The following is a 72089-nucleotide window of genomic DNA, read 5'->3' as shown; positions in this document are numbered from 1 at the left end:
GTGGTCAAGTCCTTTCCCTTTGTAGACCTGTCATCAGTGTCATGGTGGGACAGGGGAAAGGATGTAAGGCTACAACAACTTGAAGGTTTTCATTTAATGTCAGCATGGCAGGGGGCACTCCCTGAAGACTAATCCAGAATTTTCCTTTACAGCCTGACTCCCAACTCAACATCTCTGGGGAGCCTTCTTTTCTGTATCTGCTCCCCTGACCCTCACCAATCATCCCGAATTACAGGAATATCTGTGAACCTCGTTTAACTTCCCTACGAAAGCACAGGCCTTTGAGGTGAAACATCCAGACTTGGGTTTCTCTTCTGCCTGCCTAGGGCAGACTTCCTACAAAGGGCCTTCACATCCCCTCTTCCTTTCTCTCTTTGGATCCTCTACATGGTCTCCCATGAGATTTCTGCTCTTGTGGATGGTTGCCATGCTGGTTGCAATGCTTGTGGTGCTGGGATGCTCGGGATGATGAAAGATTGTACCTCCCTGCTCCCCATTGAGACCCTCCTTACCTTGCCCCCCTCACTGGGAGTGACTAGGCTTGTTGCTGGCTAGGCTGTGGGTGGTCCCTGAAAAGAAGCATCACACAGGGCTGCCATTTCCCTACAGGCGCCAAAAACCCTAGGGACAAGAGCACAAGGTCCTCAAGCTGAGCACCTCCTGCCATTTGTAGAAGCTATGGGAGCGGTACGGGGGTCATCTGTCAGGACTTGACCTTGTCTCTCACGTCTCAAGGGGTCAACTGCGCAGGTCCTGTGACCTGAAGCCCAGCCTCTGGGAGTGGGGTACAATGTCAGGACTCCATCCTTCCTCTTCACCAGGAACTGCAGCCCTGCAAGGCCTGGTCCTGGATGAGTTGACACCAACAAAGGCCCCTTTGCACTCACAGGCTCACCTCACTCGCTTATGGAGTTTCAAGCAAGAAAAATATTGCTGTATCACCCTCTGCTTGTGCAAGACCTTGGCATTCACAGAGACACTTTTTCATCATCTCATTGATGCCTGAGAATAGCCATATTAGGGTATGTTTTTCTCATAAACTGTAAATTCACCTTCTCTCCCTTCATTTTTCCTTTCCTGCTGGTTTTATAACTCAGTGAATTACAATCCCCCCACAAGTCTTAACAGTACAAATGTCTAAGAAAGAAAGTAAACATACCCATGCATCTTGGTTGACAGTTTAAGTCTGATAACATCATACTCAGCAATTATAGAGCAAGAACATACTCCCTAGTGAGTCAACAGTAGAGTTCCAGGGAAAATTCCTAACATCTATGAATGTATTATGGGGTCAGAAACCCAATTTACCAAACAGATCATGAAGGTATATTTATTTTAAAAGACATTCTTAAAGTTACTGAATTTGAGTGAATATGCATTTGTTATATTTGTCTGGGTTTTCAGATAGTTTATAGAAAGAGATTCATTCTATCCCACTGATAACTAGTGGCCAAGCCTAGGATTTGGGGCGACTCTTTCTGAACCTGGACTCATCATTTGAGTCTCCCTGAGATGGAAGGGCTTGTGTACAGGCTACTCATCAAACACCAAGAAGAATGGAAGAGAAAGAATGTCTTGAAGATCAAGGGTGCGAAGCCACAGTATATTAACAACCAACTAAAAACTCAGATAAAGTACCTTTGAAATGATTATATGCTGCAAAGCAGTAGTTGGGGAAACAGGACTTCAGTTCCTTGGGATTTACACATAAAGATCTAGAAATTCATCTAACAGCACATTCTGGAGGAATGTACAGAAGATGTCAGGGTGGAAAGCCAGACTCCCATTGGATTCCTTCTGGATCTCACAAATCATTTGACTTTCTTCAGCCTCCATTGCTCATCTCAAATGATAGAATGATGCCAATACCTGAGTTATTCCCAGAGAGTCAACTGAGATCATCCAATCAGTCCCCATGTCTGCTCCGTTTATCCTAAATGTCTTTGAACCCTCCACTTTTCTCTGTCTTCACTGTTTTTAGTTCATCTTTCCTCCTTCTTTCCCCCAGGCTGCATTCTTTTCATTCCACTCTTTACATTGCAGCTAAAGAGATCTTTTTAAAAGATAAACCAGGTCACATCACAAATCTGCTTAAAACCCTTCAGTAGCTAATTAATACTCTCAGGATAAAATCTAAACTCCTTACCTTGCTCTACAGAGCCCTTCATGGTCGGTCACCTGTCTTCCTCTCTAGGCTCATCTCACACTACCCCAGCCATAATAAACTAGTAGCCATTTCCAAGTGAGCCAACCTCTCTTACCGCCAGCTTTTGCAGTAGCTTATTCCTCTACCTAGAACCCTCAGTCCCTTCCAGCACTCCCTCTCCTCCCCCTAACCCTGTAATCCTGCAGAATTCCAAGTTTATATTACCCACCTGGGAAACTCTCCTGCAGTTCGAGCTGCCCCTCCTCTGTGCCCAGCCCCCTCCAGCACCCTATGCTTCTGTCTTCTTAGCTCTCATCACCCTGCTTGAAACTCTCTTCTCCCTTGTTGGTTTCTCCCACTCAGTTTTTCAGGACTGTGTCTTACTCATGTTGAATGAATGATGAATGTTTAAATGCTTTGTAAACTGCAACTTGCTACACAAGTGTTAAGTATTATGTAATATTACTGTGTTCCAGTTGGTAAAAAATTATTGTTGGTCTACTTGTTAGGGGCAAAAATAGAATATTGGGGGCTAGCTATGGTTGTGGGAAATATTAATCATGCTCTGTTAACCATGATTTCCTTGTGTTGATTAAAGAAAGGACATTCTGGCCTGGCTGGGAGTTGGGAGGCCGGGGAGCAGCAGGGGCATGTGGATACTGGCCCTCTCCTTGTTCCAGAGCTTCGCGAATGTTTTCAGTGAGGACCTCCACTCCAGCCTCTACTTTGTCAATGCATCTGTGCAAGAGGTAGTGTTCGCGAGCACCACAGGGATGCATGCACGGCTGCAGGCATCCCTCCTGTGTCTCTCAGATGGTACCTGGCGACGGGCGAGGAGATCTACGATGTCCCCGAGATCCACCACGTCCACCCCAACGGCACTCTCCAAATTTTCCCCTTCCCTCCTTCGAGCTTTAGTACCTTAATTCATGACAATACTTACTATTGCACAGCTGAGAATCCTTCAGGGAAAATTAGAAGTCAGCATGTCCACATCAAGGCTGTTTTACGGGAGCCTTATACAGTCCGTGTGGAGGACCAGAAAACCATGAGAGGCAATGTCGCAGTCTTCAAGTGCATTATCCCCTCCTCGGTGGAGGTGTACATCACCGTCGTCTCATGGGAGAAAGACACTGTTTCACCCATCTCAGTAAAAGGTCCTGAGAGAAGTCGCCTTGGCCATCTCCAGTAAAACACGGTCTTATGTAGTTATTAGTTTATAATTATGGTTTCTGTGCTTGTTTATAATTATGACGAGTCTCAAATGCTGGGCATGACTTTGCACTTAAGACCTACTGAGGTTCTCTCTCACTTTTAAAAATGGACAAGATTGTGGGTCCTGTGAGACACATATGATATGAGAGGACATTTCCCTCAGGTTCTTATTGTTTGAAATCATTCGTCTGCACATGTACTGTCCTTAACTATAAATCTGTTCTCCAAAAAAAAAAAAAAAAGATTTCCATGATGATAAGTAAATGAGATCACCCCAGCCTCCTACTTCCCCATATAGGGTAATCTTTGTCTACTTACCCTATGTAAGCAGCTGGAGCTGCAGAGCAGTTGTGTGTGTGTGTGTGTGTGTGTGCGCGCGTGTGTGTGTGCGTGTGTGTGTGTGTGTGTATGTGTGTGTGTGTGTATGACCTGCTGCTCTCCCATACTGCCAGTAGTATTGGAATAAACACTCATATATGATTCAACCCTGTCTCTGATTAATCGGCTCAAGTAGTGACAGGCAGCATGGACCCATTGATTGTCTGGTTACATACTCACTCATTTGAAAACTAGCATCACCTTTCAATTACATCATTCTGGTTCCCTCTTAAGCCCAATACTAATAAAGACTGCCACTTACTGAGCATTTGAACTGGGCTAGGTTCTGTGATAAGATTTTATGGGTATGATCTCATTTACTCATCATCATGGCAATCTTATGAGCTAGTCCTATTATAAGTATCATCCCCATTTTTCAGATGAAAAAACTAAGGCAGGATCAAAGAGATTAAGTAGTTTGTCCAACATTAAATAGCCAGATGTTGAATCCAGATACTTTGAATTTCAAGATCCAAACCTTGATTCTAACCATCTCCCAGTTCTTCCAAAATCTTCAGATAAGGACACTATTAACAGAGTGAACAGTAACTTCACAGAATGGGAGAAAATATTTGCAAATCACATATCTAATAAGAGATTAATATCCAGCATATATAGAGAACTCTTAAAACTCAACAATAAAAACCTAAACAATCTGATTTTTAAAATGAGCAGAGGACTTGAAAAACATTTCTCCAAAAGAAGATATACAAATAGCCAATATGTACATGAAAAGATGCTCAACATCACTAATCATTAGGGATATGCAAATCAGAACCACCTCATACCAATTAGGATGACAATTATAAAAAGAAAACAACAGAAAATAAGTGTTGGCAATGATATGGAGAAAATGGAACCCTTATGCATTGCTGGTAGGAAGGCAAAATGGTGTAGCCACTGGGGAAAACAGTATGGCAGTTCCTAAAACAAAAAGAAGTACAATATACTCCAGCAATTCCACTCTGGCTGTATATCTCAAAGAAGTGAAAGCAGGAACTGGAAGATTTATTTGTACTCATATTTATAGCAGTATTATTTACAATAGCCAAAATGTGGAAGCAACCCAAGTGTTCATAAATAGGTAATGTATAAGATATATATATATATATCATATATATATATCATATATATATATATCTCATATATATATCTTATATATATATCTCTCTCTATATATATATATATGGAGAGAGAGAGAGAGAGAGAGAGAGAGAGAGAGAGAGAGATACTGTGATGGAATATTATTCAGCCTTTTAAAGGGAGGAAATTCTGACATATGCTACAACCTGAATGAACATTGAGGACATTATACTAAGTGAAATAAGTCAGTCACAAAAAGACAAATACTTATTTGAGGTACCTAGAGTTGTAAAATTCATAGAGATTCATAGAGATGGAAAGTAGAATGGTGGTTGCTAGCTGCTGGAGGGAGGGGAGAATGAGGAGTTGTGTTGATTGGGTACAGAGTTTCAGTTTTGCAAGATGATAAAAAGTTCTGGAGATGAATGGTGGTAGTGGTTGCATAATAATCTGAATATACTTAATGCCACTAAACTGTACACCTAAAAATGGTTAAAGTGGAAAATTTTAAGTTTTGTGTATTTTATCACAATTTATTAAAGATCTAAGTTTTTAACTATTTCCCAGTCCTGCCAAAGTCTTCATATAATTTCCTCTGATGAAAATGTGCTGCCTTACATTGAAAAAAGAGATAGAGGAAGATATAAACAAATGGAAGAACATACCATGTTGATGGATTGCTAGAATCAACATCATTAAAATGTCCATTCTACGCAAAGCAACCTACAGATTCAATGTACTCTCCATTAAAATACCAACGACATATTTCAAAGACCTAGAACAAGTTCTCCAAAAATCCATCTGGAATTTAAAAAGACCCTGAATAGCCACAGCAATCCTGAGAAAGAAGAACAAAGTTGGAGGGATCACAATACCAGATATCAAGCTATATTACCAAGCCACAGTTCTCAAAACTGCCTGGTACTGGCACAAGAACAGACATATAGATCTATGGGACAGAACAGAGAACCCAGAAATCGACCCAAACCATTATGCTCAGTTAATATTTGACAAAGGAGGCAAGAGCATACAATGGATTCAAGACAGTCTCTTCAATAAATGGTGCTGGGAAATCTGGTCAGATACATGCAAAAAAAAAAAATGAAACTAGATCACCAAATTATACCATGCCCAAAAACAAACTCAAAATGGATAAAGGACTTAAATGTACAATGGGAAACCATAAAAATCTTACAAGACTCCATAGGCAACAAAATATCAGACATTTGTCGTAGCAATATCTTTACAGACACAGCTCCTAGGGCAATGGAGACTAAGGAGAAAATGAACAAATGGGACTACATCAAAATAAAAAGTTTCTGCACAGCAAAAGAAACCATTAACAAAACAACAAGAAAGCCCACTGCATATGTGGGATATAATGATCAACATAAACTGATGAACAAAAATAGATCCAGAGACAAATGGCAGGGGAGGGAGGGGTTAGAGATCAACCAAATGACTTGTGTGCATGCATATTAGCATAACCAATGGACACAGACACTGGGGTGGTAAGGGCTTGCCCTTGGGGGTGAGAGTGCCGGTGGGGGGGGGGCAATCAATGGGGGGGGGAGACATATATAAACTTAAGGCAATAAAAAAAGAAAGAAAGAAAGTGTTCTGCCTTCTCTTCAAGTAAAGTGTCTTTTATTTCTTTTTCCTCTTAAGACCGGACTGCTCTCTGCCAGGATCCCTAGAGCCTCCACATTGGTCAGTGCCCCTGACAGGGCAGGACACAGCCTCAGGCTCTAGTTCACTCTCCTCCTGGGAAGAAAATGCCTCTACTCCAAAGGCAGCCAGCACATATTTCACTCAAAACAGTTGTCAGATGGCTGTGGATCCCTTCTGTTCCCAGGAATTACACTGGGACTAATTGCACTGTGCATATTCCATCACTGGTAGCTAATCCCAACAGTGACGTTGGGCATCGTTATTAATAGGCTTAGGACAGACAAAAACGAGAGGGGAAGTGGCTTGAGCTGAGTCACACAGCAGTTAGAATTCAGAGCTCCCAGCTACTAACCTCACCCTGGGCTCTGTTTCACACACCTGGCAACTCCAGAGACTTGCTGCTTTTTTGTACTCAGGGCAACAAATTCTCTGGCTAACTAAGTGGGTCTGATTTGTCTTGCAGAGAAATAAAGCAAAAATCTTCCTTGGGATGCTATCTTCTGATCTTTCTGTTTCCATTGGTTGACAGGAAACCAGAGTCCCCGTGTCTTGCTGAATGACCTTGAACACATCATTGAAAGTCTCTGGATCAGTTTTCCCTTCAGTAAAATGTGGGCAAGAGTTATTGATACCCACCCCAAGAGGATCTGTGGATGAGCTAGAGAGAGGATTGGGGTATGTTTATCCAATCTAATCTGCATAATCCTTTACACGAGTGAACCCCAAACTTGGCAGAACATCATTATCACATGCATAACTTTAAAAATACAAATTCCTGGGCCTTGACCAGCCCAGCTTACTTGGACTCCTCCATTCTCCCAGCCACATGGCCGCCAATGTGAAGAGAATCCCTGTGAGTTGATAAGCGGGGTAGTCTTTAATTTTCCTATTTAAATCCTTTCCAACCTAGGTTAAAGGCACCTTCTCTACAAGATGGGAAGCATTGCAATCTCTCCTTTCAGCTCTCCTGTGGACTCACTGTTCCCCAATTTTGGCATTTCTCACATGCTGCCTGTTATTTTTACTTAACGCCTTCAAATCTTTGCCTCTTGTGTCCCCAGTTAGCTACTGGAGAATAACAACTGTAAGAAATAAGGTGATTTACCATCGCACCAAAAAATTAAGATACCTAGGAATAAACTTAACTAAGGAGGTAAAAGATCTGTACTTGGAAAACTACAGGACACTGAAAAAAGAGATAGAGCAAGACATAAACAGATGGAAGAACATACCGTGTTCATGGATTGGTAGAATCAATATCATTAAAATGTCCATATTACCCAAAGCAATCTATAGATTCAATGCACTCCCCATTACAATACCAACGGCATATTTCACAGACCTGGAACGAACTCAAAAAATTCATCTGGAATAAAAAAAGACCCCGAATAGCTGCAGCAATCCTGAGAAAGCAGAACAAAGTAGGTAGGATATCAATACCAGATATCAAGCTGTATTACAAAGCCACTATTCTCAAAACTGCCTGGGACTGGCGCAAGAACAGATATATAGTTCAATGGAATAGAATAGAGAACCCAGAAGTAGACCCAAACCACTACGCTCAATTAATATTTGACAAAGGAGACAAGAACATACAATGGAGTCAAAACAGTCTCTTCAGTAAATGGTGCTGGGAAAATTGGACAGATACATGCAAAAAAATGAAACTAGACCACCAACTTACATCATACAGAAAAATAAACTCAAAATGGAAAAAGGACTTAAACATAAGATGGGAAATCATAAAAATATTAGAGGAATCCATAGGCAACAAAATCTCAGACATATCCCAAAGCAATATCTTCACCGATACAACTCCTAGGGCAATGAAAACTAAAGAGAAAATAAACAAATGGGACTACATCAAAATAAAAAGCTTCTGTACAGCAAAAGAAACCATCAATAAAACAACACGAAAGCCCACTGCACGGGAGAACATATTAGCCAATGTTATCACCAATAAAGGTTTAATCTCCAACATTTACAGAGAACTCATAAAACTTAACAAAAGGAGGATAAACAACCCAATAAAAAATGGGCAACAGACCTAAATAGATACTTTCGAAAGAAGACATAAGGAAGGCTGAGAGACATATGAAAACATGCTCAAAGTCACTAATCATCTGAGAGATGCAAATCAAAACGACAATGCAGTACCATCTCACACCTGTCAGAATGGCTATTATCAACAAATCAACAAATGACAAGTGCTGGAGAGGATGTGGAGAAAGGGGAACCCTCGTGCACTGCTGGTGGGAATGCAGACTGGTGCAGCCACTGTGGAGAACAGTATGGAGTTTCCTCAAAAAACTAAAAATGGAACTCCCATTTGACCCAGTGATCCCACTTCTAGGAATATATCCCAAGAAACTAGAAACACCAATCAGAAAGGGTATATGCACCCATATGTTCACAGCAGCACAATTCACCATAGCTAAGATTTGGAAACAGCCTAAGTGCCCATCAGCAGATGAGTGGATTAAAAAACGGTGGTACATCTACACAATGGAATACTATGCTGTGATAAAAAGAAGGAATTTTTACCATTCACAATAGCATGGATGGAACTGGAGAGTATTATGTTAAGCGAAATAAGCCAGTCAGAGAAAGATAAATATCACATGATCTCACTCATTTATGGAATATAATGAGCAACATAAACTAATGAACAAAAACAGATCCAGAGACAGAGAAGCATCAATCAGACCGTCAAACCTCAGAGGAAAGACAGGGGACGGGGGGGGGGGTAAGGGGGAGAGATCAACCAAAGGACTTGTATGCATGCATATAAGCACAACCCATGGACACAGACACCAGGGGGGTGAGGGCATGAGTGTGGGGTGTGGGGGGATAATGGGGGGATAAGGACACATACGTAATACCTTAATCAATAGAGAAAAAATCACCCCAAAAAGAAGAAAAGGAAAAAAATAAGGCGAGCCCCCAAATTCAGGGGTCCTGGTAGAACACAAAACATACTCAGGAGCCAGGCAAATATCTTTACTCTTGCAGAAAGGTGCTCAGCATGTGGTCTGCACTGAGCGGGCAGTCAGCTAGGCTTTTTAATCCTGATGCATGTGACCTGTCCCTTACTCTTTTTGAAGTATGTATATATATATATATATATATATATATATATATAGATATATATGAAATACATTTTTATTGATTTCAGAGAGGAAGGGAGAGAGGGAGAGAGGGAGAGAGGGAGAGAGGGAGAGAGGGAGAGAGGGAGAGAGAGAGAGAGAGAGAGAGAGAGAGAGAGAGAGACATCAATGATGAGAGAGAATCATGGATTGGCTGCCTCCTGCACACCCCCCACTGGTGGGCATCCAGTGTACAACCTGGACATGTGCCCTAACTGGGAATCAGACTGGGACCCTTCAGTCCCCAGGCCGAGGCTGTATCCACTGAGCCAAACTGGCCAGGGCTGTCCCTTACTCTTGATTGGAGCTCAAGCTCATAGTCTTTTGTGATTGGCTAATTCAAAGGAAGGGGTTGACCTTTGCCATTTCAAGATGGTGGCCCCCAGGGGAGCTGCAAGTCACAGGGGCCAAAATGGTGGCTGCCTAAACTGTTCTTTGACAGAAAAGATTACTTGTTTATTCTTACAGAACTTGACATACCCTTCTCTTATTAGCCCCACAAATGCCAGCTCCATCATCCCATAATATATGTTTAATGAATATTTGTTGACTTGCAAATATTGTATTAGGAAATCTGGACTAATTTCTTATTCATTAGGAGAGGTGTCCTGTGTCCTTTGGAAGCTTTCTGATCACATGGAAAGCACTTTAAAGAAAGAGACAGGAGCCTTAGCTTTCAATTCTGGCTGTGTCACAAACTCCCCTTGTGACCTGCAGCAAATCACTTGCCTTCTCTCTCTTTTTTAACATTTAATCACCTTTACTTATTTATTTATTTTTTGTTTGTTTGTTTTTGTTACTCCTCACCCAAGGATATTTTTCCATTGATTTTTAGGGAGAGTGGAAGAGAGAGGGAAAGACAGAGAAACATCGATGTGAGAGAAACACATTGATTGGTTGCCTCCTGCACGTACCCTGACCAGGGCCCGGGCTGGGTTGGAGCCTGCAATCAAGGTACATGCCCTTGACCGAAATCGAACCCGGGACCCTTTGGTCTGCAGGCCGACACTCTATCCAGTGAGCCACACCAGCTAGGGCCACTTGCCTTCTCTTGCTGTCAGTTCCCTCATTTGTGAAACCAGGGTTGATCTGTAAAGTTTCTTTTAGCTCTGGGTTTGGGCTGCTCTAGATAGGCAGCCTATTTCATGTCATTGCTATTAATGTACACAGTGAATTATTTTCCCCCTGTAAGGACTGCCTAATTGATGGCTCACCCCCAGTATATAAAGTGAAAAACACAAGAGAAAATAAATGCTTTGGCCAAGCTTCCATGCCTAGCATGTGTGCATGTGTAGGGGTGGGGGGTGTTGCTCACTCCTCATCCCAGGCCCCTGGCTTTGACTACATTTTTCCATCCCAGAGCTGTTTAGCAGCTCTTCCCAAGCATAGGACTGTCAACCCTTAATTATATGCATGCCCACTCTCTCCTCTGTAAATGACACAGGGCAAAGGTATGACATTCCAGCTGGGATTCCTCTTGTCCCTCTGAACACTCCCATTCACTGCCATGTTCAGTACAGTCTGTTCAAGTATTGTCTTCTGAGAAGGAGATGAAAGACACAAGACACTAGTCCTTGCCCTCATGGAACTTCTAGTCTACCTGAAGTGGGGACGTAAATGTGCTACCATATGTAAGGGAGAACCTGGGAGTCAAGTGCTGCTTTGATATATCTCCAATACCTAGAACAGTACCTGACACATAGAAGATGCTCTACAAATACATAAAAATAGATGCTAATTGCCATGGTTTTCAAACATTTTAGTTTAATGAAGGGAAAGCCTTTCTTCAGTGAAACAGGTGGATATAAGGTTGCCCTAGTAAGAGGAGCTAGGGTCAAACCCTGCTTGCTCAGGTCTCCTCTGGGCACCAGAGATGATCCTCAGCCCAGTCACTTATTGCAGTCAATTAGAAAGGAGCTGAAGATCAACTTGCTGTTTTTCCTGGTTAACCTTAGGAAAATAAATGGAGGTTTGAAGAACCAGGCCCTCCAAAAGGAATATTTGCCACCTGACAAGGCGTCGTCAATCTCTCCTTTCCCCTCCTTCTAGGACAGTGGTTCTCAACCTGTGGGTCGCAACCCCTTTGGGGGTCGAATGACCCTTTCACAGGGGTCGCCTAAGACCATCGGAAAACACATATATAATTACATATTGTTTTTGTGATTAATCACTATGCTTTAATTATGTTCAATTTGTAACAATGAAAATACATCCTGCATATCAGATATTTACATTACGATTCATAACAGTAGCAAAATTACAGTTATGAAGTAGCAACGAAAATAATTTTATGGTTGGGGGTCACCACTACATGAGGAACTGTATTAAAGGGTCACAGCATTAGGAAGGTTGAGAACCACTGTTCTAGGGTGTTCCAATTAGTAAGGGCAGAGGGGAGAAAGTTTTCACTGGGAGACTTGTAAGTTAGTCTACAAATGCCTATCAATGTAATGTTTGTTTATTTTAAATAAAGAAGGAAAGAAAACCACAGTGGTAATGTTTTCCAGTATTCAATAGAAAGTCATTCCATGTTGTCTTCCAAGCAGTCCTGATTTGAAAATACAATGTAAAACTCTCATGAAATCTGTTTAGTTAGTAGATGGTGCTTCCTTTTGCACAGCTCACCCTACATCACAGTGGTATCTACCAACATTCCTGACCAAATTCATGGTCAGCCTTAGGCACATGCAGCTGCTGGAGGGGCTACCTGATGAGAGAATCTCTACACATGCTTGCAGGACTGAGACCCACTCTCCAACTTGGCCTTCTCCTTGCCTTTCCACCCCTCATCAGCAAGGGAGGGAAAACATACTTGTTTTCCAAGGATGCATACTTGTCAAGGTGATCCAGGGAGGAAGGTACATCCCAGATATGCATCTGGAAGACAATTTTGGGTAACCAACATCTCTTTTTAAAAATCTGTTAAATGGATAAAGCTCTTGAATTAAGAGATTTTCATCATTATCCATCTCATGGCCCTTTCATAAAAATCTCTTTACCTGTACCACAGACTGTCCCTCCATGCAGATGCCAGAAGAGGCAGACATTAGACCGAATGTGTCCCTCCCAAATTCATACGTTTAAAGCTAACCCCTAGTGTGATAATATTTGGAGATGGGACTTTTGGGAGGTGATTAGGTTATGAGGGCTCCCTCACAAATGACATTTGTGTCCTTATAAAAGAGACCTCAGAAAGATCACTTGCCCCTTTCTGCCATGTGAGGTTATGTATAAAAAAGAGCCGCTAATGAACCAGGAAACAGGTTCAGACCAGACACTGAATCTGCAAGAGCCACGATCTTGGACTCCCCAGCCTCTAGAAATAAATTTCTGTTTTTCACAATCCATCCAGTCTATGGTATTTTGTTATAGCAGCCCGAGTGGACTAAGACACCTCACTCAACAGCAGGGGAAACTGAAGGGTAAAGGGAGCTCACTTTAGACAGCAAGTCACCAGGAGCCCCAGCTTCTCCCCTACTGCCTGACATAGCCATCTCTTCCACCTCTTGGCCAATCCTAAGACTTCCTTACCTTCAAAATCTATCTCAGGCCTGACAGCCATCTATTCACCCCGGCCCTTCCAACACTACCGCAGGCTTCACCCCCTGTCCAAGCCCTGACCACAACATGTAGCCTAGTCTTTTGCACTTAAGAAGCTGAGCTTGAATCATTAAATCTGGTCTTAAGATAGAAGCCACTCAAGGTTAGGGCCGGAGGGAACCTTGGAAATTAGGAGAAACTGAGGCTTTCCTAGGGTTCCAAGGTTATGAAAAAAATATGGCTTGGACCCAAGTTTTCCTATGTGTGTTTATGCCTTCCTGGCTACATCCTGAGTTCCTCTATTTATTTTCTTGGTCTCTTTCCCCTTGGCTGCACAGTACCTGCTCTCTGTGACTATGGTGTTGACTCAAGGAGGGATTAACAGACCTAAACAACAAAGAGCCCAGATAAAGGCTGTGGTCCCAGCTCTGAAACATGACTTGATCCCAACTAAGACCTTCACTGGTATTGGTTCGGAAGCCCAAATGATGGCTCCCAGAAATTAGGTCACTTGCTCAAGTTTACTTGGCTAAGAAGTGACCGCAGCAGGAGCCAAGTGTAGGTCCTCAGGCCCCAGGGGCAGCGCTATGCCCTGGGCACTGCTTCAGGCACTGTCTAGAGCTCGCAGATCTGGAGGCCCACTGAGCCAGGGGTAAGCCCAGATCCTGCCCCCCTCCTCTGCTCAGTGTGACGTTGGTGGAAGTGTGTTATTCCTTTAGGTCTCTAAGCATTGCCCGCGTATTTGTGCCTGTGGCTCCCGTCTGAAGTGTGGTGGTTGGAAGGAGTCAGTGTGGGCGGTTTACACTGACCTCCTGTACGTAATCCTAATCCGGGTACCGTTGAGGGTCCCTAGCCACCATAAGCCAGCCCTACCGTCTCACGCACAAGCCCCCACTGTGACGCGAGGATGTCTGAAATCAGGGTTCTGGAGTGGTGAAACCGGAGGCAGCTTGGCCGGCCGCTGGAGTACGTCAGGATTAGAAGACTTTCTCTGGAGTAGTGCTCTCGGGTCCTTCTCCGCCCGCCGTGCTCCCTCGCCCCCCAGAGTACCCACTGACCCCCTCAGGCGGAGTCCTCGTGGCCGCGCCCATCCTGCGGGTGGCCCCGGCCGTCCAAGTCCTTCTCCAGGTTCCCGAGTTGGGGGAGGAAGAGGTGAAGAGCCTGGGCACGCGAGGCGCCAATCCCCCGGCTCGAGCTGGTGCGCATATCTTCACGCTTCCCCCACAGCTCAGCTCGAGCCACAGAACTTTTACACCACCCGCGTTCCCTGACGCTTCTAGAACTGGATACCAAACACCCTCGGATACCTGTATTCACTACTTTTGTAGGACTTTCCGGAGAAGGCGGGCAGGGGGCCGGAACCGGGGTGAGGGTCTTCCCTGAGACCCCCCTAACCCGCTTCTCTTTGCAGACAGCCGTGGTCAACCCTAGAAGGACGAGACTTGGGCGTCCCACAAGACCTAGCGGACTGTGCTCCTCGAGGTACCGGCCTTCCCTGGGAGTTAGGGAGTGTGAGGAGAGGGCCGCGGGGGGTTGAGGAGGGTGGGGAGAGGGCCGCTAGCGAACGGATCGGTTTGCTGACAGGTTTGAGGGTGGGATAGGGTAGTTTGGAGTGAAGAGCCCGAGAGCAAACACTGTTTCTTTTTCCTCTCCCCCTCGTCCGAAAAGGAACCACATTGCCAGGGGGAAATAAGACAGTGTAAACACAAACAACCTCAAAAAGAAGCCAAGAAAAACTAAGCCAAAAAACCCAAGCGCAACACTGTTACAAAACTGTCTGGTTTTGTAACAATTTCCCTGCCGCCGGCCAATGAGCAGCGTGGCGGCGCGTCACGTGGTGACGTTTTATATAACGCTTTGCGGAGACAAGACAGTTATTAGGCGGCGCGAGGCGGCCGGCATGGAGCTCTCTGAGGAGAGGCAGGGACCCGTGTGCCGCCTCGCGACCGCAGTGGCAGCTCCAATTACCTCAAGCCGCCGCTCCCTGCTCTGGGTCCCCGGCCCCTAGACGCCTCTTCCTGAGTTTGTCCTTCCTTTAATGGATTCATTTCAGGCTGAACAGATGCCGAGCTTGCCCGCTGAGCTCGCGAGCAACAACTTAGAGCTGGCGGAGCCGGCGGCATCAGTGACCCGTGTAGATTCGGGCCATCCGGAGGCGACTACAGAAGGTCTAGCACCTCTACCGACGCGGGAGCCGGAGCAGCCTCCTCCGGCCTCGACGACGGAGTGTAAAGTCCTGCTCACACAGGCAGACGCCCTGGCGTCCGGGGGGCGCCTCCGGGAAGCCCTCGAGGTATACCGACAGCTGTCGGAGCGGCAGCAGCTGGTGGCCGAGCAACTGCAGCAGCTGGTGCGCTGCCTGGCTGAGAACATCCCGCCGGGAGAGGCGCCGGCGCCAGTGCCCACGGTCGGGGGCAGCGCAGCGAGCTGTGTGGTGGGGGCGGAAGAGGCAGGGGTGGCCACCGCCGCCGAGGCCACCGAGTTATGGGATGGCTTCAAGTGCCGGAAGTGTCATGGGTTTCTGTGGGACCCCGTGTCCTTGTCGTGCGGCCACACCTTTTGTAAAGTGTGCCTGGAACGCGGCCGGGCAGCCGACAGGCGCTGTGCGTTGTGCGGGGTCAAGCTCTCCACGTTGATGGTGGCCGCCGGGCGGGCGCGCGGAGCCCGGCGGGCTGGGCAGCAGGCGCCGCCGCCGCCGCTGCGGGTCAATGTGGTGCTCAGCGGTCTCCTCGGCAAGTTGTTCCCTGCTCGAGCTCGGGCGTCGCAACTCCGGCACGAGGGCAACCGGCTGTACCGCGAGCGCCAGGTGGAGGCGGCACTACTCAAGTACAACGAAGCGGTTAAACTAGGTGAGCCCACCGGGATCTCCTGTCAGGGAACCCGCCGGGAGGTGGGGGATTGACCGGGACCGGAGTGGGGGAGGGGTTTCCGGAGTTCGCTCTTAGACTTTTCCTCTGCCCCTGCCAATTTCTCTTTCTTTCTCTGGGTCTCTGTCTCTGTGGCTCTCTGTCTTTTTCTGTGTCTCCTGTTAGCTTGTGTTTCTGGCATCTCCGTTTCTGTTTGTGGCACACTGTCTCTGTCTCTCCTTTTGTCTGACTTTCGCACCTTTGTCACTCCGTTTGTTGCTCAGTGTCACCGACTCAGTTTCTCTTTCTCTCCTTCTCCCTCTGTCTCCGCACGCCTGGGCTCCCGCTTACACCTGCCTGCACCTTCCCCGCCCGGAGGGGAACTTCGCGCCCTTCCCACCCTCGCATAGGCTGGGTCTCCGCCAGCCCCAGGTGTTCTCTAGGCACCTGCGTCTGCTGCCCCGCCAGCCCGGGCCGCCCTTGAGGCGGGGAAGGTGTCCCTTCCGGGGCCGCGGCTCCGGGTGGGCTGGGTCCGGCGTGGAATTAGGTCAGGAGAGCACTGGTTGCATAAGGGCCGCGAGCAGCCCGGGCCGGGCGGCCCCTCCTTCGCGCGGGCGGGCGGGATTGTGTAACGGCTGAGGTAACCAAAGTGGGCCACGCTCGCCTCGGAAACCGTCCCGCGAGCATGGGGGGGGGGGGGGGGAGAAAAAGCGCCCGCGCCCCGCTGCCCTGGGACTCATTGTCACCGCTTCCTATCACAGGATCCGCGTCTGAAATAGATGCCCCCCCCCCCCTTTCCAGCCTGCTGCCTGCGTCCTGGCCTGGAAACTGCTCAGGGATTCCGGGGGCTGTGGGCTAACTGAGAAGGGGACACGCCTCTGTCCCGCTCTCTCGTGCTGCCTGGAGACGGATGGGTGGGCTTTGTGGGTTCAAGGACAAGGTGGGTAGCCCCATGCCTGTGGCCCTACTAGGGCTCCGGAGTTCCCGCAGGGAGAGGCTTCCCCAATCCTCCTCTCCCCGCACCTGAACCCAGGAAGTGGCCTCTGAGCCACTGGCTGCTGTTGCCCAGTTGGGGCAGGCTGCCAGGAGCTCTGCTGGTGGGGCACGGTGTCTGGCGAAGCGTGAGGGGAGGAAAGAGGCAGCAGGGCTGGGCAGACCGGACTCTGGGACTCGATGGGTGGAGGAGGGGCTGGGCTGGAGTCTCCCTGTGTGGAGCCTAAACCAGAACTGGCAACAGGTATTGGGAATAGGGGAGGAACTACGGTAGATTGGGAAAGACTGGCATCTGAGGGAGATGGGGACTCCCTCCACACACACACACCCTGTGCTCACACAAACACTGAGCTGCCACTGGGCTGGCATGTACTGCAGAAAAGAAGGGACAGAGAAGACTTCTTTAAACTGTTTGCTAATGTCTTAAGAGCAAGTAATGGGCACCCACACAAACCCTTAGCACATCCCTGAGGGAAAAACCAACAAAGCCTGTTCCCGGGGGAAGAGCAGGGCAATATGAAGGCAACAGGTGCAGGCCACTTCAGCCCAGATCTCCAAGGAAGGTTCCATTCCTTCCGTGCATCCTGGGAGGGCCAGTTTCCCCTGGGGTTTTTCCTTGCGCGGTCAGAGCGGTCAGAGCAGTCAGGGTGAAAATGTCAAGACCACTTCACCCTTCTAGGAGGAAAGGGGCCTCTCCAACAAAGAATATCTTTGTACCGAAAGATGGCCACGCTCTCTTCCTCATTGTTCTAAATACTGTACCGCCCTTCAGAAAAAAAAGAAACCTGCCCCTCACTCCAGATGCAAGGTTTGGACAGTTAACAAGTCTGACTAGCTAGCTGTGTGACTTTCAGAAGATCCCTTTGCCTCTCTGGGCTTGATTTTCCTCATCTGAAGAATGGGTTGGTTGAACCAGATGATTTCTAAAGGCCTGCCCAGCCCTGACATCTAGTGATTCAGAGTGTTGGGAGAACCAATCTCAATTTATTCTCAGAAGCCTTGTCCAGGTTCATTCACATTTGGCCATCTATTATGTGAGGAAGGAGCCTTGCAAATACATTTTCATTTTCTTAGAGAAACTTCATATGTGCTGGGTTTCTAGACACATGTTGCTCTTGCTACCAGAAGACTAACTTGAGCTTGTCTTCCTGGTGGCCATGATGGGGGTCACATCTGGCCAGCTCCCACTCCCCACTTCCTGACCTGTTTCCTTGTGGGTGATACCCCAGTCAGAAGCCAGGCTGTCAGTTGCTAACCCCATATAGCTACGAAGCAGGGTGCCAGAGTTTTCTCCATGTCAAAGTCACTGAAGCACCCCTGACACCACAGGCCCTCTAAGGATCTGCTTAGGAGAGGGGCAAAAATCCCTTCTTTACAGCTGGGGCATCTCAGACCCACAGTGGCTGCAGGGGAGTGTGGTTGGCAGGACAACATTAGGGCTAGAAATTGAGCATGACCCTTTGGGTCCCCAGGGGAAAAGTCTTAGAAAACTTTCCATCTGCTCAAGATCCATCCTCACACAGGATTTACTTGTTTCTGCTGGGAGCCATTAATGAGGGTTTGCTTTTTTTTCTCATTTTGGCAGCACCAAATGACCATTTACTTTATAGCAACCGGTCACAAATTCATTTCACCTTGGAGTCGCATGAGGATGCACTGCATGATGCAGAAATAGCATGTAAGCTCCGCCCAATGGGCTTTAAGGTGAGTGTCGGATGGGAAGCATGGGAAGGGGTTATGCTATAGAAGGAATTGGGCAGAAGGGCCACCCTTGGGGGTATGGGGCACTAGAGCTCAAGCAGACCTGGGAGAAGGCTTTGCAAAGGAGTGGGTCCTTTGACAAAGGGTTACTTAGGGGTCTTTAAGGGAACTGGATTCTTCCCCAATTTGATCCTCCATTGATGACCTGCATAGCAGCCTGGGCTCTGTGACTCCAGAACATAGACTTGAGAGCCTGATTACCTGAGTTTATGTCCCAGCTCTTCTACTTTTATCATCTGTGTGACTTTGGGCAAATTTACTTAGCCTCCCTGTGCTTTATATTCTTATCTATAAAATGGGGGTATTCAAAGTTCCTACTTAGCAGGGTTTGTCGTAGGAATTACATAAGGTAAAACATGTAAGATGCTTAGAACAATGCCTGGCACATAGCGTAAGTGTTTGCTATCATTATCACCATTATTTTTCAGGCACAACAGAAAGAGGAGGGTAAGACAAGCATTGCTGGCTGGTTGTGCCATTCCGAGTCTTTAATATAGTCAGTCAGCCTGCCAGTATCCACAAACATCTAGGTCACATGGAGGGGTGGGGAGAAAGACAGGCTAGGCATTTCAGGATGCCAGGATGCAAAGTGTCACTTTTTTGCATCTCTGGCCTCAGGACTGGCCCTTAGCCACATGTCAATATATTTGGATTAGAAGATTAGATTTGAGCCTGGGCTTCACTACTTGCCAGCACAGTGACCATGGAGAAATTGCTTCACTCTCTGGACCCCAAGTGTCCTTGTTTGCAAAATGAAACTATTGCTATCTGTCCTGATCACCTCACAGAGATGCAGTGAGGGTCACAGGTGAGCATGGCCTAAGGGCCATTCCATGAACTATAATACTTGCTGGGTCTTTATGTAGTACTCGCTCTACACCACCCCAGGATGCCTTCCTTAGACACCCAACTTACCCAAGTCCAGGTCTCATGAATTTCATGAGGTGAGATGTGTTCAGAATCCAGAAGGTTTCCAATTCCAGAAAGACCTTATATGAAGTAATACCCTTACTGAGTTTTGGACAGTGCCCCATAATCAGACATTAATATTTCTGCAGTGCATTACATGAAAATTCACACTAAGTGGGATAAAGAATATAATACACTTTATATCATTTTAGGTCAGGTTGTGCCACCTCATGACTTCTGATGTCAGGCTTATGAAAATATCGGATTATCAGAATTTTTTAAAAAATCTGGTGACTTCAGATAAAGCATTGTGGACTCGCACACTGGGCCATTGATGTCGAAGTGAATCTCGTGTTCTTTCATGAGGTGTTCATGGGTGATGATGGATTAATATGTTCTCTTTCCCAAGGAACACATTTACAGTTTACTAAAGGTCACCAGTGTCTTAACCCAAAAGAGCTCCAATGAGAGCACTTCAGTCCTTGTAGCAGTGCAGGGCAGGGAACTGCCTGGGGGTAGGAGGACTTCTCTTGCAACTTTTTCTGCTCCCATCCTTAACCTAAAGCCTAAGAGTGGGGCCTTGATAGTGCAATGGGAAACGGGGCTGAGTAAGCAGTATACCCTTTTGGATGAAATGGGAAATGTGACTTCCCCAAAAAAGGAAGAGTTGATGGGAGTATTAAACAGGAATTTCAGTTCCCCACAGGTAAGTGGAGAGGCTTACCTCTCTGTCCCCTGGTTAGCTCTCTGAAGGGCAGTCTGCCTTGTGGGGGAAGAACTTTCTGGGGATCCTAGACCACAGTTCTAGTTCCAGCTTTGCCATCGAGGTCTTAGAGAGGTCACAACCCTTCCCTTGGATCTCTCTTGAAGAATGATCAGTACGTGTAGGTGGTCACTCAAGCCAGTAATGTGGACCAGGCCTCTGCTCAACAGACTAGTTAGTAGGAAGGCATATCTGGACGAGTCCTGGTTAGTATGTGTTCAAATAGGCATTCTTGCTACTTGGTGATCCCTCTAATACAATGGTGGGGCAGCAGGAGGTAGTACTGCCCAGTGGTTAAGAATTTAGACTTTGGTATCAGTCAGTCCCAGGCTGAAACCCTGACTGCAAAATTTATCAGCTGTGTTACTTTGCACAAGTCACTTTTCTGGGTCTTACTTTTTTTTTTTCTTTAACATGGGCTTCAGAACAGTTGCCTGCATGATAGGGCTGTGCATAAGATAATCCTTGGAAATGCTTCAGGCAGTAGTGAATACCCATGAAGTTAGGGAGTATTAAGAATAGTGTCAGGAGGGTGAATAAGAGTGGGATTGAATGCTGACGTTTTCTTCCAGGCACACTTCAGAAAGGCGCAAGCCTTGGCCACCCTAGGCAAGGTGGAGGAAGCACTAAGAGAGTTTCTATACTGCGTTTCACTGGATGGAAAGAGCAGGAGAGCAAGATCTGAAGCCCAAAGGGTGAGTTGAGATGACATCAGGTCCAGCTGCCCAATGGGCTCCCACCTCACTGTCTTCTCCAGGGAGGCGAGTGAGGGAACTGTCTTCCAGGGCATTTGGGGTCTTGAGTGGGTGGCTCCCTGGGTTAAGGGGACAAGAGGGAGACACAAGTTCTAATTGATTGCCCCCAAATCACCGTCCTCTTGGTGTGTACAATCAGATTGAGCAGTTGCTACATTTCTGTAGGAGCCTATGAAGAATGTTCTTGCTTCTTTCACTCAGGGTCTGGGTTGTCAATGGGGAAAAAACCAAAAGACAAAAATAAATACAGACAAGTTAACATGGGGATGGAGGCTCACTGAGGAGATTCTGGCTGTTGATAAGAGGTCAGGGGTGTGGGGGTGCCTGCAGCTGTAGAACTTTACTTTGACCGAGTCACAGCTTCACCAGCCACACCGGGAAGCCAGCTCCTCATAAAGGATGCTGGCCCCCGTCTCATTTGCCATATGTACAACTTCAACCTTCAACTCCTTTGCTAGAAATAAAACACATATACTGTCTCACAAGTGTAAGTCAGAGACCATTACAATATAATCCAAACAAGCATTCTGACTCTTGAGTCCCAGGAGAATGTGGTTATTTTTAAAAGCTGCATGAAGTACTGAGAGTATTAGCAAAGGCTTAAGCATCCTCATTCCCCGGACTTTGTTGCTTACTCTTCTGCAATGTGCTCTCAGAGTGTCTGGCTAATTGGCCTGAAGTTGGATACTGACATTCAGTGGTGGTCTCTGCTCTTGCCTTGTGCCCAGCTCCCAATTCACCACCGCAATCCAAGTACTTCTGTTCCATTGTGGTTTGGCAGAGCAGTGACGAACAAAGGGAGCAAGAGACAGGACTGGTTGCTGAAGGCTCCAGAAATGAATGGTTAGAAAAATCAATGAACTAGGGGAAGCGGAGCTCTGGAGGTTCTGCCTCTGACAGATTTCTTTTCCGGGGAGTTGCTTTGCTGTGGTTTGGGAAGTGGACAAAGTGTTCTTGAGAGAAGCACTGGTGGATCCTCCAAATCTTAAGTGTAGTCCATGGTGTGGATAATAATAATAATAACAACAACAATAATAGCAGCTAACATTTATTGAGCACTTGTTATGCACACCAGACACTGCACTAGGGCTCTCTGTGGAAGATATAATTTAATCCCCACAACATGCTGAGGCTTGGTGACTTTCGTGAGGTCGCACAGTTAGTGATTTGTGGAAGATCATTCGAAGCCAACTCTACCTGTTTCCAGAGTCTGCCTTCTAGCCACTTCACCATCCTGCTGTCCTGAAGGGACATGCTAGGAGTCTCAGCACTCATTGCTGGGGCTGGGTGGAGAGTAGCAATGGGACCAACCAGTTCTGCAATGGATGAACAAAGGTGGTTAGAAGAAGAACCTTGGGGACAGATTGTGTGAAGGCCAACAGAGGCAGGTGTCAGGTCTAAGGATGAGTGGTTTCTTAAAGAGTTTTTTTTTAAAGTATTGATTAATTATATATATTTGTTTTTCTACTTCTTTATGAATTTGTTGGTTAATTCTTGTATGTGCCCTGACCTGCAACTTTGGTATGAAACCTGCAACTTTGGCATATCGGGACGACGCTCTAACCAACTGATCTACCAGACCAGGGCCATGAGTGATTTCTTTACTCCCACTTACCCATTTCACAGGTGGCCTGAAAGGGTCTGGTATCATCAGTTATGTTGACATCTCTTTCCAGCTGCTTTTAGAGGGGCTGCCTAACTTAATAGGGTAAGACGTAGTGTTAAGATCTGGAGACTCAAAGAGGCATAAGACACAGTGTCAGTCCTCAATGCCCTTACAACCCTGCATATGTTACCCAGCGCAATATAAATGCCAGACAATAGGAGCCTATGTCCGTAATGAGTGTTCTGGAGTTCTGAAGCTGGGGCAAGAATGTAGGGGCAAATTTCCACTGAGTGTGACAAGGGCATGGCAGCCATTTAGGAACACTGAGGGCCCTCAGGAGTGCTTATTTACCAGTTGTTCCATTTTCAGATGTGACAAAGATGGCCCAGGTTCACTTGGCATTTGTTACCTTATACACTCACAAACCTCAGATTCTTCTCCCCATCCTTCTTGACCCATTTGAGCCTTTTGAAGGCTGACACTGAAGTGGGTTTGACTTTCATTTATGTGGAATGATTATTCCCACTGAAAGTTGGCCCCACCGTTTGTTTTCTAAAGCCATTGGGAAGGCCTAGAACGAGATCTTAGGTGGTGAAGGGAAGATGTGATGAGCTGCTGCTGTTTCTGCCTTGTTTCCTTCCATTTCTCCTTTCTGCCTCCGCTCCCTCGCACCACATTCTGCCCTTTTACCCTCACATCTTAGGATGCTGTGTGGTGGCCACTGAAGAACATCATGCTGTTTTGGGGAGAATGTGAGGGAGATTGCTTCAGAAATGGGGTGGTCCTGCTGGGTCACTCAGGAGGGCTTCTGAGAGCCAGCTTTGGCTTCTGTGGAGGAGAGGGCTCTGAAACTGGCATTTATGACCCTGGGCACTGTGAGTGCCTTTCCACCTCATTCTTTTCCCAACTTAGATCTGGGAAGTGGGTTCCCCAGAAATAGAAGGAAAACAGGGATGTCTGAGGACATTGGGCCTGAACCCAAGGCCTCTCCCTGGGCCCTGGGATGGATAAGTGTGCTAATTCAATTCCATCTAGTGTGACGAGTATCTGTTGGGCGTTTGTCCTGTGCTCTCCAGAAGCTGGTTGTCTGGTTAGAGAGAAAGACTTACGTCTACGGTACGATTTAAGGCTAACACAAGACTGTGTCGTGTAAGGTGCTATATTATGGTGCAGTGGAGAACATGAAAGTATAGGTGACATCAGGGAGGCTGGAGTAGTAGGGGAACACAGCCCTGGAGCTGAGCCTTGAAGGCCAAGCAGAGTTGGTTATCTGAAGAAACATCATGAAGGAACTGAGGGGTGGGGGAGGGACAGCAAGGGAGCAAATCAAGCTGGAGAGTTTGGTCAGAGCTCCTGTTAGGCTCTCTTGATTAATTAATTCCCTGACTATGTACCCTGACTGAGCAAGCGGGTGGAGCATCCAGTGGGTTTCCAAACATTGTAGGGGGATCTGGGTGGAAACACTTGAATGTGTTTTAGAAGCCAGGTAACCTGTCCTGTGTTACATACAATATACACACGTGTATTCACAATCCCTGCTGGCACATTGAGGCAAGAATGTGGGCAGCCAATGATGCAGCCTGCACTAGAACACCCATTGTTGACTCCAGTCCCTTCTGAATCTTCTCACACAATGGGCTTATGCAGTTGCAAAGGAACTAAAACCAGTCTGCCCCATTACTAGTACTTGAAATTCCTTGACTTTCTCGGGAAAGTAAAGGTCAGAATGGGGGAGAAGAGGCTGGGAAAAGAGGGAGGAAGGTTGGCTTCTGCTTTTTCTAACACTTCAGTGCAGAAGGGATAAAGGCCCAGGGATGATGGCTGGGGAAAGAGGGAGCAAAATGGGCAGGCAGAGGAAAGAAATATCAGAACCTAGAAGACAATTGTAGACTTCAACCCACTGGGGTGTGATGGACATGGCTCCAGGCCCCCCAGCTGATGTTTTGTCTCCTGCCTTCACCTCTTTGGCTCTTTCCTCCTACCTAGGTTTTTTAATCCTACTGCAGATATTTCTATGGAAAGATAGCACTGCAGTGATAGCTCTTTAAGTTTGACTAGTGTGACAGAGGCATCTGGGATGCCTTTTCAAAATGCAAATTCCTGGACCACACTTCAGATCTGGGGAGCCAGGCATGGGAACTTGTAACCTAGACTTTTAATAAGCTCCTGGGTGATTTGTTGAAGTGAGGCCCCCTGCCCTGGTCTGCCCTGGTCTGTCTGGTCCAAGACTTCTTCCCTAGAGTTTTGCCCTGCAGCCTTTTCCCTCTACCCTTTTCTCCCCCTCTCCCTTCACCTGAGTAGCTGTAGAAACTTAAGTAGTGAAGTCTTCTGTTTTATGTCACAGCTTCTCCTTAGTTTCTTTTCACCATCAGTCCCGGGGCAGTCTCAGGAACATTCTCCCGATATCCTGAAGCTGTTGGCACCTCAGCTTAGATTAAAGGAACAAGTAGAGTCATTGGCTACTGAAGGCGACAGCCATAATCTACCAAAGTTGTCACAGGTAAAACTCAACTCACCCAGCTCGTTTGTGACGCTTCGTTTGGCTGTTTTGTGGGCAAACCTGGGGAGTGAGCCCTACCTCTCTTACTTCAGTTCCTGAGAAATAAGAAATGGACTGGTTATGTTCTTTGCTGGAAGGTTGTTTCTTCTTTTTTTTAAAAAAAATATTTTATTGATTTCAGAGAGGAAGGGAGGGAGAGAGACAGAGAAACATAAATGATGAGAGAGAATTATTTATCGGCTGCCTCCTGCATGCCCTACACGGGATTGAGCCTGAAACCCGGGCATGTGCCCTGATCGGGAATCAAACTGTGACCTTCTGGTTCACAGGTTGATGCTCAACTACTGAGCCACGCCGGTTGGGCAGAAGGTTATTTCTTAATGATAAAAAACTGGATTTCAGGTATGGTCCCAGGGTTTATGATTTGTTACATTCATTTTTCAGTTCTTGGTCAAATCCAGATGAGAGAGATTTGACAGAACTAGAAAGGAATTGGTCAACTTCCACTGGAGCCATTCAGTGAGGTGGCTTTATCAGCCTAGGGGTGGAGCCTGGGCTGATAAAGATCCTCCTTTCCTGCCCTGGCCAGTTTAGCTCAGTGGATGGAGTGTCGGCCTGCGGACTGAAGGGTCCCAGGTTCGATTCCAGTCGGGGGCATGTGCCTGGGTTGCGGGCACATCCCTTGCAGGGAGTGTGCAGGAGGCAGCTGATCGATGTTTCTCTCTCATTGATGTTTCTGACTCTCTATCCCTCTCCCTCTCTGTAAAAAATCAATAAAATATATTTTTTTAAAAAATCCTCCTTTCCTGCTTTTTGTTTGTTCAAGCTGCTGGGCTTTGACCACCAGCTGAGTTCCTTGTGTAAAGACAACTCCATTTGATCGCCAAGTGGAGGTAATTTCCTGCACCATGTCTTACACATAAGTAGATTTCCTGTACTTATTGGAGGCTGAGAAGAGGGAAGTGATTTGGGAAGGGTTAAGGTCCTTGGAGGAAGGTATATGTGCCTTTCTTTGAAAACAAGGGAACAGAACCACGGAGAGATGGGTTCCAGACCCTGGCTTTCCCATTCGTGGGCAAGTGGGCAGCAGCTGGGGTTCAGAAGTCCAGTTCTGAAGGCAGAGTTTAGTGCTGACTGCCTCGGCCCCTTGGGGCCGCAGTCTCCACTGCATTTGTGCCCTGTGTTCTTCCCTGTATGTAAGCCCTGGGATTTCTGTGTCTTCTTAGAGATTCTCTGGCAGGTAGAAATCTTACATTTCCCCGCTTCTCTCCCTGCTCAGGAAAAGGAATAAAATTCAGGTGTGTCCAAGTAAAAAAGGGGGGGAGGTGGAGGAAGAACTGAAAGAGCATCTCCTGAAATCAGAGAACCCCTAGTACATTTCAATAATTGTTTGAGGTCATGATTACATGATTGAGAACACTAACACTGAACTTAAGTGCCTGGAGTGGCTTCTAATTGCTCCTCATTCCAAAATGAAGAAAGAAGAGCACCCCTGGTTTCCAGTGAGAGCTGACTGTGGAACAAGGGTGGGGTTTCCACTCAGACTTTGCTTTGCAAATCAGTGTACTCCTGTGTAGCCAAAGCCTGGGGCTCGTGGAAAGTTGAGGACACAGAATTAAATAACCCTGAATTCCCCAGGTTGGATACTGAGAAAACCCAAATCCTTTTTCTCTTCACCTCATTGTTTTCTCCTAGCTGTATGGCTCTCATTTTTCATCCATCTACCAATGTTTTTGGTAGGGGTTGGAGGGGAAACAAGAACATGGGCATTTTGACCTATAGACTGTGGGTTTACAATAGAGAGGGATTCTCCAGGTATTATTGGACTTATTTCTAGGTCCATTTTTGAGTATTCCTCTCCTGGACAAACATTTTCTTCCTTCCTTCCTTCCTTCCTTCCTTCCTTCCTTCCTTCCTTCCTTCCTTCCTTCCTTCCTTCCTTCCTTCCTTCCTTTCTCTCTCTCTCTCTCTCTCTCTCTCTCTCTCTCTCTCTCTCTCTCTCTTTCTTTCAGACTAGAGACATAAGTGATCATTTTGCCAAATGATTTTGCCTCTTTTTCAAAATTCCGCACAAAGTCTAGTGAAGGGAATAATTGGATCCTAGTTCATTTGAGCAGCATAACCTACAGCTGGACCATGAGGTAACTGCAGGTCTGTGACACACCTGTGCCAGAGCCTTCCCAAAAGTCTTTCTGGAGCTGGGCTGTAGGGTGAGAGGAAGCACTGAGTGACAGGATCTACCCTCTCTGCATGCCTTGGTTTCCCTAATGTAGTAACTGGGGAATGGTCTGGATAGGAGAAGGGACTGGTGCTACATCTTACATTTCTACCCTTCACCACTGTCCAGGGAATCTCTCCCCTACATGCCTTTCTGTCCTTGCCTAGGGAAGTCCCCCAACTCTGCCCAAGCTGGGCATGCCTTTGTCACTGATGCTGTGTGGACAGAAGTGACTGCCCCTCCCCCATGAAGCCATGTGTCCACTCAGGACTGTGCAGTTCTCTCTCTGTCTCCTGTGGTGGGAATATCAGAGGACAGTATTGATCCCTAGTAGATTCTGACTTTTGGCTCTTTATTCCGCCAGGAAAACGAGGAACTCCCCCATTGTTCTAGACAGGAGGAAGGAGCAGCCAGTGGGGACTGCAACATCCAGATGAATCCTGCGGAAGTAAAGGGGCATGGGCAGCAAGGCACCATGAAAGACCAGGAAGAAGAGGAGGAGAAGGATTACCCTGCCTCTCCAGAAGCTGCCTCCAGCCAGACTGGCAAAAGCCAGGAAAAGAAAAGGAAACATTTTCAAGTTGAATCCAAAGACCCAGATGTTCCTACTAAAGTCTGTAAGCCAGGTACTGACTCTACCGAGGGCTAAAGGGGCTTGGAGGAGATGATGGGCTCCCCAATAAAATCAGGTTACTTGCTGTCCATATGAGGGTTCTTTAGGCTCCGGGTGTATGGCCCAGCTCTGGAACTTGGCTGTGGCACCTCAGGATTGCTGTGAAGTTTCTGTGAGAGCATGCATAGTTCCCAGCGTACTGCCAGTGCTCAAGAATAATTGTAATGGAAAGCCAAGCCATAAGGTCAAGCACAGTCTCAAGTAATGATATCCAATGCCCTTGATGGTGTCACTTCCTGCCAGGCCAGCCTCTCCCTACCCCCATCCCTATTCCAGGAACAGAGGGCCAGAGCTGTGCAATCAGGCCACACTCTGCTCATTCTCAGTTGTGTTTCTGTAGCCAGGCATCTGAGAAGCAGCAGCTGCAGCTCAATAGCTTTCCAAGAGAGGTGGGCAATGCCAAGAGTCACTATCAGCTTTGAAGGCCTGGCTCAGTCCATGGAGTTGCCACTGCTACTCCTGCTGCATGAGGTGCCTGTTGCATTTGAATGAAGTCCACCGGGCTTCTGGATATTCCATGACTTGCACTTCTCTTTCTGTGGGACTCCTGGACATCTCAAGAGTCTACTTCAGGGTATCCCATTCTCAGTGGGTCAGGTGACCAATAAATCAACCCCCCCGGAAGGGGTGAGAGTGGCAGACTGAAAAAGTAATTGGGTTTTTTGCCTCACAAGTTCTGTCTGTGAAACCAAGGTTGGTCCAGCTCTGACTTACTGTTTTCTAAATCACAGAATCTCCTGCTGATTTGGGGGACTTGCCTGCTGTCAGTATTCCACTCCCATCTTTTGACGCAACCGACCTTGAATGTGCCCTATGTATGAGGTATGTGATGTGTGTTGTCACTTACTGCCTGAAGGGTCTTCCTCTCTGGTGTGTGGATCTTTCTGCTAGTGACCTACTGCTTCATTGGTCAGCACATAAAAACATGGTTCTAGCGAAATGAAAATTACCTTGACAAGCCTGTCACACGGGCTAGCTGGTGTCTCCTGTTACAGATTGCATTCCTTATATTCCTGACTTGGAAATACTTACACAGTGGGAAGGAAACGATCTACTCAGAGGTCACAAACTGATGTCCCACAGGCTGAATGTCTTGTGTTTGGTCCTCACGGGATTTTTGTTGTTAAATTTGAATGTCTTGAGACAGTACACACACTTTCCAGTTGGTCATGGTCCCTCCCCTACTCACTGTCTTCTGTCTTACATTAGCCTGCATCTCACATTTGCATCACTTCCCTGGCCTTTGTAGGTATCTAGGTTTGCGACCCTAGGACTAATGTCAACTACTGAATCAAGATCTCAAAACTCAAGGGCTAATGTCAGTGCCATAGGTCTAGTCTATGGAAGCAAAGTAGAGGACCTGCCATGTTTGTTTTGTGCCATGAAGAGGATTAGTAGTGGATCTGTACTACTTAGCCAAGCATTTTTCCTTTACCCAGTGCCTTATCATCCCTACTTTCTCAGATCTCTGGAGAGGCAAATCATCCACATGCTTCCTCCCAAACCCCACACAAAAAGGGAAGTTGCTACAATCATAGTCAGTGTGGAAAAAAAATACTTTATTTATTTATTTATTTATTTTTAAATCCTCACCCCAGGATATTTTTCCATTGATTTTTAGAGAGAGTGGAAGAGAGAGGGAAAGTCAGAGAGAAATGTCATTGTGAGAGAGACACATTGATTGGTTGCCTCCTACATGAGCCCTGACCAGGGCCTGGGCTGGGGAGTAGCCTGCAACTGAGGTATGTATCCTTGACTAGAATTGAACCTGGGACCCTTCAGTCCGCAGGCCGATGGTTTATCCACTGAGCAAAACCAGCCAGGAGAAAAAATTGCTTTCATTTGTTTCATTTCACAGCTGTGACTTTGTAGCTTGGAGAAACTCCAAAGCCAGATGGTCTGGATTTGAACCCTGACTCTGCCACTTGCTGGCTGTTTGACCTGGAGCAAGTGACTTTCTTTGACACTGTTTTCTCATCAGTAAAATGGAGAACAGTAGTCTTTACCCTATGGGGGGTATAATTAATTGAGAAAATCTACTTAAAACACTTAGAATGGTGCCTGATATATAAGTACCTAATAAATGTTAATTATTTTTTCTCCTAAACCAGTGATGGCGAACCTTTTGAGCTCGGCGTGTCAGCATTTTGAAAAACCCTAACTTAACTCTGGTGCTGTGTCACATATAGAAATTTTTTGATATTTGCAACCATAGTATAAAAAAGATTTATATTTTTGATATTTATTGTATATATTTAAATGCCATTTAACAAAGAAAAATCAACCAAAAAAATGAGTTCGCGTGTCAGAGGTTCGCCATCACTGTCCTAGACCATGAGGAGGTTCTTTTTTTTTTTAAGTCCCACCAGTTTAATTACAATAAAAACCCCAAAAAATGGAAAACAAGGGGTGGGGAAGAGGACCCTAAGCGAGGGGCACAGGGAACCCTGCTCATGGCAGCAGGCCTGACTGCTGGGCCCCTTGGTATTGCTGTTGCTACAAGGGAGGTCAGGGGGCAGTGATTGTCCTGTGGGAGCCACCATTCACCTGGGTTGAGGACCCTTACTTCTTCTGGTATGTGCTCAGCTTTTGCATGCCTCCAGTCTTGTCCAGCAGGCCAGAGATGAAGGCCTCAGTGGGTTTGTAACAGTCAAAGAGCAGCTCCTTGACCCTGGAAGCCTGGGTGTCATCACTCTCCATGTCCAGGAGTTCATCCACATCAATCTCCAGCCCCAGGATATCTTCCTGGCAGTCCTAGAGGCGAGTGAGCTGTTCCAGGATCCAGTCCTCCAGGTTGAGGCGCTTCATAACTCCTTGCAGTTGTACTTGATTGCAACCTTCCCTTGGCACTTCACTGGGCCATCATCCTTTGGCTGCCAGGGTCCCTCACCTGCAGTACCAGGGGCACCTTGAAAGTAGATGCAAGGACCCTGGGCCACCACCTCCCAGACCAGGAGCTGGAGCATCAATCCTGCACCCTCCTCGGGACCACTGTTTGCCCTGGTGGCTGCCTCGGCCACTGTGCATGTCAGGCTTCCCCCCTGCCCCCCCACCTCCTCTGGGTCGCCTGCTGGGTGGCTGAGGGCTCTTGGCTTGGGTCAGCTGGGGGAGGGGGGTTGTGTCCAGAGTCAGCTGCAGCATGTGGAGCCCCAGGGCCTGGCTTGTCCATGTATACATTCTAGTAGATCTATGAATTCCCTAGCATTGTATGTAGAAGTATGTGTGTGTGTGTGTGTGTGTGTGTGTGTGTGTGTGTGTGTGTGTTTCCAGGACAAGGTCCACAGCTTTCAGTAGATTCTCAAATGTGTCTTTCTTCCAAAAGATCATTAAAAGGAGGCTAAGATATTTGCACAAAAGTTGTTTAGATGGCTGAGCCAAGAGAAGATATGTTAAGAAAAATATTTTGGTCCATCACACAGTGGGATCCAGCCAGCAGAGGATTCTCAAAGGTTGTCTTGTCCTTTACAAGCACATACACTTTCCATGTCAATCCCATGCATTTGTATTCAGAATGACTTTTCTTGTCACCTGAATAAAAATGACTAAGGCAGCCATTACCTTTCTTTCTCTTAAAAAAAATAGAGTTGGCAGATTTGCTCATAAGCTCAGGCAGACCTGATAACGGACAGTTCAATAGATGGAACATGAAATACCCGAGGAAAGCCTTCCATACAGTCAGGAGTTCGTTTGCTTTTACCATCTCCATCTCCTCAACAAGGTGGCAGGTGGGCCATGCCAGAGCCAAAGGGATAGAGAAACTCTGCTTTCCTGCAGAGAAATGGGCCTCCACAGGTAATACCACTGTAAGCCTGTTATGTGAGTTGTGGACTTTCACATGTCTAACTTTGAGAGATTTGATTCAGTTTGCTCAGAAAGCCCCGCTCCTTCGTGTACTTATCACTCCTCCTGACATCCAGGGGATGCAAAATCAAACACACAGACTCATCCTGTTTGTGTTTTCCCTGAGGTTGAAGTTCTTTTGTTCCATTTCCTCTTCTTTCTCCCTTTCATCTTGTTTGTCCCTGATCTCGACAGGGGGCTTCAGAGAAGGGTTAGAAATCTGGTCCAAGAAATAAACACCAAGAGGATAAGACCCCTTTTAGTTTGCTTGCTCCGACTTTAAAAGCCATTATTTCCCTTATCCTGCCACTCTGTTCTAAGTAAGACTTCAAAACAAAAAGCCATCTTTGCCTGGAGTAGCTATTGTATAGGCCGGGAAGTTATAGGGAGCCTCTCGCTGCTTTATGGCAAAAGGAAAGCTGCCAAGTCCAGAGAGCACTTCTGATGTCAAGGCTCATCAAACGGTAGCCCTTGGTCAGAAGCATGTAGTTCCTCTTCCAAAAGGGTTTGTCTCAAAGTCAGAAATCAGATGTTGATAAGGGCTATTTCATATACAAGCTTTAGCTTGAGTTATTGTAGGCTTTTTAAATATATGTATTTTTATTGATTTCAGGGAGGAAGGGAGAAAGAGAGAGATAGAAACATCAATAATGAGAGAGAATCATGGATAGGATGCCTCCTGCACTGGGAAATCCCACTGGGGATTTAGCGCACAACCCAGGAATATGCCATGACTGGGAATCAAACCATGACCTCCTGGTTCATAGGTCATCGCTCAACTACCGAGCCACACCGGCCGGGTAAGTTATTGTAGTCTTGAGAAAGTTCCTGTTTTCACTTCCCTTTGGTGTTTTTCTTCTTTTTATTGTTAGGATTATTATTAGATTCTATTATGACCCTCATGTGTCTTTGGGTGAGAGGGTCTAAGGGTACAGTTATTTTTAAACAATCTGACAGGCCATAAACTAGACATTTGTATCTCCTATATGAGTTTCTAGAATGAACTCCAGTCCTGTGGTGCTACATTGGCAGAAAACAAATTTGAGTGCAGATTTATCTATTCTGATTCTAGGGAGAAAATGAAGAGCAGCTTGTAAATTCCATGGGAAAGGGTGGAAAGAGTAAACAGAACAATAATTGGCAGCTGCATTCATGAGGAACTTTCAGGGCTCCAGGTCTCCCTTGCTGGATTGGGGGAACTCTGCTGATGGAGGTTTCTTCCTAATTCCAACATCTCAGAACTCTGCCCCTCAATTTATAGTGACTGAAAATCCTTCCTTGAGATTTGCCTGATATGGATATTCTAGCCTTTGGGGTCGCCACTGGGGCTGCTGTGCAGAAGCACCTTTGGTGTGACAAGATATTTTGAGATGTGGAGCAAGAATGTTTGATGTTTGAACCAGTTATCTAATGGCCTAGTGACCTCTTCATCAATTGAAACATAAAGCTTTATATTTACCCTAGATTTAACTACTCAACTACCTGGGTGTTAGGGAGCCAGTTTATTCTATTCTATTTTATTCTATTCTATTCCAATTTTTCTCTCCCTTTCTCTATCTCGCCCCTCCTTCTCAGGTCGCTCTTTGCTCTCAATTTGATAGCAAAAGAACACAATACAAGGATGTAACTGGTTGGAAAAGATAGCTATTTTCAGATAAGCTAAACATTTTATCCAGGCTGAAATCTAACTGAAAACATTTATTATTACTATTGCTTAATCCCTCATGTGACAATGTAAAATGCTTTCTTGTGAAAAAATCTGGCCCTACTCTGATTTATAAATGTCTCCCTGAAGTGTTTTCTGAAATCATTATCAAAAGTGGTAAATAGCCCTGGCCGGTGTGGCTCAGATAATTGGTTCATCATCTCGTACGCCGAAAGGTCTCGGGTTAGATTCCTGGTCAGGGCACATACCCAGATTGCAGGTTCAATCCCCGGTTCAGGTTTGTTCAGGAGGCAACTGATCGATGTTTCACTCTCACACCAATGTTTCTCTCTCTCTCTCTCTCTCTCTCTCTCTCTCTCTCTCTCTCTCCCTCCCTCCCCCTTCTCTCTCTCTAAAATCAATAAGAGCATGTCCTGGGGTGAGGAAGTATATCTCTATATCTAGCTCTATCTACCTAGCTAGCATCTACAGTTCTCTTATTTCTCTTTCTCTCTCCCCACCCCTCCCATGAGGGGAGAGGAGAGGAAGGGAGACAGAGAGGGAGAGAGAAGTTGTGTGTGTGTGTGTGTGTGTGTGTGTGTGTGTGTGTGTGTGTGTGTGAATGTGTGCTTTTATAAGTACACGGATGATTTCCGTTCCAGGTATAGAGGTACACACAGTCGTGGCCATGTCATATAGTGGAAAAGGAACACAGGCTTGGAAATCAGATATGACTTTATATCCAAGCTCCAGCTAGCTGTTTGACCATAGATAAGTTGTTTAACCTGTCTGGTTCTTAATTTCTTCAGTAGTAAAATGAAGCTAATCATATTTACAACCTACTAATATATAAAATTAATTTATGTGGAAAATAGTATTACACACACTAGAATAGCGAGAGAAATATTCCATCTGTTCCTAATCACGTTACTCAGTTAACTTTTGTAGTAGGGTCACCCTGAATATTGAATTGAATTGAGTTTTGAAAGGTGATATATTCTAATCATTTGAAACTTGAATTATTTCAAATCAATAATTATGCACCATCTGTGGCAGCATTTTTGTTTGTGGCCACTCAGATTAGAGGTGTTTTAATCATAGCTCTTACAAAGAGTTGCTGAATTCTTTTGTGTCTGTTTTACTCATCTGCTTATTAGATGTCAGTATTAATTGCAATTAATTTTTTAAATATATTTTTATTGTTGATAGTATTACAGGTATCTCCCATTACCCCCCTTATTGCAATTAATTGACCAGCTATATCATTGTTATTTTATGTGGATTACATTGTTAAATGAACTAAAGGCCCACTTTTGAAATTATCTGTAAAAATAGTTCTGCAGATGCAGATTCATCCATCATCTTCATCATTAGCGTTATTGAATAATGTACAAAAAGCATTCGGCTTCATGAGACTCACTTTTCTGAGGAAATGAGACATTCTGGTTTAGCTGTTCTAGTAGTTAGAATTCGGCATAAATGTATTCTCTTAATAAAATATTGTAAAGATGATACTCATGCAACCCCTCTCAGTTCAGGAAATAAAACATTGTCAGAACCCCAGATGCCACTTCCAAATCACAAATCCCTCCTCCTGAAACCACTATCTTAACTTTTATCTCTTCTTTTAAAGAAGAAACTAGTTTTACCATGACGTATGGATCTCTAAACAGTGTAATTTAGTTTTGCCTATTTTTCAAAAAACCTTTATATAAATGGAATTGTTCAAAACATATTCTTTTGTTCTGGCCTCTTTACCTCAATATTAAGAGTTATCCATGTTACTGCAGGTAGGTAGAACTTGTTCATTTTCATTAGTGTACATATAGTGTCCTATTGTATGAATCTCTCACAATTTCTTTTTAAAAAATATATTTTATTGATTTTTTACAGAGAGGAAGGGAGAGGGATAGAGAGTCAGAAACATCGATAAGAGAGAAACATTGATCAGCTGCCTCCTGCACACACCCCACTGGGGATGCACCCGAAACCAATGTACATGCCCTTGACCAGAATCGAACCTGGGACCCTTCAGTCCGCAGGCCGACGCTCTATCCACTGAGCCAAACCGGTTAGGGCTCACAATTTCTTTAAAAAAATTTTTAAAGGAATAAAAAGAAAAGAAAAAAAATCCCTTGCCAGTTTGGGTCAGTGGAAAGAGTGTTGGCCTGCAGACTGAAGGGTCCTGGGTTTGATTCTGGTCAAGGGCACGTACCTCAGTTGCGGGCTCCACCCCAGCCTGAGCCCTGTTTGGGGAGCGTGCAGGAGGCAACCAATCGATGTGTTTCTTTCACATTGATGTTTCTCTCTGTCTTTCCTTCTCTCTTTCACTCGCTCTAAAAGTCAATGGGAAAGTATCCTCAAGTGAGCATTTAAAAAAAATCAAATCTCTGCCCCTCCCCTTGACCTGCTGAATGATAAACTTTATCCTGTGAGGCTTCAGCATGTCTATATTTTTAAGGCTCCACAGGTGACATTGACAATTAGGTCTTGAGACTAATACAGAAGATTCAATTCTGCAGAGATTAGTAGGAATGTGTAATACAGTGATTCTCAACCCTAGTTGCACATTAAAACCAACTGCGGAACTTTAAAAAGTCCTGATGCCGGGCCCTTACCCTGAACCAACTGATTTGAATCTCTGCAGGTGTGGTGCCAGGCATCTGTAGTTTTTTAAAGTCCCCCAGGTAATGGGCGTTGTGGGGAGGAGGAGGAGGGAGAGTTTAGAAAGGGGCATGAGGAAATGTTTGGGGGTGATGGGTATATTCACAATTTGATTGTGGAAATGATATCATAGGAGTGTATAGATGTTACAATTTATCAGACTGTACACTTTAAGTGTGTGCAATTTATTGCATGTCAATTATACCTCAATAAAGCTGTTTAAAGAAAAGCTCCCCAGGCGATTCTCACACACAGCAACGGTTGAGAATCACTGTTCCAATAGAAAGAGCACACGACTGGAAGTGGAAGTTGGAGAGCCTTTCATCTGCCAACAGTTGGCTCTGTACACATGGAAGAGTGTCTGAATCCCTCCTAGATCTCAGTTTCATTCTGGTTTGTGGGTTTAATTTTTTTCCTCACGTACTTTAAAAATAGTGGTTATACCATATTGAAACCCAGGGTTAGAGATTTTGTTCATTAGAAAGATGTGTCATTATTAAATGTACAATGAAATGTTACTTGAGCACTTCTGCATAATTTTTAGAAAAGAAGATACTATATAGATAAAATTTGCCTTAACTTTATTTTTTCTTTACATAGGGTTTAACTTTTTAGCGCGTTTGATCTTTTTTAGTGCTGAATTCGCTTATGCTAGTGCTAGATTTTTTAAATTGCAGTAATTGGTAGCTAACTTAAGAGAAATATGTTCTGTTCTACTTGAATCATCAGTAGTAATTGTTTTAGGGTTGGTAGGTTGTTGATATTATTTTCTGGCCAGGTAGCTGATGCACTTCCCAGCACGGCCACACGAGGGGGCTGTGCAGCTGGCCACCTCTTCCTCTCTACTGACATACTAGTAAGGTCAAAATACTAGTCTGGTCAGGATCTTTCTGTTCCTTTTGTCCTCTTGGTGAGTGGGAGCCCCACTTCTGAACCATCATTTTCAGCTGCCCCAACCCAGTGGTTTTGCTGCAAGTGAGCCTTTCTTTAAGCAAAGTAAATCCATGAATCTCTCAATGTACAAAATGGCTTTTAAAAAGACCACCAGCCCTGGCCGGTGGACTTAGTTGGTTGAGTGTCATCCCATGCACCCAGAGGTCACCGGGTTTGATTTGGGTCAGGGCACATGCCCAGGTTTCGGGCTTGATTGACCCCCCAGTAAGGGGCATGCAGAAGGCGACTGATTGGTGGTTCTCCATCATCAATGTTTCCCTCTCCCTCTCCCTTCTTTCTAAAATCAATAAAAACATATTTGAAATTTCCTTTTAAAAAGGACCCCCCATATTGCTTTGAAAATATCCAACTCCCACAAAACAATTAAAATAGGACTTAATTGAAGTGTATGTGCATGCATATGTATATATGTACATATATTGTACATATGTATCTATCAGTAAGCACATCTATATATATATATATATAGCCAAGGGCCGTCACATCCGAAACAACTGAATGGACAACTGAACAGGCTGAGTGGAGCGACAAGGCCAGCAGGGGGGGTTAGTGAGGGACAACCAAATGACTGAGCAGCAGGCTGTGTGGGGCAACCAAGCCGGCAGGGGGGGCAGTTGGGGGCGACCAGACTGGTAAGGGGAGCAGTTGGGGGCAACTAGGCTGGCAGGGGGGTCAGTTAGAGACAACCAGGCCAGCAGAGGGGGGGCAGGTGGGGGCAACTAGGCTGGCTGGGCGGGCCAGTAAGGAGAGACCATGCTGGCTGGGCGGGCAGTAAGGGGAGACCATGCTGGTGGGGGGGCAGTTGGGGGTGACCAGGTTGGCAGGGAGGCAGTTAGGGGCAATCGGGTAGGCAGGCAGAGGCGGTTAGGGGTGATCAGGCTGGCAGGCAGGTGAGCAGTTAGGAGCCAGCGGTGTTAGATTGCGAGAGGGATGTCCGACTGCCAGTTTAGGCCCGATTCCTAAACGGGCAGTCGGATATCCCCAACGGGCAGTCAGACATCCCCCAAGGGGTCCCAGATTGGAGAGGGTACAGGCTGGGCTGAGGGGACCCTCCCCCCATCACTGCATGAATTTTGTGCTTCGGGCCTCTAGTTAACAATAATACTCTACCACCCCTAGGAAAATGATTCATCCATATAAAAAGGCGGTTATCTGTTTGTTACAGGTGCAATTTCAAGATTCTTTAGGGAATAGACATTGCTTAGGTGAAAAATAGAATCAAGATTAGCCAAGAAGCCGAGTCATTTTTCCATTGTAATGTGATATAAAGTACTTAAATGGGTAAATGTATGAATGTGTGTTTATCTGTGTATGTGTGTTTACATACACTCAGATGAATAGGTTGGCTAAATGTTTTAGAATAGAATCTATGCAGACACTCTGGGTATTTATCTCTGGACACTGAAAAAAATATGGATGCCCCAGAAGAGATTGGCTAGAACTAATGTTACAAAATGATCTAACTATGTCCTAAACTTTAGTAAATGCATTATTTTGCAATTCAGCTCAGAAATAAAAAGCAAATGCCTTTTTGAAGTTCAAAAACAACATGGATTAAAAAAACAACAACACACCTCACCCCAACATACAGAATTTTCCAAATAATACTATAAAAGCTTACATTCAGTATCCCTGTCTTTTATTTTTGGTCTTATTGCAGTTTTCTTCCATTTTGATTCCTAAATTTCAGATTATTCTATGAGCCAGTCACAACACCGTGTGGACACACATTTTGTTTGAAATGTCTTGAGAGATGCCTAGACCACAATGCGAAATGTCCACTGTGCAAAGATGGTCTTTCTCAGGTAAAACATTATTTCTTTTTGGTCGGATTGGCTTATTTGGAATTGGGTACTTAAGAGTGTGTTATTGGATCCCAAGCCACTGCACTGTGCTGAGGCAAAATATTCCCTTAGACCATCTATCTCTTTCTCCTGTCTTATAGCTACTCCTCCCCTCGCCACTGTTTCCTTCAGAAAAATGAGGCAACATCTAGCTTTTTATGAACTGTTGGTAATGAAATAAGTTCGTGTTAGAAACAAAAGTATTAAATTGATGATAAACATGAATCCTTGTTCTAATCCCATCATGGCACCCAATTCACTGTAATGTTGTATGACTCTTATGTCCTTTCTGGGCTTGGACTTAGACGAGCTCTGATGTCCCTTTATTGTCAACATTTATACTGTGTGTGTGTTTTTAAAATTCTTTATTGTTGAAAGTTTTACATATGTCTCCTTTTTCCCCCATTGACCTCTCCCCACCTACTCTTGTCCCTCATATACTGTGATTTGAAGAGATCACTCCTAAGGCTGCAGAAACCTCACAGACCTTCAATATGGTCCTTGTTCCACCTCTCAGACGCTACTCTATTTATTAGCAGATCCTTGGCTACTTGAAAAGCTCTGAAGCTTCTAGGTCCTCTAAAATGAATCACACAAATTGTCACCTTGGTTTTTCAAGTCGGCCTGATGGGATTTTCTTTAGCACAAGAACACCCAGGAGTCCATCTTGTTTTCCCTCCCCCAGGGACTTGTATGCCATATTTTACAATCAGCGTTAATATTGTTTGACCCCTGTCATCCCTGAGGAGAGGGGGGAGACACAAGACTATCTCTAGGTGAATGTAGGTCCAGAGAAGTCACATGTTGAGCTTCCCCAACACCCCAACTTTTAAATGAAGGGAATAGAGTGAAATAATCACACGGGAAAACCCTGAGGGCGTGATTGGGTTGGGGGAAGGGCCAGCATCATCCTTGCCTAGGTAAAGGGGTGGGATTTGCTGGCCTGATTGTAGGTGAGAAGCCCATGGTCCTTATACTTAAATAATATGTTTGTGTTATGGTAAACAGACAAAAGAAAAGTCTACCATTGTGCTCTTCACCTGGAGAAAACCATTGTTAACGGTTTAGTATGTCCCTTTCCTGGGTTTTTGTTTGAGCATCAGCAGTCACCTCCTTCTTGGTTTGGCTACCTCCTGAGTCATTGCTTTTCCCCAAGACCAGGACTGGGCAAAGCAGGTGGTTCTCCTGCAGTCACACAGTGGCAGTGGCTGATGAGGCATCATGGAGGCAGATGCTGTGGAGTCCCAGACTTAGAGGCTAGAAGATATTATCATCTATCACTTTGTTTTCACACAGGGTCACACTTACACCATTCTCAGAGAGGAGAGATAGCTATCTTATTCCAGTCATACTCAGTGCAGAATAGACAAACATAGCCCATACTGGGAAAGGAGAAATTGTCTGAAGGTAGCAATTTTATACTCAGGAACTCCCACTGCTGGGCATGTGTGGGTAGCTTCCATAGTGAGCAATTCTGGGCAGATGCTTTATTGTCAGGTCCACACAGTTTAATGCCCTCTACTTACAGATGCCTGGATTTGCATGTGATAGGGGTGTTTGGGAGGAGAGTAATAGTGACAATTGAGCCTGAGTTCAGTTCTGAAATCATGGTTTATAACATAACTTCAGTGATAACTAGATGGTATATTTTTAAAAAATCACCAGTATTTAGTTGTGAGGTTTTTTTAAGATAGAGAACAAAAAAATATTTAGGCTTGAAATATTCAGAAGCCAAGCATTGGGATGGGGTGGGGGTGGGGCAGGGCAGGAAAGGATCAATGATTAAAAATTACTCTTTAGTTCCCTGAACCTTTTGACCATAGACATTCAGCATGTCCCAGATGGAGACTGTTTCTGTGGGCTGGTAAACACAATAATCAGAAAAGGGAAAGGGAAGGATTTCTCCCCTCTTTTGATAAGAACATGATCTTGATATCAGTGTTTTGAGAAAGCAGTGAAATTTTTAAAACATAAATGCAGGCCTTTTCCCCTTGTTAGAATATTTTTCCTAATTATAATAATAATCAATTTCACTAAATTTATTGGGGTGACACTGGTTAATAAAATTATATAGTTTTCAGGTGTACAATTCTATAATATATCATCTATATATTATATTGTGGGTTCACCACCCAAAGTCAAGTCTCCTTCCATCACCATTTATTCCCCCTTTACTCTCTTCTATTTCGCCCACTCCTGCTTCCCCTCTGGTAATCACCATACTGTTGACTTTTCTAACACCCAGAGAATACATACATTATGATAGTATCAGCTGCTAATGTGTGGGCCCAAATTACTCCAATATGTGGGTCATTTGACTATTCTACTGATTGCATAAGAAGTGCTTTGTGTTTTTCTGATGACTGCATAATATCTAATTGCCTCCTTCCTCAAATAGTGCTTGGCATCAAGAAAGTACAGCAAAAATATTATAATGGAAGAGCTAATAGCCAAATTCCTTCCAGAAGAACTCAGTGAACGAAAGAGGCTTTATGAAGAAGAAATGGAAGAACTTTCTAAGTACGTATATGCATGTTTCTATTTTCAGTTTTACTCATACCAGCTCATAGAGCTGAGTGCACACTTCATCCTTAACTCCTCATTCAGTGATATCATGTCAGGAGCTTGAAGTTGGCCATGGTGAGAGTATTTGCACCATGGAAATTGGCAAATGCTATAAACCGGGGATTTCCCCACCCCTAGAAAGTCAGTTGTTCAACATTTACCAGTACACTGGTGAAGAAGCATAAGCCAAATCACTGCCAGGTGAGATCTTGGCACTAGTAACTGGTGTCACTGGCAGAAGTAAGTTGGAGTAGCTTAAGTGTCCCGAAGACTGTTTTCAAATACATAAGGCAGTGCTATGAGGTTAAGAACTTTGGTGTCAGCCGGACCTGGGCTTATGATCCAGTTTTGCTACAAAGTAAATGTACTTCATGACTCTATGAAAGTCACTTCACCTCTCTGGGCCTTAGTTTCCTCATCTGTAGTTTGGGGATGATAGTAGTTCTTACCTCATGGACTTGTAATGAAGATCAAATGAACTAGTGGCTAGTAAGTACTTAATACATGGTAATAGTAAGAGTGCTATGTCCTCTGCCATGTACAGGTGTTGAGAGGTGAAAGGTAGGGATGGGGATGCAAATAGGGCTCCAGGTTCTCTGCCTGGCTGGAAGAACAGCTCACTTAGTGGGTAAAGCAGGAGGCAACCACTAATTTCTGCCTCTCATACTGCTGCCCTCCCGTCTCGACCCCAGTGGAATCCTAACAGCATTCTGGGGGTGAGGTTCCCGGTGGCAAAAACTGTTCTGGATTTATGCCTGCCCTGTAGAGAACCATTTCTAAACTGCCACCAGCTTGTCTGAATGTCCCTCTCACTTTGAACAACATGTTTTTCTGGGAAGCTAGAAATCAAATCCTTTTTTTCCTCATTGACTTATATTACATCTACTCAGGGCATCTTTATCTTTATTTCTGATTCTTAAGTTTGTCTTGAATCTCTCTGAGCCCTCCTCTCAAATATTATTTAATGTCTTATTAACAAAAACTGGAATACACTATAGAGAAATATACTAAATTTCTGTTTAAAGGCATCCTAAATTTAATCCTTTTGAGATTAGGGCAAATGGTCTTATATCTATTGATAGGTTCAGCTGTTCCTATATTGGATTTACTAGACAAATAAGAGAACAGGGTCTAGGAGGAGCCGGCCCAGTTGGTGGTACTCCTCAGGCTCTGTGTCTGAACATTCGTGGCACTTGTTAAGGGCAAACTCCTGGGTCCTGATTCCATAACTGGTGCACCAGAGTCTCTGGGGGCTTTGCAGACTGCTAGTCTGGATATAAGGGCCCTCAGTGATCCTGCTGCACAGGTGTATTTGAGCATCACTAGGCTAAATTACTCCCACCTCCCCATTGCTCCCTCCTCCTCCCAGCTGGACCTGCCATGGAGACTTCTAAGGGCTTTGCAAATTTGAGGTGCTCATGGTGACTCTGTAGAGAATGTCCCACCATTGCTCTGGAGATCTGGGTCCACTTATACCACCAGTGCCCTTTCCCATACTGCCAGCAAGACACCTGGAGAGATTGTTGAGTGGACAGCATGAAAGAAGAAAAAAATATGAAGTATAACTGTCACCTACCATGTTAATGTACTAGATAGAGAACTTTAGCCAAATTAGGTTGTGTAGAATATCCATTTTTACCTCAGCCCTTAGGCAAGCCCAATCTTGGGACTCAGTCCACAGCATTAGTTGCATTTCAGTATTTTTTATCAGCCATCAAAACTTGATGTTTCTGCCCAACTAGCATGGCTCAGTGGTTGAGCACTGACCTATGAACCAGGAGGTCACAGTTCAATTCCCAGTCAGGGCACATGTCTGGGTTGTGAGCTCGATCCCCAGTGGGGGTTGTGTAAGAGGCAGCTGATCATTGGTTCTATCTCATCATTGATGTTCCTATCTTTCTCTCCCTCTCTGAAATCAATAAAAATATATATTTTAAAAGAACAACAAACACTTGATGTTTCCTTGCCTTCCTGTGACCAGCCTTTCTGTGTTGTGCTCCATTGCATTGAGAATCATGTCATTTACTCTTCCTTACAGCTTAAATAAGAATGTGCCTATTTTCGTGTGTACTATGGCCTATCCCACCGTTCCTTGTCCCCTACATATATTTGAGCCTTGCTACCGTCTGATGATTCGTAGATGCATTGAGACAGGCACAAGACAGTTCGGCATGTGCCTTGGAGATCCCGTCAAGGGGTAAGTGAGGAGCTATGTGAGTCAAGGAAGGTGGGTGGAGAAGCTTTTGGTTTTCCTTCGGGCTTTCCCAGGAGGTTGGGAGGTACAGCTCAGGAGACTTAGCCAGGTCATGACCATAGGCATTTGTAAGGAACAGAGTCCCTCTAGCCCTTAGTTTAGTATGTGAGAGGCTGCCTATTTAAAGGAACCTCAGGATAACTCTTTTGTTAAGTGGGTGGCATATACTATAAAACTTCTTTTGAGGGTGGGCTCTGGAGTCAAAGTGCCTGAGTTCATATTTTGGCTTCAGCCTTGGGACAAGTTTGGCTTTGGACAAGTTACTTAACCTTTTGTGTGACTCAGTTTCCTTATCTGTAAAATGGGTACAATAAGAATGCCTACATCATTGGGTTTGTTGGAATGATTTGTGAGTTAATAATGCACACAAAGCACTGAGCATAGTATCATAGCACATAGAATGTACTCAATAAATACCAGCAGTTGTATTAATACATTAAGATTTTTTTTTCACACAGGCACTGCCTGTTGTATAGCTATGGCTGTAGATCCTGGGACAGGTGAATAGGCAGAAGTCCTTTGAGGCACAGCATGGAGTAGAAATGGCTTGGTGAGGCCAGGGAAACAACTCATGAAGGTTTCAGTTTCTTGACTTTATTTCCAATAAACAGGTTTGCAGAATATGGCTGCATTCTAGAGATCAGAAATGTCCAGTTCTTTGCCGATGGCCGCTCAGTGATTGACAGCGTAGGCAAGAGGCGCTTCAGGGTCCTTCGTCAGGGCCAGCGGGATGGCTACAACACAGCCGATATTGAATACATTGAAGACCAAAAGGTAAGGGTGGCTAGTGCCAAGAATCCCAAAGCCAGGTTATTCCTGTGGCTTGGCAGATGGAGATGGTTCCAAAAAGATCCCTTAGCATCTTTGGGGGCCTTGGGATTTGACATCAAATTGGTGCAGCAAAATTGAATGCTGCCGGATTGTCATTGGGTTGTAGAGTGGCAGTGAGAGCACTCCCTGTCCTGGCTATCCCTGCTTAGTTGCTTAATTATATTTGTGGATAAGAAATGCCAAGCCAGACCAACCCTTGGGCCCATTCCACTAAGAGTTAGGTCTCTGTCAGGGATATCAAAAGATAGATCTGGAGCAGGGTCTACACATGTGTATTGCTTTATCGATTTATTTATATTTTAAAATGTTTTCTTTTGAGATTAATAGAGATTCACACATGCATTTGTATTTCTAAATGGGCAACCTGGCTAAGAGCTCTTCCCAATAATACATCATTTGCTAAGGCAGCAAGATGACATGTCCAGTTAATCCTTTGTTTTCTGGACTAATGGGCAGAAGAGGAGATAATAAACCTCTGTTTATTTATACTTACAGTCACTATGTAGGACACTTAATAAGTATTTGATCACTGAAAAAATATATTCAACTTGGATGATAAAGTTATAAAGTGAGATACAGGCACATTCATGTCTCTCTTCCCAGTAAGCAATGAGAAAGCAGATGTAAAAAATGAAAAGGAGAGAAACATAAGCCAACATAACCTAGTTTAAGATCACGCCTCCACTCAGGCCAGTTTGCATTTCTGGTTTTCTATATGTGTTGCTGTTTCAGCCAGTTTACCCAGCCAAATCTTTCTCCTCCCTCCACCCTCAGCAGTATTTACACACAGTCCATCATCTGGCTGAGAAGCCTTTCACATACCACACAAGAGAAAGTCAGGTGGGTGAGCCTTCCCATAGGGGGACAGGATGGATGCTCAAAGAGAGTCAGGTACCAATAGTGGCTCTAGGAGTGATGGAGAAGGTACAGAATGTTTCACTTCCACTTTGATACTTTCAGGTTCTAGGAGAGGATTGTGCTGAACTCATGGGATTACATAACTGTGTCTATGAACAAGCATCATCATGGTTTCATTCGCTCAAAAATTCTCTTAGGAATCGGATAATCAATCACTTTGGTCCAATGCCAGACAAAGATGCGGATCCTCAGGTACATAAATTGTCTTTTTGTAATTGGTTGCCCCCAGCAGATGAGAGAGCCTGGGGTTTGTGATTAGATGGATGTGTGGTTATCTAGAAAATCAAATAACAGGGAGCAAGATGGATCTAATCTGGTATTGTGTGGCTGGGCATTAGGCATCAGGGGTAAGACCAAAAGGAACCCAGGTCAGAATTCCAGGAACTAAAGTACAGCAGTAAGAACGTGGATCCAAGACAAGTTTTGACAGATAAGTCAGGTGAGAGATGGGAACACAGACACAATCAGCAGGAGAACCAGGAGTGGGAGTCCAGATTCACACCATAGTAATGTGTTCGGGTGACAAGATTCACATAAAGGCCAGGCTTAAGAGAAGGGTGTCTTGGAAGCTGAGACCAAAGGCTGCCACTTCCAGGGAGCTTCATAACTGTCTTACCCTCCTCCCACACACACATTGTTTCAGGAGCTAGGAAATAGGGCCAGCTACCTTAACGGATTCCAACTACAAGTCCACAGAAACTTTTCACTCCTGGGTCTCTCCATGCCTAATCCTGTGGATCTAGACCCTTGTCATTGTCCTCATCAGGGTTGAGCAGAAACCAGAAAATGGACCCAGTAGTTAAATTTACCATTGGCCGAGTTATACTAGAAAGCAGTTCATTGGGTTCTACTGAGTCAGTCTATTTCCTAGGGGAACAGGTCCCTCTGAGAGATCAAGCTGCAGACCAGAAATTCTTCAGGAAAGTGGAGATGGTTAAGTTTCATCAAGCTTTGCTTGCCTGGTATAAATCAGAGGACACCCTCTTTCTAGGACAAGACTGGAGCTTTCCTAGCCAAATATTTCCCCACAATCACCTTTCCCACATTCTGAGCTGGCTCTCCTATATTATCACCTCCTCCAGAACTTTCTGAATTCTTTGCTTACACACATTCCTGACTCTTTCACAATAATAAAATAGAATATGTGTATTCTGACGTCCCTGACAAAAGACTAGTCCTGCTTACCTCTCTAGCTGTGTGAGCTTGGCTAAGTCCCTTTCCCTTTCTCCACTTTTCTCCCATCTTTGAACTGAGGCAGATAGATGAAGAGATCTCTAAATTCTCTTCTTTCTCTTGCATTCTGAGGCTTTAAAAAACCAGCCTGTTCCTACTGGGCTGAAATGGCTTGCTCTCTCCAGACCACAAAGGTGGCTCCCTTTCCCCATGTAAAAGCATCATGAATGTTGAAGGGAGAAAGGCCAATTAGTGCTTCCCAATAACCCAGCTCCTGGCTCTGGGCCACTGTAACTCAGGACTATAGCAGAGCTCTGAGCAAGCTCATGATAGAGCATAATGTCTCCCTTCACCTTCTGGAAAGCATTCTCCCTGGGTCAGGCAGAAGATAGCGATCAGCAATGATAACAGCATCTTCTACCAGAAAAAAACAGATGCTACAGAGTGATTCATAATGGCTCAGTAACAGAAAGCTGAAATTTGGAGTTTCATTTCCTTTTTTATTAGGACTGTTATCATGTTGCTTTGGCAGCAGCAGCACTAGCAAACAAACAAACAAACAAAAAGCCAAAATTGCATTCAGTTTGATCCAGTCAGTGCTGCAGCTCCAGTGGTCCCAGTAATAAAAATGTTCTAAGCTTCGGGAGGAGGCTTCTTAGAAACAGCCACAGATATTAACATCAGCTTAAATATCTTCGTTAATTATCCTGGGAAAGAAAGTTCAGAATATGTCCCTCTAATGTTCAACATTGATAATAGGAGGGAGAGTACATTACAGACTGCAGTGAGGGACAAAAATGAATCCAAATGGAGACACAGAGAAGCCAAGAGGGTAGTGAGGGTTGGGGCATAATTAAGTGAACCAATTTGGAGGCAGATAATCCCACATGTCGGTAATTTGAACAGAATGTGGTTCGCTACGGTCCTAAAACCAGCCTTCAGAAAATTGGGGGCAGAAAGCTCATTTCGGGCTTAGTAGGATATAAGTCACCAATGTCTAAAATGCATGCCTGGGCAGCTGCTGACAAACAGAATTTTGGTGAAGGGCTTGTGTGGAATGGGGGAGGTCTTTAGTGAAAGGAAACCTGGGCACAGGGTACATTTCTTATGGGAATGTGTTTTCTTTCTTTTATTTTTATTATTATTTGTATTATCTTTGTTGTTGAAAGTATTACAGATGTCCCCTTTTTGGAATTTTTGCAAAGTGGGATTGTTGGGCTTTGGGGCTGTGCATCATAGGCTTGGTTTCAGGAGAGAAGCTAACTGTAATTGTGGCCCCATGTAGTGACATAGCATATGTGGACTATAGTGCCTTCACCCAGAAGCAGGAAAATGAAGGGAGTTAGGAGACATGCAAAGCCTAAGGGGTCATGGAAATTGAAGGCCCACAAGCTGCCTGCATCAGTCTGAAGGATCTTAAATAGAATCTTAGAAGTGGAAGAGACTGAGTAGTGGAGATTCCAGCTTGTAAAATCACACTGGCTAAGAAGTATAGTGAATCTGATAGGATACTGATTTGCTTCCTTTAACAACTACCAAAAATAACTAGCTTAAACAAGATAGCAGGCATATATGTCCGGGGAGGCCTAGGGCAGCTCTTTTCTATGAGATCATTCCATCCTCACAAAGCTCTACCATCCTTTGACTGTTGCCCTCATCCTCCTGATCACCATGTCATTCTAGCTAGGGGAAATGGAGAGAAGAGGAAGGTGGAGGGCATGTGCCCCCTTCCTAGGGCATGACCCAAAAGTCACACATATCACTTCCCTTTATATCTAATTTGCCAGAACTTTGTCTGATGGCCTCACCTAGCTGCAAGGGAGGCTGAAAAATGTCTTTTTTTCTGGGTGGCTATGTACCCAGCTAAGATAAGGGGAAATACACTTAGTGGCCAGATTATTATGACCACCTGACATTTGTAGGCAAATTAGCTATAATTTCGCGCTGAAGTTGCTAGAGGGCCAGACCATTATAAACGTATGAATAGCACAACATACCTAGATCTGCCTGTGGAACTTGCTGATCAAGTTCATCCTATCATGTTGATGGCATATCCCAATGGAGATGGCTTCTTCCAACAAGATAATGCACCATGCCACGATGCTCATATTGTGCAGGAGTGGTTTCAAGAACATGAGGGAGACTTTACCTTGCTTAGGTGGCCCCCACAATCACCAGATCTCAATCCAATTGAGCATTTGTGGGTCAAAGTTGAAAGAGCCATCAGGCAGCTGGTTCCACAACCATCAAATCTCACAGAACTGGACAGTGCTATTCACCAGGCATGGTGTCAGATTCCTCACATCACCTTTCAACATCTGGTGGAGTCAATGCCAAGAAGAATTGCCACAGTATTGAAGGCAAAAGGTGGCCCAACGAAGTATTGATGAGGTGGTCATAATAATCTGTCTGGTCATAATAATCTGGCCACTCAGTGTAGATACAGGGGCAATTATCAGTCTCTGCTACACACAGAAGCAGTTTCACCTGGGATATTTACCTTGCTACTTTGCAAACCTGTACATTGATATCAATTCCACAGGAATAAGATGAACTCATTTTGTTTCTCTTTTGCAGATTAATCCAAATGGTCCAGCCTGGTGCTGGTGGATATTAGCAGTTCTGCCGCTCGAAAGCCGTGCTCAGCTTCCGTTCCTAGCAATGAGGTCCTTGAAGGATAGACTGAATGGTATTCGGCGCATCCTCGCCTTTATAGCACGAAACCAAAACTAGTGAGAGTGAATTGATGAAAAGGAAATTTCACCCTCTCTACTGCCTAGGGGAGTCATCTTGTAAATATATCAAATTGCAATAACATCTTAACTGAAGGAAGTATCAAATAGAGGCATTACCTTGCTGTTGATTATAGAGAGAAATTCAGTTGAAAGACCAAAGAATGTGACCTGTTAGAAGCTTCCTGTGTTGAGATACTACTTGACATGCTGCACAACTATAGCCACAGCAGAGGTGTTCAAGAGCCCAGAAAAAAATTGCTTTTGACATAAAATTTTCTGAAAGTTTAAAGTGATTTTGCTTTAATTCTCTTTCTTTCATCAGTGAATGACTGTGTGATTGAAATGTGAAGCAAAGATAGTAATAATCTTGCTGCATTATTTCACTGACTTGAGGTCCTATTCCAAATAGTTCAGGTTTTATAAAGCATTGTATAAAATAATATTTATACTCCTTTCTGTTTTAATAATTTATTTTTTGCACTACTGTATCCTTTTTTTCTACATGTATGTTTGTAACTATTTAAGTGTGCATTACTGAATTCACTTGCTTTATTTATTGATGTAGTTAACCATGTAACTAGAAGGAAGTAACAATACTAGAAATGTGCCATTTTTGCTTTAACCATTTTTTACTAGGTTTGATCCCAGTTCTTGAACTATTTTTGTATCTCTCTAGTTGGATGCTTAAAGGAACACTATAAAATACTTAAGGGATTTGCCATAGATTGTAGAATAAGCCAGGATAAAGTAAAACCATCCATTTTCTATGTGTTACACAGAGCAAGGCTTAAGGAATTATTTTTCTAGAATGAAGCAATGAATCAGAAGAGTGTCCTTTATTGCAGGCTATTATAGGCATTTATCTGGGCAATCTAATTCTGTGTTTCTTATCTCTCCCCAGTTCAGTTAGGAATGGGCTTTTTAGGCAAGATAATATTTAACCCTTCTGAGGGAATGGTTTTCAGTTAGGAATGTCACAGTGAGGCCAACTAGCCTCCATACCCTGCCTCTTTTCAGGGTTCTGAGGGTCACAGCCTGGCCAGCATGTGTGGAAATACTTGATGAAGGACTGTCCATTATGGAAAGTGCAAAGAAGCTGGTAGAAAAGGTAAAATGCTTAAAAAACAACCCAAACTATCATTTTGGTGTTTATAATCTTTTTAAAGGAACCAAAAAGTTAATTCATGATTTTATCTAACAATTGCCTTTCCTCCTAGTTGCATTGGGCCAAAGATTTCAATATGGGGAAGAATGGTGGGTAAGGAGATAAGAGTGAGCCCTGGTTTAGCTTGCTTTAGAGTTAGTGTGGTTCCTTTAGTGCCAGGCCAACCTGAAAAATGGCATATGTATGGGAGTGTTATAATGACAAGAGTGAGAAGATTAGGGCAGGGAAGAAGTGAATCATGCCATTTGTGCATTTAAGAAAATGACCATCCCCCTCCTCACCGTGATTCAGAACTGCAGCAGTGCGTTGTTTATTTGAAGCCCGTCCACTCTTTTAAGGTGAGAGGTTAATGCCTCTAGTAATCCCTCTGACTTCTTGCATCATCACCTGTGGCCAGAAACAGAAAAGGCAGAATGAGATAATCTGCCCTTTCTTAATGGATGCTATGTTGTCAGAGCATCATGTTACCAGGTTTGATGTTTGGAGCCAGACTGGGCTGATGAAGAATGGAAGGACAGGCATGGTTACTGCCCAAGCAAAAGCTACCAGACTCCAGGAGCATTATATTACAGACTACCCCTCCAACTTGGTACACACCATGTGGTCATAACACAGTCCTAGTATAACAGTTTCCTATTATCTAGTGTAAATGTAACCCCCCCCCCAAAAAAAAGGGTCATAAGCATCTCCACTTGCTAGATGTGTTACATTTGTGATTTCACTTTTCTTCCTGAGCCCCCGTTTCCTCATCTGGCAAATAGTAATGATAAATACCACGTATAGGGTTGTTGTGAACATCAAATGAGGTAAAATATGTAAACCAATTAGCAGATGCCTAGCATATAGGAGACACTCAACAAATAATAGATATGATTAGATTATTCATTGTTACGGAATTTCATCAGGGCCCCATATTTGCATAAAATGCTACCTTTACACACAACACCCATCTCTAGCCCCTTTAAACTCAGTTGCACCACTGAGTATTGGACCATAATCTGATGCTTTACAGATAGTTCCTTTTGGAGTCAAGTCTGTTTTGGGAAGTGAGAAGACTAGGAAACAAATAAGGCTCAGGGATAAAGGAGAATTCTGAGTCGGCACATTTTTTTTTATTTCAATGGAGCTAAAATGTAGTATTGTTTGGAGGTCTAAAATTTCTAATTAAATGGAAGCCTTAAGTTTTAGCTCCATTAGAATAACCAACTCATCACTCCCTGCTCTCCAAAATGTATTTAAAATCTTGGCCATGCCAGGGTGAGTGAATTTTACAATCTATGACTTTTGTGCTTAGTTCATGGTATTTCTTTTTTTCTTTAAATATATTTTATTGATTTTTTACAGAGAGGAAGGGAGAGGGATAGAGAGCCAGAAACATCGATGAGAGAGAAACATCGATTAGCTGCCTCTTGCACACCTCCCACTGGGGATGTGCCCGCAACCAAGGTACATGCCCTTGACCGGAATCAAACCTGGACCTTTCAGTCCTCAGAGCCAACCAGCCAGGGCTCATGGTATTTCTTTATGCTGCCCCAACAAAAATGTATTGCGAACCCACTATGTACCAGGTACTGAGCCAAGTGGTTTCACATACATGAGCCTGTTAAGTCATTTTATTTCTCACATCTGTGAGATCACTTCGTCTCCAGATTGGATGAGAAAGCTGAGGCTCTGCAATGGTAAATACGTTGCCTAAGTAACATAGTCAGCCAATAAGTAGCCAAGCTTGTTATTGAACCTATTACTTTGCAGATTTTTAACATTTTAAATAGTTTGTGTTATACATAATTTTATTAAATAGACATGATAATCAACTCAAAAGCACCCCAGAAACTCACAGTGAGAAGTTGCAGGTTAAGTAAAATTAAATCACCCAACATATCTCTACTTAATCTAGGTAGAAAGGGAAGTTTGAATTGTTAAAATAAAATTCCACACCATAGAATGCTTCATGTTAAGTGAGCACGTAACTCCAGCAAATGTAGATCTTGGCAAGGAAAAATTTTACTTTGCTCTCAGTAGCTTAGATACACATTTGGGTGGTTTTACAGCAAGCTTTTGTTTTAGTGGTGGGAGGCAGGATGCAAGGCTCAGCCTTGGCTTTCTTTGGGAGGTACTTGAATGGGGTAATTAGTTAGACGTGACCATTTTCACCTCTTATGCATTGATTTTGCAGCAAAGCTTAGGAATGAAGATTATACAGAGACATAAAGCTAAGTTTAGGCCAGAAGGACAAGACTTCTCCTTGGTAGACAGTGCCATTTATTTGGTTAGGTTTTCCTGTCTATCAGACCCAATCTTTTTCTAGTAGATTGTAGTGTGTGTGTGTGTGTGTGTGTGTGTGTGTGTGTGTGTGTGTGTACACTAGGTACCAGGCAGATATGCCTTTCTGCTTTGTACTGTATTACTGCTGCTAGCTAACAAACAGCAAAATCTAGAAAATGGAATCCGATAAAATTAATTTTTGGTAGACAACTCAGAAAAAAAGAGTGATTACCCCTGACTTAGGGGGGCAGGGAACTGAGTATTTCAACAATTTGCCTTTCCTGAAGGCTGGCTGCTTGTAGGTCTGTGGGGCTAGTCAAGTCACTGCACATGTGGCACTTCCAGCTCTGCCTGTGGAGCTTGCCTGGACTCAGATAATTCCCTGTGACTGGCTATTGGAGCAATGGAGCTCCCGAGGCGGGCTCACAGCACCCAGAGGTCTCTGAACTGTCAACAGGTTGCACACTGTTGATGGGCTGGAATCCACTGGGGACTGTGATTGCCTAGGCCGACTCTATTTCCAAGATGGAGTTTTTTCCAGGGACTTATTCCTTGAGTTCTCAAATGCTGACTTTGCATCCATTCTCGTTTACCAAGGCAGAATCATAGCAGAGGTATGGCTCATCTAAAAATGCAAATGGAAAGCATCTGAAATAATGGACAAGGACAGATTTTTCAGCCCGTTCTCCAGCTTGTGGATTTTTCCCCCTGAATTAAAAAATACATATAATAGTAATGGTTAGAATATTCAATTTTTTTTACAGGCAGAATTTTTTTGTTGAGGTTTTAATTCATGATCAAAGACAGATCTGAAAAGCAGCCGGCTGCCTGGGCTGCAATTTGTGGCCCTCCCTGAATGCAGAGAGGAAGAAGGAAAAAGCTGTGTAAAATGTATGTGTTCAATTCCTCCTAGAATGATAGCTCCTGCCATTCAACTATTTTATAATCTGGGTTTTGCACATCCAGAGGTGAAATGAAGACATTTTCACTAACAATTGGGTATTTGCAAATACACTAAGTTTACCTTGAGTGAAAAGTGCCTGTAATACGTGTTCCTGGTGTCATTTTGAAGATTTGCTTCATGATTTTGTAGCCTTTTAAAAATTTGTCACAGCAAATGTGATAAACAAGTTTACAAAGCAACACTGTAGCTTATACATCATTTAAAAAGTTGTTTAACAGGCATCTATTGTCAATGCAACAACAATAAAAGGAGAGCAAATAGGTCAACGTGGCATCACAGGCTTATCTTAGATAAACTAGTTCCATCATTTTATGCAATTCTCAGTAATGCCAGGAGTAAAATATCAAGCAACCCATTGAAACATTAGCAAAAATGTCTGTTTGTTATTCCAGTTGTTTGTTGAGCAGCTATTTTACGCTCATACTGTAATGAACTGAAAGGGGAATTAAGACAATGCTTTTTTTCTTCCATATTGCTATTCAACTACCTCTTTATGCTTGATTTCTCTTTAGGATTTTCTTTCCTCCAAATCTGTGCAAAGAAAAGTTTCAGCTCATCTAAGTTGCAATAACAATGTAATATAGACAGTCTCTGTAAAAGCTGTTTATTCATTAAAAAATGTTTTCTATTGTCTCACTGTGTATCTAATCCAGCTCCACCTATATGTTAGGGCAAAAGTTACCCAAATACTTTCATTTTGTTGGAAGCCGGATAGAGGGGAAAACTATTGAAACATCTATTTTGTTCATGTTCCTATTGGTGGTAATACTTTTGACCAGAAGATCTTTCAAGGAAATAGGCCTGCACTCAGATAGCAAGCTCTTTGTACAGTGAGGAAGGTGTGAACTGATTAATGTGACATGTTCTGAAAACCTGGCTATAGATTAATTGGTTTTAAGCATGTTTCAGAAAGGCTTGTTGTTTAAAAATTATGTTGAAGCATTTTGCCAATAATCTACCCTCAGTTTATTGTAAATCCATTCATATATTGAGTTTGCTTAAAGCAGAGCACACTACCTACTCTGTTTTCTTTGGCATTATTAAAAATGTTCATGAAAGCGAATTACACATTTTTATTTCAGTTAAATAGTTTCTCAACAATAGGCTAAAGCTAAGGCCCAAAGTGTGAACCTTTTGACAGGAAAATTGGTAACTGACTGGGACAGTGAACAATATTGACCAAATTGATTCTAGTGAGAGAGTTCAGCAACAACTCATCTTATTTCCAGGACCCATTTTATCCCATGCCACTGACAACTTTATACAGGTTTTATTTTACCACTGAAGAAACAAATGACATGGGAGTGGGACAATTAAAAAAATGAAATGATAGAAAATTCCACTTGGGCTGGACCTTATTCTTTATAAAAGGATATTTTGGGAATTGAGAAAAATCCGAACTCCTCCCCAACTAGGTCCCAGAGGGAATGCTTGGCTCTGTTGGTTGTTGCCTTTCTGTGCCCAGTCTGCCACATTCCGGCTCTCAGGAGATAGTATACACTCTGGTCAAAGGAGCAATCTTCCCTCCAAGGCAGTCCTTCTGCCCAGAATGCTGACATAACTCTCTCTCTGGAGAACTGTGTTGGATCATCTAAAAAGAAGCTCTTGTTTACAGTTGTCCCCTAGGCCTTGAGCAAAGCCAAAGCCAACACTTTGTCTCCTCTCCTTTGGATCCACTCTGGCAGATTTCAGTTGTCTAGGGCCAAAGATGCCTCTCAAAATGAGATAGGAGCAAGAGAAGGGACGGGAAAATGCCCTAGGCTCACAGGCTTCCAGATACTTAAACTTTCCCTTCTGCTCTTACATTTGATTTCTTCACTCCCAGGAGGGGCTGAGGTGGGATGGGAAGGGGCTGGTGGCAATACTCCTCAATATTTGCTTCTCCCTGGTCAAGGCAGAAAGTACAGGAGCACTGACTAGATCTCTAAGCCCACTTCCCCCTCCCTTTCCAGTTTTCTGTTACTGGTTTTCCCATTTCAACCGATGCTCGTGCTGACTGGCCATCCATGTTTACCGTCCTCTTACACACATGGATTAGCAAATGTTGCATTACAAAGCCCTGAAAACCTCTTTCCTCCACTTACTCAAGTGCTCCCTTCCAAACCTGCCTTCAGAATGCTGCCTATCTTCCAGTAAGTCGATAGTAATTTTTGGATGCCACAAGTGCAACAAAATTAAGTCCTGAAATAACCCACTTACTCTAAATCCAGTTTTGCTATAAAAGTCTTGCTTCTCTTGGATTTTAGAGGGGCATTATGGGAATATTCAACACAGTCATGGGAACAGGGAAGATTGCTGCCCCTTTGGTCCATCAGGTAATATGGCTATTCCTAGCTTGCAACTACATTCTCAGGACCATGTGCTCCTCCTACAAGGCCAAATGAGCACTTTCATCAGAGAACCAGTAGTTAGGTTGGAGGGAGCATTATGTCTACAAATAAAGTTAAGCCTTTCCATTTTAGTGTACAGAAATGAGTTCCAGTTGGAGGGAGGGAAGGAGGCAGAGAATGATTGTGGAAATGGATAATCATGATAATCAAAGTGGTACCCTTTTCACCTTCTGGGCAGAACTTCATGCATCCTCTTCCCCTACTGATTGGGTTTGATCTTCCATGCCAATTGGGAATGTCACTTATGCTCACACCAAAACTGCAGTCATGTCTTCAGGAAATATGTCATGTTCTTACAGTCTTAGGCAGCCAAAGGCCCAGCTAATGTTTGTTGAGTGTTCACTCTGTGCCAGGCTCTTTGCTATGAGTAGATCTCAATTCCCATGTTGTAGGTGAGTACATTGCAGGGTGGTTGTGATTTGTATGGGCATGTGGATTAAAACATAGGCAGTCTGATTGCAGAGACTGCACTCTTTCTTTTTTTTCCCTTTTTATTGGATTTATTGGACCCTGGTTAACAAAATTATACAGGTTTCAGGTGCACAATTCCACAATACATCTCTGTATATTGTGTTCACCGCCCCAAGTCAAGTCTCCATCCATCACCATTTATCCCCCTATAACCTCCCCCATCTCCCCCACCTTCCCTCCAGCCCGCCTCACCCGGGGAATCACCACACCATTGTCCCTGTCCTTGAGGTTTTTTTCTCTTTTTTTCTCTTTTGCTCAATTCCTCCACTTCCCCACCCATCCCTCATCTCCACCCTGACAGCTGTCAGCTTGCTCTCTATGAGTCTGTTTCTATTTTGTTTGTTAGTTCATTTTGTTCATTAGATTACATATATAAGTGAAATCATATGGTACTTATCTTTCCCTGACTGGCTTATTTCTCTTGGCATAATGTTCTGTAGGTCCATCCATACTGTCACAAAGGGTAAGATTTCCTTTTTAATGGCTGAGAAGTATTGCATTGTGTAAATGTACCACAGCTTCATTATCCACTCATCTACTGATGGGCACTTGGGCAGCTTCCAAATCTTGGCTATTGTAAATAACACTGCAATGAACATAGGGGTGCATATATTCTTTTTTAAATATATTTTTATTGATTTCAAACAGGAAGGGAGAGGGAGAGAAAGGTAGAAACATCAATGATGAGAGAGAAGCATTGATTGGCTGCCTCCTACACGCCCCCTTACTGGGAATTGAGCCCATAACCCAGCATGTGCCCTTGATGGGAATCGAACCTGGGACCCTTCAGTCCATAGGCTGATGCTCTATCCACTGAGAAAAACCAGCTAAGAATGGTGCATATATTCTTTTGAATTAGTGTTTCGGGTTTCTTCAGATAAATTTCCAAAAGTGGAGTCAACTGGGTCATAAGGCAGTCCCATTTTTAATTTTTGAAGATAACTCCATACTGTTTTTCACAGTGGCTGCACCAATCTGCATTCCCACCAACAGTGCATGAGGGTTCCCTTTTCTCCACATCACCAACACTTGTTTGTTGATTTATTGATGATAGTCGTTCTGACAGGTGTGAGGTAATATCTCATTATGGTTTTAATTTGCATTTCTATGATGATTTGTGACATTGAGCATCTTTTCATATGTCTGTTGGCCATCTGTATGTCCTCTTTGGAAAAGTGTCTATTCAGGTCCTTTGCCATTTTTAATTGGATTGTTTGTTCACCTGGTATTGAGTTTTATAAGTTCTTTATACACTTTCCTTATTAACCCCTTATCAAATGTATTCAGTGGTTTGTCTTTTCGTTTTGTGGATGATTTCTTTTGCTGTGCAAAACTTTTTAGTTTGATGTAGTCTTATTTGTTTATTTTTTCTTTTGCTTCCCTTGCTAGAGGAGATATATCAGAAAAAATATTGCTGCAAGAAATGTCCAAGATTTTACTGCCTATGTTTTCTTTTCAGATTTTTGTGGTTTTAAGTCTAACATTTAAGTCTTTAATCCATTTTGAGTTTATTCTTGTGTAAGGTGTAAGAAGGTGATCTAGTTTCATTTTTATACATATCTGTGCAATTTTCCCAACACCATTTTTGAACAGACTATCTACCCCCTTATATGTTTTTGCCTTCTTTGTCAAATATTCATTGACTATAAAGGCATGGATTTATTTCTGGCAAAGCTTACACTCTTAATGGCTGTTATGAGCTGCCCATCTTGCAGTGTCATAGACCCAGGAGAACAACTCAGCTCATGGATTCCCAGTGTGAAACTTCTAGTAACAATGACATCAACTGAGCAGCAAGAGCACTCCCATTTACTTAATGTAAACTCTGGGCTGGGCACTATGCTAAACATGATCTTGTTTAGTCCTGAGGGAAGTGCTATTATTACCCAGCTTTTACAGAAGAGGATGCTGTGGCTCAGAAAAACAAAGCAAGGAAGACCATGCAGCTAGGAAACAGGGAGGCTGGGCTTGGCACCCAGGCTGTCTGATCCCACAATTGTTATTCTTACTCTGCAAGTTAGACGGCCTCTCATGAAGCCAGCCATTCTCCCCACTTCTTGGACCTTGACTCCTGTATTCTAGCATACTCTTGCTCATTATAGTCCCCCAAGGTCTTACCCAGCTTTGGTCTTTGGAGCCTCCTCCATAAGGGCCTTTCTCTCTAATGACTACAAAGTACAAACCCTGTGATTGTCAACACAGCTTGCCCAGCTCACTCTTCCCCTGACCCACCTCTGTGGTTGCTTTGAACATTCTTGTGTCACTGAAAAAAAAATGTGGAGTATAAATTTGAAGACTCAAAGGGTAAAATGTATGAGAACATTCCAATGCTGCAACCCTGTAGTTCTAGAGTTATACATCCCAGAGCTGGAAGAGGCCTTAAGAAACTAGCGAGCCCAAGTTCCTGCTTTTTGCTGGTATTGTTTCCCCTTTTTCAGATAATAGAACTGTAGTTGTACAACAGTGTTCCAGGTTATTCCATGAAGTAGTGACCAACATAGAGCCTAATGTTTGATACACACTCCTTCTGATGGGGGTGTCTTAGAAATGAGGGTCTCATTGAAAAGAACAAATTTTAAAGCAGCAGCAGCAGCAGCCTATTTGGAAAAGTCCCCTTGGGGATTACTCTTTCTCTGACTTCCTCACCCCATCCCTTTTCTACTTAAATTGCTTCTATATTCAAGGAGGTTTTCTCACACAACCTGGGAGGAAATTCATCCCCTCCACAGAAATTTGGGTTCAATGGATCTGAAGTAGGCTGCTATAGCCTGGGCAAGAGGAGTCCTTAATAATCACATCTGCCAGCTCAGATGCCCCTCCACTCCTAATTGTTTAGGTGGTCATGGAAGGAGTTGAGATCTACATCCCAGCAAGGAAGAAAATTTGACTTGTGGATCCTGATCCAGTATAGACAGTCCTGCAATACGCAGTGCTTTCCACAACATTAATTCATTTACCTATCAAATATTACTCAGTAAAGTGTCATGGTTGAGAACACAGACTCTAGTGTCAGACTATTTAGGTTAGAATCTTGCCCCCCACCACTTACTACCTCGGTGACCTTAAAGATAATACTTTAGGGCTCTATGACTCAGTTTCCACAGGTGTAAAATGATGGTAATAAGAATATCTACCCTATAAGGTTGTTGCAAAGAGTATATGAGCTGAGGCTTATCAATAAGTGTTAGCTTCTTAACCATTAGTCACCTGTTACATCCCAGGCTGCTTCTCATCATTTTAATTTGTCAGAATATGGCCCTCTCCAGCAGACCATCAAAACATATGCAGCCTTGCTTTTTAAAGGACAGATCATCAAAAAGCTTCCTATGTCCCCCACCCCAAATAGACATCTATTATCTTGTTTAGTAGGAAAACCAGAAGCAAGAGACTTGAGGGTTGGTTCATAGGTTCTACAATCCCATCAAGTATCTGGTCTCTTTCCATCTTTCCTGAATGTTTTTAAAGCCCCTTAATGAAACAACTTCACAAAGAAAAGGAGGCCATCAACCCAGTCTCTCCTGCTGACGGCCAGATACCTGAAAGGAAGGGCTTTGTTGGCCACCAGCTCTCCATGGCTATAAATCCATAGATGAAGGAATTTTTTAAGTGGAAAGGGGCCCTAGCCTATTTGGCTCAGTGTCAGCCCGAAGGGTTCTGGGTTCGATTCTAGTCATGGGCATATATCTCAGATGCAGGCTTCTTCCCGGCCCAGGCTCTGGTCGAGGCGTGTGCAGGAGGCAACCAATCAATGTCTTTCTCTCACATTGATATTTCTCTCTGTCTTTCCCTCCTCTTCCACTCTCTCTAAAATCAATGGGAAAATATCCTCGGGTGAGGATTACCAAATAAAGTGGAAAGGGGTTCTCCTTGGAACAGGTTGTAATATGTTACTGGTTTCTTCATTAACTAATGAGCTGAATAAAATATTTGACATGTGTGCAATAAATAAATAAATAAAGTAGAAAAAGGGTCTTCTAGTGCTTACTTCTACCTCAAAGTTCTGATGGAACGATGACCCCTATAGGAACTGCCATGAAAAAAAGGGGCTCAGCTACAATGGTAATTCTTAGTCCAGGCCCTACAAGGGTATTAATACCTCCATTTACTTATTAATGGAACAAATATTTACAGCACACATGTATGCTAGTATTGGGCTACAGAGAGGAATACAACACTATTTGTTCCCTTGAGAGGCTTGCAGCCTAGGGAGGAAAACACAGCATTACAGAGTATGGTGGTATCTCAAAAGAAAGGCAATCTTGCTTGGGAAGGTGTTCAGGGAAGGCTTCCTGGAGGAGGTAATACAGGAGCTGAATCCTGAAGGGTGATAAGAGAAGAGAAAGTTTGAAGAACACACCAGTCGGGTGCAACACATGAAAAAAAAATCTAGTGGTCCATAGAGAGAGCCCTGGTCAGTCATACTGAATATTTTGAGCAATTCAGCCTGGCAGAGCACAGGGCTCAAGGCATGGCAGTCCCTGACAGGGAAAAGGGCCTGATTTCTCACATGTTTGTTTTATCCTGATGGAAACCACCAGTTGGTCTCTGGGCAGGCCTGTGCAACTGGCTTCTGATATATGGGGAGAGGGCTAGTGCATGTGGACACAGCTGGCTGGCCAAGTCAAGTTCATCGGGTAACCGCCCTGTGAGTCCACTCGGCACAGCCTGATTCCTGGTGCTGGGCCCAGGAGATCACTTAGTGTTTGGACCAGAAGAAGAAGAGTGAGTGGGATGTACATATTTTGAGGAGTGAGGAGAGTGTTCAGAGGGAAGCCAACCTGTTTCTGTTCCGCTTGTTTGTTTATATTATTTTTTAGATTCCATATGTAAGTGAAATTATTTGTCTTTCTTTGACTGACTTATTTCACTCAGCACAATACCCTCTAGATCCATCCATGTTATTGCAGATGGAAATATTGCATTATTTTATATGGTTGAGTGATATTCCATTGTATATATGCATCAATTTTTCTTTATCCATTTATCATAGATACAGAGAACATGTTGATGGTTGCCAGGTGGGAAGGGGGGTGAAGGGATGGGTGAAAAAGTTGAAGGGATTAAGAAGTACAATTTGGTAGCTACAGAAGAGTCACGGGGATGTAAAGTACAGCATAGGGAATCTCTATATATAAAAGCCTAAGCGACCTTTATGGTGGAACAACCAGAACGACCAGTCGCTATGACATGCACTGAGCAGGCAGGCAGGCGAGTGGTTAGGGGAGAGCAAACAGGCAGGCAGGCGAGCAGTTAGGGGCAAGTGGTCCCAGATTGTGAGAGGGCACAGGCCAGGCTGAGGGACTTCCCCTCCCATGCACAAATTTTGTGCACCAGACCTCTAGTCCTAGATAATAAAACCCTAATATGCAAATCAACCAAAAGGAGGAATGACTGGAGGAACAACCAGTCACTATGATGTGCACTGACCACCATGGGGCAGACTCTCAATACAGGAGCTCCCCCAAGCCTGCAGGCCCCGACCAATGGTGACAGCAGGGGGCAGGGCCAGCAAGCAGGTGGCACCAGGCCAGCCAAGGTGGGTGCCAGCATGGGCCCCCCAATCGCCCCACCAGTTGCCCCATAGAGGGAGGTGACCAGCAGCGGTGGTGGGGGGTGGAGCCGGTGAGCGGGTGACGCCAGGCCAGCCAAGGCAGGTGCAAGCAAGGGCCCTTATTGCCCCACTGGTCACCCCACAGATTGGCCCTGATTGCAGGCCAGGCCTAGGGACCCTACCCATGCTCAAATTTCATGCACTGGGCCTCTAGTATAGTCAATAATATTGTAATAACTATACTGTATATGGTGTGAGATGGGTACTAGATTTATCACAGTGATCACTTCATAAGTTATATAAATGTTTAACCACTAGGTTGTATACCTAAAACTAATATAATATTGCATATTAACTATAATCAAAAAAATAAAAATTTACTTAAAAAAAGAAATGGGGAAGGCAGGGGTGGAGTGGGAAAAGAAAGCTGCTGACAGGACTGGAGTAGAAGCTTGTGATTTATAAGATCTGAAGGCTTTGGGACAATGAATCCAGATCAATCTTCTCACCTTGATCAACCAAACATAAACCAGGGCCCTGTTGTGCCAGGAGCTGGCTCACACTGGCTCATGAAGGCCAATTGTTAAGATTTCAGAAATTTTACAAGCTGGATGTTAAACACAGCCATTATTTAAAAATAAATTGTATAAACTTACAATTAAATAAATTACATTAAAGACAAAGTAATAAATACTCAAAACTTATCACTTCCTAATTATTGTACTACTTTTTACTCTTACCTATACTCTTGAAGTTACTTAGGTCTACTGCATCTTTGTTATGGGAAATGTTATATAATGCTATGCTACTGAGCATCTCTTTTCAAGTCCACATTCAGTGATGTCAGGTTGGTGGCAGAAATCAGCCGTGGTGGGAGTATTTACACCACACTAGAAATCAGGGCTCCCCTCCCAGAACACTGGTTGCTATGTTTTTACCAGCATTGTCTCTGAGTTTTTGTTCTCAGTCTCTAAACTGACCTCTAATGCCAAGAGTCATTTCCAGGAAAAAGCAATCCTGAAAATGAATTTATGTGTACATGTGAAGTGCTAGCAGTCCAGACTTGGGGTTTTGGCACTTAGATAATTTTTGCTTCAACAGAGATCTTCTGGAGACATCATGATGGTATGATTTTAAAAAGATTTTTTAGGCCAGCCTTTGCAAAGGCTGTTGAAATGTACATAATAGACAACTATCTTCTCTGGTTTCGTTTGTCATCACTCCACACACACACACACACACACACACACACACACACACTCTTCAAACCACAAGACTGAAACTATTCCCCCTGTCTAGGATTTCAGTGGAATTAAGCAATTGAACCCTCATGATTCATTCTACTAAAATCATGACAAAATGTCCTGGCCGGTGTAGCTCAGTGGTTGAATGACCTATGAACCAGGAGGTCATAGTTTGATTCCTGGTCAGGGTACATGCCCAGGTTATAGGCTCGATCTCCAGTGTGGGGCGTGCGAGAGGCAGCCGATAAATGATTCTCTCTCATCGTTGATACTTCTATCTCTCTTCCCTCTCCTTCCTCTCTGAAATCAATAAAAATATGTTTTAAAAATAAATAAATAAAATCATTACAAAATGGATTTACAGGTCCCCAGGAACTCCCAAATAGAGAGGTCTCCTTTTACCACCACCACACAAAGGTAAATACTACTACTGATACTACTACATACAGGAAGCAGTTGATCAGTGATGTTTTTCTCTCATCAATGTTTCTATCTCTCCTTCTCCCTTCCTCTCTCTCTAAAAATCAATAAAAACATATTTTTTTTAAAAAGTTGAGTTCTCGGTGAGGGCCTGGGGTAGGGAGCAGGGGTGGACTGGAGGGAGTCAATGGTGGGGGGCGAGGAAGGGGAGACATATGTAATACTTTCAACAATAAAGAATTATTTTTTAAAAAGTGTAGTTCTGACTATCCTTTTATCCTTCATTGGTTTCCATTATTCAAAATTGCTGCTTTGTGAGGAGGAGCATTATATCTCTTCCAATCCCTCTCTTGCTTTAACTGTGGGGCCAAAGAATAGAGCATTCTGTCTATTTTGGCTAAAGAAAAGAGGCCCTTAGATTGAGCCAAGAGATGTATATGTGGGGGGCCAATAAACAAAACAACTTCATTTTACTCTTTTCAAACAGAATTTTAGTTGTGTCACTTCTACTAACAGCCATTTATTAGGAAAAATTAATGACTATCAATTTACAAAACAGGATTATGAAAATTTTCAGAATGAGAGCTAGATAGATGAACTCTTGGGGTAACACTTTTCATTGACCTAAAACCACATGGAAAAAAGAAAATAGTGTATTTATGATAGTAAAAACATGACATTAGTATATAACCTTTTTAGATTAACAGTATGATCTTTATAAGGGTAGTGGGACCACATTCTATCTAAATCATTTTCTCCAGAGCTTACCTTGAGGAATATGATTGTCAAATGTTTCTAGATATCTTCATCCATCTGGTCCTTGGGACATGAATTGATAATTGTACTGGAACTAGCTACCGTTAGATGAGCCAATTTGAAGTCCAATATTTCATCTAGAAGAATATCAGAGCAGGTGGTTTAAGAACTCCAGATGTTTTAATTTGGATAAGTGCAGCAACAAAGCATGCTGGAGCTTCAATAGAGGACTGGTAGAGAAGAGGAGGTAGGTGGTATTAGATAACATTTTTTGGAGGGGGAGGCGAATTAGCCTGGTTTGACCTTAGAAGGATAGAAGGAATGGAGTAGTAAAACATCCCAAGTCAGTAGTACCCAAGTCAGGGTGGCAAACTTGGGGAAATAAACATTTGTCACTGTTGTGGGCTAAATTGTGTCCCATGTGAAATTCATATGTTGAAACCCTAACCACTTCCACTCAGTACGTCAGAATGTGACTGTATTAGAAGATACGGCCTTTAAGGAGGTGATAAGTTTAAATGAGGTCATTAAGGTGAACCCCAATCCCATATGACTGGTGTCCTTATAAGAAGGGAAAGAGCCACATGAGGAAGTGAGAAAGTGACCCTCTGCAAGGCAAGGAGAGAGGCATCAAGAGAAACCAGATCTGCCACACCTTGATCTTGAACTTCTAGCCTCCAGAACTGTGAGAAAATAAATTTCTTCTGTTTAAGCCACCAGTCTGTGTTATTTTGTTATTGCAGCTCTAGCAAATAAATATAGTTCTTCTCTTTTATGTCCTAGACTCTAAATGCCTTTCCAATATTTGTGGACGTGCCCATTGATGAGTATTGATGGCTGCATCAAGATAGAGTTCCTAGTTCAATATAGAGAGTGTTAGGGGGCAAGTTGCCATGTCTACTGCCCACTGGTGGCAACTATACCTGAGCTAGGCTCCCTAGCTCTTCTAGAGCCTCTGTGAGCTACCAAAAACCTTTACATAAATACATTTTCTCCCTAAATTAGCTAGAGGTGGTTTCTGTGGCTTATAGTTAAGACCAACAACTGCTATGATTCAGTTCTACATCTGTATCTTGAGAGTAACTCAACTGCAAATGTTACTAGGTGTTAGAAGTATTCAAAATTGGATTGTGAAGGCCTCAGGGTTCTCAGTAGTTCTCTGGCAATTTTGAGCAGTGCTCTAGCCATTAGAGATGCTGGCAAGAGGAACACCTGATCTAAGGTCGGTTTTTTCTTTTTCTTTCTCCTCCTCCTCCTCCTCCTCCTTGTTCTCCTATTTATTTATTTATTTATTTATTTATTTATTTATTTATTTATTTATTTATGGTCTTTCCATTTTGTTCCTCATCCTTGGCCAATGCTTTGGCTAAGCCACTGGGCTCCACAGACATTGTTCAGCCCAAAGTGAGGCCCTTGGGAGAAAGTTACCTCTGTGAGCCCTACTCTCTAAGAGTTTGGGCTCTCTTAGGAATTAAAGCTGCCTTAAAATGCATCCCCCACCACCCTATCCCAGGCCTTAATTATAATACCATATTATTTATGTGTAAACTTTGATTCTTTTATTACTTGGAAACCAAGGCTCATCCTGGGACACAGTGGAAGCTCTATATCTATAAGGAAGAATATCTATATACCTATTAAGGGTAGCAAATAGTTACTAGTGGGAGGTGGGGATATGGGCCAAAAAGAAGGGCCACTGTGTGTGGCCAGGGAGCTATCTTGAAGCTGAGTTAACATAGCAAGCCCACTATTTCTATTTAGACGGTATGTGATAGAAGAGCAGAAATAGCAAACATCTCAATATGCCTTTTTTCACTTTTTACTTAATATTTAAAATATAGGTTGTCCTTATCATATAAGGCTTTTATTATTTTTATTTGAGGGTAACTTTGAGTAATAGTTCCCCAAAACTGTTCCTTGGTGCCCCCATTCCTGGGCAGGAGGCATCTAAGGTCACAATGTTTTATCAGTCGTTCAGCTCCAAGTTTAATTTTTGTTCTTAGGGACTTATGCTGTTCCTCAGCCAGCTGCCTGGGGCCTGACTTCTGGTTGCCCACACACTTAACTCTGCTCACTGTTCTCCCAAGCACAGGATTCAGGGCTTTTGTGGCTTCACCCCTTGGGCCTAGAGCATAGATCTTAGCTGATTATTTTTTAATGTGACCTCAGGTTTGCCAGACTTCTGATACTGCCAACTCTTCCTTTGCCATTCCTTATCAACTCTCCAGTTTCCCCCATTCCATTCCAGCCTGTGGAGTCTAGGCATGACGATGAAGCTAGTCTTTTAACAACAGCATACACAACTAAGGGGGAATTCCCTTCTTTTTGGAAACCCAATAGGATTATTTAATTGAAAATGTCAAAATACCATACAAAACAAAAAAACCCAGGAGACAAATTGAATTTGTCCGAGGTAGAAGGCTTGCAAGTATTACTGAGCATGAAAGAGCACATTATACTTAAATTATACTCAGTCCCTCATTGAATAGTTATTTAACTTTGTTTTAACTTTGTTTTATTAGGGTAAATAAAATAAAGGTCAGTAGAGTAAAGGTTTCTATAGCAACCTGGCAGCCACACCTCTTGTAACCTATGAAATCATTAAATTCCAAGGTGTAACTAGGTCAGAGAAGAGCCTTATGGGAATTGGCTGACCAATGGTTATATAACTGGAATAAGTGAAGGTTACAGCCCACACATCCAAGAGGAGACAAGTAGGTATTTACAAATGTCTGAATCTGCCTCATACTGCCTTTTGTTAGAAGGGCCTTCAATTGGTGGTGGGAAGAGGGGGTTGAGAGTATATGTGTTGTGTATGTGTCTTCAGGAAAAGGGGGGTGCTCTAAAGAGTGGAAGGACAAAACCTGAGAAAGAAAACCTAAGGCTCAAGTCTGAAAAGCTTGGTGCTACTCAGACTGGGTGATTGATCCCTGCTGGTCTGCTACCCTGGCAAGAGTGGGCAGGCCTCTTTTTTTGGGGGGGGGAGGATGGGGCAGATGTGTACAAGTCAGCTGTATTTGAAACTAAAGCAATGTGTGGGCAAGAAAACAGGGAGACCAGGATGGGCATGCTGCCAAGTTAAAAAAAAAAAAGAGACCCAATAAACAATAACCTTAGGCCTGGAAACCTTAGGATTTACCAAGGTTATAAAGGGCTAAAGTACCCCATAGAATAGATACATAGGTTGCAGTCCCCATTCTCCCTTATCCTACAACTTATAATAACAATCACAAATTTTTATCTATGCCTCCAAGTGTCAGTTAGAAATGAATACCCACCATTAGTTTCCTTTATCTCAGCACCAACTCTGCAAACCAGATGTAAATAGATTAATGTAAATAGATTAATCAACATACTTTCATTTAATGTGGGAAATTGCAGCTCATTATATAAGGCAGCTATTTTATTTTGCATCATAGAGAAATTTATTTCCAGTCTGGGTAATAGAATAAAGGAGAGAGAGAGAGAGAGAGAGAGAGAGAGAGAGAGAGAGAGAGAGAGGCATTCTATTTTCTCAGCATCTGTGGGAGGAAAGCCTATACCCTGGTCAACATCAGCCCCATCAGAGGGGCCAGAGTCCCCATTCTCACCAACTACACAAATGCTGGGATGCTGTCCAATTCCTGGACCCTGGAAATTGCTTCTTTGTCAATCTCTCTTATATCTCAGAACCCATTTCTGCCCTCCCGATCTGCCCAACAACACGCTCAGGCATATATTTATTGTCTTTGATCACATTTACCTGAGAGAAGGCAGGAGTGGAAGACTGAAGAATGTTTAACTTTGAGGGAGTGGTGGTGAGATAGGTCAGTTTAGGATAACAACCACAGCTATAGCACTCATATGCTGGCTCTAATACAAGTCCAGGGTCATTTCCAACTTGCTGAGTGACCTTCAGCCTTCTATGAGTCACAGCTGCAGCTGAGTCATAGACAGAAGGAGAGAGACTTATGTTTTCTGCTTATAGGCCTTCTTCCTTATCCCCTCCCCATATTCTTCATAGATACTTGGGGAAGGGGCTGTGACTTCTATTATCATTATGATGAATGTCATGTCTTTAGAGTCACATAAAATCTGTCATTTATTTCCTGTAGATTACTTCCTCTGTCTGAGGCTTAATTTCCTTATCTACAATGTGGGGAGAAAATAATACCTCATAGCATATCTCAGGACTATTATGAAGTATAAACGTGATAAATCATGTAAAGAATTTTTTAAAACTTCTGTTTCTTTTGACTTTTTAAAAATATATTTTTATTGATATCAGAGAGGAAGGGAGGAGAGAGAAATAGAAACATCAATGATGAGAGAGAATCATTGATTGGCTGCCTCCTGCACGCCCCCTACTGGGGATTGAGCCTGCAACCCGGGCATGTGTCCCTGGCCGGAATCGAACCTAGGACCCTTCAGTCCTCAGGCCAATGCTTTATCCACTGAGCCAAACCGGCTAAGGCTGTAAAGAATTTTTCATTGTCCTTGTCACATACTAAATATGCAATGAGTATGAATCACTATTAAGTCATTCCCCCGCATTATTTTGGAAATATTTTTGGAAATTCATCTATTATGAGCTTGGTTAGTGAGAATCATTTCTTTAGAACCTCATCACCCTCAAGGAGTAAGCAATGATCCAATCTAATTTCTTCAGCAAAAGGCACCTATCCCACAAAGCTATGCATGGAAAAGCACATGGAATTCCCAGTGAGACTCCTTTGTACACCATAAGGTGTGGATTATGTATTAACTACCTCCTGCTTGTTAGACTTCTGCTAGGGGCATAGGTATCTCAGGTTTCTCCATGTTTATGCTAATGAATGGTTTGCCCGATCCATATAGAAAAATGATGCTGTTCCTAAGTGTAATCTGTCCTTTGGCTACCTCTGTGCCTCCTGGGTTCCCTGCACATTTCATATCCTTTGTAGGTCTCACATGGGTACCCTGACATCATACTCAACCAATGGAACTGACCAGCTCTCAAATCACAGGCTATTTTGCTAGTTTCTTTCTCTAGAAACAACATATTAATCAATCAACATGTTTCCTACCAAAGTTATTTATTTCTTATTTTATTTCCTCTAGAGCAGCGGTTCTCAACCTGTGGGTCGCGACCCCTTTGGGGGTCGAATGACCCTTTCACAGAGGTCGCCTAAGACCATCGGAAAACACATATATAATTACATGTTGTTTTTGTGATTAATCACTATGCTTTAATTATGTTCAATTTGTAACAATGAAAATACATCCTGCATATCAGATATTTACATTACGATTCATAACGGTAGCAAAATTACAGTTATGAAGTAGCAACGAAAATAATTTTATGGTTGGGGGTCACCACAACATGAGGAACTGTATTAAAGGGTCGTGGCATTAGTAAGGTTGAGAACCACTGCTCTAGAGAAAGGGAAGTCTGAAAGTGAGCTTTTATGAAGTGCTGTTAAGTCTTTTCCACAACAGGTTCAGAGAGTCAATTTCAAGACTAGGTGTTTTTAATACCCTCCAAAATCAATAAGGACCACTTTGCCACATAGCCTCTCAATCCCAGAATGTAGTCATAAAAAAATGGACAGGCTGCCCAGCCAGTGTGGCTCAGTGATTGTGTCAACCTATGAACCAAGAAGTCACGGTTCAATTCCTGGTCAAGGCACATGCCCAGGTTGTGGGCTCGATCCCCAGCGGGGATGTGCAGGAGCAGATGATCAATGATTCTCTCTCATCATTGATGTTTCTATCTCTCCCTCTCCCTTCCTCTCTTAGAAATAAATAAAAAATATATTAGAAAAGAAAAGGAAAGAACTCACCCTTATGAGGTTGCTTCTAAAAAAAAAAAAAAAGACAGACTTCCAGGCTCCAGAGGCAGCTTTTCTTTTTTTTTTTCCAGGAACAAAACTTTGGTAACAGTTCATACACACAAAACAGGCAAGATCAGTGCCAATGTTTTAATTGTTCCAGATGTAGTCATTAATGAACTATTGTGTGGGTGCTTCTGAAGTATCCCCATGTGTTCCAAATGCAAAAAGTAGAAGCACATAAATGTTGAAGATAAGGCATAGGCTCAACAACCTCATTCTTCATCCTAATGATGCCCTAATGGGCTGTGCCAGTCTTCCCCAACTTGTTATTGCAGGGCACCTGCTGTAATCTACTCTTCACAACAGACTACAGCCACGTAGTAGAAAAATGCTATAGTACCGATGAGGGGCCTGTACAAGTTTTCCTCTGATAACTGCATGGATACTTTTTAAATCCAGTTACTTACACATCCATTTGTCCAGTAATTTACACTATATCTTTGGGATAGTAGTAGGAAGATTGTGGACTTTTCTTAATAGGGGAATTACAAAATTGTTGTGGAATGATATTTAAAATTGAACAGACCCTTAGAAACCATCTAGCCCAATGTCCTCATTTTTTTAAAGTGAATAAACTAAGGTCCAGAGAGATTTTTCACTTACCCAAGGCCATTATGTGTATTTTGTGGCAGAATTAGAACTATAATCTAGGACTCTTGACATCCAGTTCAGTGATTTTCCCAGGACAGTATGCTACTTTCTATTGTAATGACATTTGTTTTACCTTAAATAATAAAAGCAAATACTTATTGACCACTTCCTATGTGCCAGCAATTGTGCTAAGCATTTAAGTGTATTATTGTATTTAATCCACAAAACAATGTAAGAGGTAGAGACTTACTAGTATATTTTCCCAACTTTATAGACAAAGAGATAGAGGCTTACAGAGGTCAAGTAACTGAGCCAAGGTTACACATGACACCATACAACTCCTTTAATATTTAATTTACTTCTAACTGGCATGGCTCAGTGGTTGAGCATTGAACCATGAACCAAGAGTTCACTGGTTCAATTCCCGGTCAGGACACATGCCCGGGTTGTGGGCTCAATCCCCAATAGAGGTATGCAAGAGGCAGCCAATTGATGATTCTCTCTCATCATTGATGTTTCTATCTCCCTCTCTCCCTTCCTCTCTGAAATCAATAAAAATATATTTTTTTAAAATTTAAATTTACTAAGCTAATCAATCCAATCCAAATAGAAGAGTTCTCAGACTACAGGGGATATGTACATTGACCAGAATCCATAAGGTAGAATGTCAGGATTATGTGTACATTTGTTTATTTTTATACTGAGAAGGTAATTTTCTGCATGAACAATTAAAAATTTATTTCTGGGGGGTTCTTCCCTTTTCTGAATGCTCTCACTGGCATTCACCACAATGT

General features: G+C 43.6%; 1 protein-coding gene across 2 annotated transcripts; it reads left to right on the top strand.

Annotated features, from left to right (window-relative positions):
* The first annotated feature begins 15058 nt into the window (after positions 1 to 15058).
* LONRF3 (LON peptidase N-terminal domain and ring finger 3) lies at positions 15059 to 54653 on the top strand. Of its 2 annotated transcripts, XM_014459095.2 has the most exons (13): positions 15059 to 16028; positions 18604 to 18722; positions 21024 to 21146; positions 25157 to 25312; positions 27895 to 28156; positions 28935 to 29025; positions 38997 to 39111; positions 41549 to 41670; positions 43754 to 43912; positions 44581 to 44743; positions 45761 to 45910; positions 49469 to 50734; positions 54533 to 54653. In XM_014459095.2, the coding sequence occupies exons 1-12, from the start codon at positions 15218 to 15220 to the stop codon at positions 49622 to 49624; spliced, it is 2427 nt and encodes an 808-aa protein (XP_014314581.1). In that variant the 5' UTR covers positions 15059 to 15217; the 3' UTR covers positions 49625 to 50734; positions 54533 to 54653. The 2 variants fall into 2 exon arrangements, with proteins under 2 accessions (XP_014314581.1, XP_006082247.1); XM_006082185.3 differs by lacking the exon at positions 25157 to 25312.
* The last annotated feature ends 17436 nt before the right edge of the window (positions 54654 to 72089 follow it).

Source organism: Myotis lucifugus, unplaced genomic scaffold (assembly GCF_000147115.1).
Source record: "Myotis lucifugus unplaced genomic scaffold, Myoluc2.0 scaffold_2, whole genome shotgun sequence".
Lineage (NCBI taxonomy): Eukaryota > Metazoa > Chordata > Mammalia > Chiroptera > Vespertilionidae > Myotis > Myotis lucifugus.
The sequence above is the reverse complement of the archived record's forward strand: the minus strand, read 5'-3'. Positions and strand labels throughout refer to the sequence as shown.

What these genes read in the sequence shown, in the direction of transcription:
- LONRF3 (XM_014459095.2), top strand. Translation starts at nt 15,218, where the DNA reads ATGGATTCATTTCAGGCTGAACAGATGCCGAGCTTGCCCGCTGAGCTC. An exon ending in CAACGAAGCGGTTAAACTAG is followed by an intron (nt 16,029 to 18,603) that starts GTGAGCCCACCG and finishes TCATTTTGGCAG; the next exon opens with CACCAAATGACCATTTACTT. An exon ending in TACTAAAGTCTGTAAGCCAG is followed by an intron (nt 28,157 to 28,934) that starts GTACTGACTCTA and finishes TCTAAATCACAG; the next exon opens with AATCTCCTGCTGATTTGGGG.